The sequence below is a fragment of the Tursiops truncatus genome, chromosome 17 (genome assembly GCF_011762595.2).
Source record: "Tursiops truncatus isolate mTurTru1 chromosome 17, mTurTru1.mat.Y, whole genome shotgun sequence".
NCBI lineage: Eukaryota > Metazoa > Chordata > Mammalia > Artiodactyla > Delphinidae > Tursiops > Tursiops truncatus.
The window spans coordinates 19,718,147-19,790,235 of record NC_047050.1 but is presented as its reverse complement, the minus strand read 5'-3'; positions in this window follow the sequence as shown (position 1 = coordinate 19,790,235).

Here is a 72,089-nt window from a genome sequence, read left to right as displayed (position 1 = left end):
TTTTAGCCCAAGACAGCAGTGTTTACAACCACAAAATTTCCTTAAAAATTCAGTGGTTTTTAAAATGACTCTTACTGTTGTTCATCTAGCCAAAGCCACACCCAACAATCTTTTTAGATAAGTCTTCCTCCATCTTTGGTTTCTTGTAAGACTTCTGATATACAGAGCTCTTAAGAATTTTAGCCCTGTTGTTTCATGGAGAAGATCTATGAACTGTACCCTTAAGATTATTAGAGGACTTGATATGACTGAGTGAACTTCTGAGGCAATCCTTAAATCTTCAGAGGTATTAAGAATGATGTCATATTCCCACCTTGGATTTGATATTTGCTCTGAAGTCCATTCTCATTTGAGAATCTTGGAGAAGTCAGTAGTAAAAAATGTCTTTTTTTGTTTGTTTTTGAACTTCACAAGACCTGACAGTTTATATATCCTTTAAATTTCACTTGAAAAGTAAACAATAATTTTTAAACTTATTTCTTTTCTCCACCATTTTATCAAAATCAGTGAGATAGAATCAGGTGGAAGTTTCAGTAGTCTGTCTAGAAATCTTTTTAACTAGGTCATCCAGTTCATTAGGTATATTTTCTATCTTCTGCATGGTCAAAGGCAAAGTGTGGTTATACTTTTTGCCATTATGTAACAAGGGTCCCCTTTCCTCCAGCTTCCAATTGTATCTTCCTGTTATCCTTTAAGCCATCACTAACAGTCTCCTTGAGTGCCTTCAAAGGTCTATTAATAAGGTCTCTTCAAGGCTCTTTAATCTTTCCCTAAAACCTTCCTCAAAGTCTTTCCAGCTTCCACCTGCTACCTGGCCCCCAAGCAACATGTTTTATATTTTGTTATAATAGCACCCTACTTCTAATTAACAAAATTGATTGTGGTTATCTATTGCTACCTGAAAACTACTCCAAAACTTGGTGACTTAAAACAAAGGTAACATTAATTTTGATCATGATTTTCCAATCTGTTGAAGGCTTAAAATAAATAGCTCATCTCTGCTTCATTTGGTATCAATCTGGGCAAAGGTTACGGATTATTATATCCTGAAGACTTGCACATTCATATATGTGCCAGTCCATGCTGGCTGTCAGCTGAGACCTTAGCTGGGTGGGGTGACTGGAACACCTACACATGGCCTCTCCATTTGACTTAAGCCTTCTCACAATATGGGGGTTATATTCCATGGGCAATCATCCCAAGGAGAGAGCCAGACAGAAGCCATATCATCTTTTATGACCTAGCCTCAGAGGTTACAAAATGTGATATCTGCCGTATTCTATATCCATACAGTAAAGTAAGTCCACACAATTTCAAAGCAGGGGAAATAGACTCCACCATTTTATGGGGGGAATAGCAAAGTTCTGAAATGGCATGTGGAATTGGAAATATTGCTGTGATTACTTTTGGAAAATGCAATTTGCTTCAACTAGACTTCATTTATGCATAGATATGGCTTCATTTATTTTCTGTGTTTCAGAATTTTGTTCAATTTCTTATTTTCTCACTTATTTCTAATTCTTGTTTGCTTTTATGAGTTTGTACACTTGGCCATTTCTTTGCTGACATTACAGTTGAGTTTCATGAGATAAGATAAGCAAATTCATGGTTCAGACTATCATTTTAAAAAGGAAACTCTTTTCTTTTTCTCTAACCAGCTATATTGATGATTTTGAATAAAAATCTCTAGCCTTTTAAAATTAAAATTTTATATTAAAAGTGAAAATTACATTATAGTAATGTGTGGCTAGTTGTACTATAAATGAAATAAAATTAGCAGCCAATAAAAACTTAAATATTAATTAGCAAATCATATATGAACATGCAATATTATCTAAGATAAGAAAATCCTTACTAAACTCTTAACCAACAGCAATAAGTCATTTAAAGTCCTAGAGAAAAAAAAAGAACCATAATTATAAATAAATGTTAAAAAATCCTAATGAAGGACATTTTAACCATCCACCAAATAATTATCTTCATTCTCTGATAGTATTTCAATATATTTCTTCTACATTCTGATTAAAACTAACCCAGTAACTTCTAATGACATCTTTAAATTTATTCTTGGTCCCTGGAAACATTCCATGTGTGCTAAGTTGAAGTAAATATATGAGCTCTTTAGATAAGATATTTCACTATTAGAGTGTCAAAATTATATGGAACTTACCCTACAAACTTTAATAAGATACTTATAAAATAATCGTGAACCCTACATAAATCTAGTCTGGTAAGGGCAGAAAGACCAATTTTACTCATCTTCTGTAATATCATTCCATCACTTTTGAGGCTATCTAGACTTCCTTAGAATTATAATGTTTACAAGTACAATGTCTGCATTATCAGACTTCACCACATAACACTTTTCAATTTTTAATAAAATTTACGTTTTTCTTATTCCACAGTACAAGTGTTTTCATTTAAAAACTAAAGTAAAACAAATAAATTAGAATTACTTATAATTTTACTCAAAGAAATAATCATGTTCTTGCACCCCAATGTTCATTACAGCACTATTTACAATAGCCAGGACACATAAGCAACATAAATGTCCATCAACAGATGAATGGATAAAGAAGATGTGGCAATATATAAAATGGAATATTACTCAACCATAAAAAGGAATGAAACTGGGTCATTTGTGGAGATGTGGATGGACCTAGAGTCTGTCACACAGGAGTGAAGTAAGTCAGAAAGAGAAAAACGAATATCGTATATTAATGCATATATGTGGAATCTAGAAAAATGGTACAGATAGAACTATTTGCAGGGCAGGAATAGAGATGCAGATGTAGGGAATGGACATGTGGACACAGGGGCGGGGGGGATGAATTGGGAGATTGGGATTCCCATATGTGCACTGCCATGTGTAAAATGGATAGCTGGTGGGAACATGCTGTATAGCACAGGGAGCTCAGCTCGGTGCTCTGTGGTGACCTAGAGGGGTGGGATGCGGGGTGGGAGGGAGGTCCAAGAAGGAGGGGATATATATATACATATAGCTGATTCACTTCATTGAACAGCAGAAACTAATACAACATTGTAAAGCAACTATACCCCAATTAAAAAAAAAAGAAATTATCATGTTACAATTTTATCAATATCCTTCTATTCAATTACCTCCTTGTTCTTCTTCTACTTCCCTCCCTCCCTCTCTTTCATTTTCTTTTTGACTTTTTTTCTCAGCTTTTCTCTATAATTATACACAGCACTTTGTGCCTTCTTAACAATCACTGAGCTAGAATGTCATGATTAAAAATTGTATATATAGTTAAACGTGACAATATCTTTTTTAAGATATTTAAAATTATTTAAATAATTTCATATGAATCATTTAAACATAAGAAGTTTATGCACCCAATTCGTATGTTTAAACATCTATTATCATAGATAGTCATACCTCTCTTATTGGAAATGGATTTTTGCACTCAATTAACATAGCATTTTAGCTGGAGATTTTGGAAACTATAGTCAGGATGCTGGTAATGGGAACTTATATGAGCTCTCTGTATATCGCTAAGTTCTCTCCAAGTCTGAGGAAAAGAGTAAATCATGATGTCTATTCAAAGACACTTCATTAGTAAATGTATTTCTGAATATGAAATCCATTCATTTTAAACATATTTAAAGTGTCATTTGTGCCTTTTGAAAGAGCAGACATGATTCTAGAGGGAAATGGGTTGCACCAGTGATTTTTATGTTAAAGGGATATTTGTTTCAAAATATGATTTGCATTATTTAAAAGTCCTTTTTCAGCTACGATTCATCCCTGACTTCAAATCATCATCACACTCTCACTGTTTTCTGACTTAAGCGCCACCAAAATAGTATGCCATGATCAAAAACCAGTGTGCTTGAACGAGTTAACTGCTTAGTATAAACATTATCTCTAGGAAAAAAAGAGCTGGTCCCGAGACAACTATCTACATGATTTTTGTTGTGGACGAATGATTTTTTTTTCAAACTTCAGATATTAAAGGGGAAGCTCAGATAGCAAATGGCACATATTTCAAAGCTGCTTTCGAACAGAGAGGTTTCTTTCTGTTACCGTTACCTGAGCAGGAAATAAATTGTAAAGGCTAACTGACCAATAAATGGATTTTAAGCGTGCAGTTTAGTTGGACTTCCCCCTTTTTCATTTGAATCCTATTTTGATGACCATTTTTCAGAAGCTTTCAAATGTTTACAATTTATCATAAGGGCTTTCTTTTATACAGCACTGTACCTCCTTCCATCAGGTACATCCCAGCATGACTCCAGCATTTATAGAGGGGGGGATGACTCCCTAATAGCCTAGTTTTTCAACTGCAAGGGGAATAAAGGCTAATTGCAGCAAACCACCTCAGTTTAGTAAAACTAGAAGTCTCCTGGCCAGTCAGACAAATCCATTAGGATTTTATTGGGTCCTAAAAAGAGTTATGTGATTCCCTAGGATCCAATCCTTGTCAATCAGGCATGGTAAATTGGATTCTTGAATAGGGAAATCCCTTAGGGAGAGTAGATGCTATCTAGATCAGATGCAGTGATTTTTTTCGACTCTGTGCTCACTAGATTCTGTTCTCTCTTTAGTGAACCAATAAAACCATAATAAGTATTGATTAACCCATTACTGAGCATTATCCACTGGCTTCTGCCTGGCTGTATTTAAACACCACATTGTACTTTCACAGTGCCACTGTACAGACACTTGCCTTGCTTTGGCCCACTTGCCAAGATGGTACAAAGTGTACTTTTTTTTAGCGCAAACTAAATATTTCAATTATACTACCTCTGTCAGCTTCCAAGATGTTCTGCTTGTTTTCTGAAGGAAAAAAATAATGCAGTTGTTTCTGGTACAATCAAATATAAGTGTATTTCAAGTGTTTGAATATTTTCAAATCTTAGATATTGTTTTCCACTAATGGAAAAAATAAAAACCCCATTACAAGACCTAAGAAAGTTTTTCATATTGGAAAAGAAACTATCTTGTATATGAGTCTTGCATGTGTATCTTTGGACAAATTACATAACCTGCAGATCATTTATGATGTCAATATAGGAAGTTTTCATGAGCACACAGCTGATTTCATTAACTATTGAAAAATGTCATAACATCAGGAGACCTCAGAACTGTAGTCTGTCTTATATTATGAAGTTTTAGTGGAGGTGCTTTAGATTCCCTTGTAAATTGACTTTTTCTGTATGAAGATAAAATTTCTGACAGTGTTGATCTACAATATTTTCAAAATTTCCTCCTGAATACTAGCTTGTTCACGGCTCTCTGATCTTCTTTCTGTGCGTTACTTAATAGTTAGAAATGCAAAGATCAGGCAGATAAATTAAGTTTGATTAGAGAGGACAAGGTCATGCTCTGAATGAAGATAGGTCAATCTCAGGCATCAGAGCAAAATTTCACTTTTTAAGTTTACATTTGCATGAATTATTGTGCTTTTGGAAACTATTTTGTTTCATATATATTCAGACTACATACACAGTTTTTAGAAAAAAAAATGTACTTTGAGAAATTGATGTGTATTTATGTTATTTTGGAGTGTATAGTTTCCAAGCCTATGTTGTCTTTTGTGTTCATTACAGAATAGTCTTTTGATCAAGTGATTTTCAATACACTGTCAAAATAAATTACATTCACTTCATTAGATGTACAGGAAGTGTAGCTAAAGCAGGGACAAGTATTAATTTAGGACTCTGCAGAAACTGACACTCCATCTTATGACCCTGAGGCTGTATTATTCAAGATACCTAGTGATGGAAGGAAGTCTGTCTCCATAGCAATTACCTAAATCTTTTATCAGTCATTTCTGGAAAGAAAATTAGAGCAATTGTGTCAGGATGGTCATATGGGCAGAAATTGCACACTCATTCAAACCACTTATGTCTCTGACTTTGTCCTTGCTTGATCGCTGCTTTTGTTTACTACTCTGTGTTTGAAAGCTTGATTGGACATGAGCAGATGTGCCAAACTGTAACCACAAAAGGTCAGCCTTTTGTTTTCTTCTCATTCTTTCTTCCTTCCTCCCTTTCTTTGTTTCTTTCTGCCTTTCTTTCTTTCTTTCCTTTCTTTCTTTTTCTTTCTTTCTTTCTTTCTTTCTTTCTTTCTTTCTTTCTTTTTCTTATTTTTCTTTCTCTTTCTTAGCAAAACTATTAGATTACACTGCTTCTGTCTTTTAAATGAATTACTCAAATTAGGCTAACAGTATTAAGAAAACTCAATTAGATATAGTTAAAATAAGCTGCAGCAGCTCTTCTTCCTCATTAGTATTATACTCAGTAATATTTAATAGTTAGGTGATTGCCAACTTGTAGAAAATAATACAAAGAATGTATCTCTTCTCTTATCAAATTATATGACATGTGAATATTAATTGATTAGATAACTGATGTCATACCAGTAAACTTGTCAGTGTGGAGGGCCATTGTCTAAATGTGATTTTATTGATCTAGTCTAGAAGTTTTAAAAATATTAAAACAAGTTAGTAACCAAAGAAGAGTTTCAGATGCATGTGGGAAAAGCTTCAAAAATCCCTCTGAACATTTAGATTTTTGCACTGTTGGATTCTGAAATAAGAATAAAAAGCTTAACTCTTGATCAATAAGAGTTGCAGTTTTCATTGAGTGGTATGAACAACACAGTCTAAGCCTTCCCTTCAAGTTCCTTGTTCAGGAAAATTTACAATTAATGGCTTTCTACAACAGCAAAGATATCCTCTTCTTCATGGCTCAGCTAGGGACCTGCCAGACTAATCTATTCCCAGTGGGCTGGCCATGGTCCTTTACTCTATCTGTCTTAGCATATTGATTTCTGAGCTGTCTTACTGGTTCCTAACATAATTATAGCAGGAGTGGGTCTCTTAGTACAGCTAATACATTTACACCATGGCATCTAGGGGAGCTTATTATAACGGCATCCGGTAGTGCTACTATAGTTAAGGGTCAGTTCCTATTTCTATAATAAGCCCATTTTTCAGGGGGTTTATATCTTAGCAGTTTTAATTTATTTAAAGGGAAAAAACCCCACTGGCTTTGTGTCATCCAAGATCCACATATTTCTGCCCTTAAAAGTTAATAAAACTGAAGTCTCTATCCTTGCCACACTTTTGACATTTTCAGGAAAACAAATGATATTTTCTATTCTTTGGGATCTTTGACTTAGCTACTAATTGACATAGAGTTCAGCTGTGCTATCAAGAGAGGTGGTTTTTATAATCCTAAACGTTTTATAAATAGCATACATGATTATGCTTTCATCTGCAAAAGGTATGATGACTTCCAGGCCCCAAAGATTAAGTAAATATGTTTATCCTCTAAAAAGATAGAGATTTGACAGAAACAATATTTCTTGAATAGAAAAATTACCATCATGATGATCTTTTACTGAAATATTCATAATAGACAACTCTTTCTAAATATGATAGCATGGTTTTTAAAGAAAGAAATGTAGCCTACATAGGACAATTTTGCTCATTTTGAAAAATTTAAGATATACAGAAGATTTTAAACAATTGACTGATAGAAGTTTGGTTTGTATTTTCATGGATTTAAAAATATGAAATTGTCTTGTCTCAAAAATATCATGATTGATTGGTAATTATGTGATCTGACCATAGCTGATTCACTCAATTTATGAATGTGCATTCTAAATATTAAGCAGTAATGTCCCATAAATGGACATTTCACTGAGGCATTTTGCCCTAGGATCTTTGAACTCAGTATGAATTCTAGAACATACCAAAACTTCCTTGCTAGATTATATGTGTTTTCTCTGACCATTCTTAGAAGTAATGGAAGATAGTGTTAAATATTCAAAGTGAAATTTGTGGAATTGTTACTTCCCCCGCTATAAAACAAGATTTCACCTGATATTATTGGAATGGGGTTTGTTTCTTCTATTACACCTATTTTTATGGCAAGCATTGTGCTAAGCACAGAATGGGGAGAGATTAAAAAAAAAATCCCTTGTCTACAAAAGCTTACAGTTTAGAAAAGGGAAACATGTTATAAACACCATAGTGGAGGTAAGTAAAAAATATTGAGAGATTTAAAGCCCAGAGGAGATGGTGATAATTCTGGCAAAAGAGTCAAGAAAGGCTTTAAAAAGGATGTTCAGAGTAATGTCCCCTTTACCTGTGGTTTCACTTTCCCCAGTTTCAGGTACCCTCAGTCAACCACAATCTAAAAATATTAAATGGAAAATTCCCCAAATAAACAATTCATAAGTTTTAAATTGTACTTTGTTCTGAGTAGCATGACAAAAACTCACGTCCTCTGGCTCTTTCCCACCTTGGATATGAATCATCCCTTTGTCAAGCATATCCATGCCCATTAGTCACTTAGCCTTCTAGATTATCAGATCCACTGAGGAGGTATTGCAGTGCTTGTTTTCAAGTAACCATGATTTTACTTAAAATGGCCCCCAAATTCAAGAGTAGTGATGCTGGCAATGTAGATATGCCAAAGAGAAGCCATAAAGTGCTTCCTTTAAGTGAAAAGGTGAAAGTTCTTGACCCAAGAAGAAAAAGAAAAGAATTATATGCTGGGATTGCAAAAATCTACAGTAAGAACATATTGTCTATTCATGAAATTGTGAAGAAAGAAAAATAAAGCTGTGCTAGGTTTGCTGTAGCACCCCAAACCTCAAAAGTTACAGACATGGTGGATGATAAATGCTTTGTTAAGATGGAAAAGACATTACATTTTTACAATAAGATATTTTCAGAGACAGAGACCATATTCACATAACTTTTATTACAGCATATTGTTACTATTGTTCTATTTTACTGTTATTTGTTATTAATCTCTTTCTGTGCCTAATTTTTAAATTAAACTTTATCATATGTATGTTATGAATAGAAAAAAAAGTAGTATATATAGGGTTCAGTACTATCTGCAGTTGCAGGCATCCACTGGGGGTCTTGGAACATGTCCCCTGCAGTTCAGGTAGGACTATTATATTTGAAAGCTATGTTTTGAAACATAAGTAGTTTGACCACATACTAAATAGCTTCAAGCTGTCATGATTGATGGATTAATCAATTGATTTGTCTACATATTTATTTACCTGTCTTAGAGTCTTCCTTGCATAGGAGGCTATTTTCAGTGTACTTGCCTATGGTAACATCTATTTTTTCTCATTCTCATTTATTTCTTTTAATTTATGATAGACTAGGAAACCAAGTAACATACATCAGGACAACACAAGGAGAAAGAACTAATTGGAATCTGGATGGTCATTTTAATGGCTTTGTTACATGTAAAGTGCAAGTACTTTAATTCATGTTCTTTACAATATCTATTTTAGGTGCTCTGAATAATTCTTCACTTAATTACTGCCACATTCAACTATGAGGTTACTAAATAGTTTACTTCAGAGTAAGTAAGGTTGAAATTTCAATTAGAATTTTTGATTATTGTGTAAGTATAGCAGAACAAATCTGTTTTCCTCTTCCTAGTTGATATTGCAGCTAGGTTTGTGGTTAGCTGTGGCTGTGTGACTTCTATCCAGTCAGTAGAATGTGAAAGGAAAGGATGAGATGTGAAAATGTTTCCATGCTCTCTTTGCTCTTCTTTAGGCTGGATAATGTGACTCTAGTGGATGCTAGAACCATAGAATGAAAGGAGTTTGAAGGTCCTGAATCGTCATGTGTAGAAGAACAATTCTCCCTAACCTTGCAGTTTCAGCAACCCAGAACACACATATGATGTGTTATATGACTGTACATAAGGTATATATGACTGTTACTGTAACTCAGGTGACCTAAGTTAGTACAACATGCTTTGTGTGTTTGAGTATATATGGATATTTATGTATATATATATATATATATATATATATATATATATATACTTATTATTGGTTCTAATTTTAAGGATTATGTATATCACATTTCAATGTCTAGAATTTTCAATAATTTTACTCTTATTCTTTAAGTATATTTTTTAAAGCTGCTTTTTATATTTATTTTGTTTTTGTTTCTTGTTTCATTAGTTTTCTCCAGAGAAATCCTGGGTAAGACAAATTCAATGTCTGTATGCAATACAGGTTTACTTGTCAGTTTTTAAATGGATTGACAAACTCAGTTCATATAATCAACCAGTAGCTTCAGCGAGGACTTGTTCAAATTTCTGACCATATGGCTGGTAGTTTTGTATCCATATAGATTCCTTCTAACCTATAAAATATCACTCCTTCTTGTCATAGACTCTATTCTTTAGATCAATTTAAATATATAGACATATAATTTAAAAATTAAGAAATTAACTCATGATTATGCTACCAACAGGTGAATTTATGGAGTTTACAAATTAGATAAAATTACAATAGGCTTTAAAGATTTAACATTTAGCCAGAACTCTTGAGTCATTTAGATTTTTGTCAGAACATTTCACAAAATACTATAGTTAATGTTTTCATACTAAAAATAAAATTTAACTGCACATTTAACTTTCTTTTAACCATCTTGTGGTTTCTGTATGAAGTATGGAATTGCAGTGGACAGGAATTTTACAAATAATCAAGTGAAAACAGCTTAACCAATCTTTTCAAATCTTCAGAAGGATTCTACTCTAGTTTATAATAGAAGTGCCCACAGATTCTCAGTCATAGCAAGATGGCTGAGCACTGCAGTAATACAATTCATATTCATAAAATAGGCTTTTTCTTGGTAAAGATGGCTTTACATCCCTTGTCATAACAAAGAATAATTGCCAACTATTTATTTCAGTGTTCCTAATTGTTGTCAAAATGTGACCTGAAACTCTGACAAAGAATTTTTCAAAGTCAGGCTTGCACAAGGCATGCGCATTTATCAATGTTTATCCCTCATTCACCCATGCAGCAGCACTTGTGAAGGTCTGTTTTTATTTAATTTTCAAGATTTTGTTGTTAATGGGAAAACTGTCTCATAAATTAGGTAACTGCTCAATTACAAGCCTGACAGAGATTGATTTTGGTTCTGCTGTTGGTCACTACCAGCAAGTGAAGGCCACAGAAACCACAACTCCAGCTAACGCTCGTCACTTCAAAGGTGATCGTGGAATAAGCAAGCGCTCATTGGGAAGGGAGAGAATGCTTGCAACACATCCAAATGTCCTTTCGTGTTTATAGCTTTGATATGAACAAGTATGACCTGCTATCTAGTCATGTGTGGTCATTTGATAGAATAATGTAACTTTAAAGAGTTTGCATATAGATTTTACAAAAACTAAATGAAACAAATTAAAGGCTTCAGCCATCCAAAGTAAAACAAGAAAATATATCTTAAAAGATTTGACATTGTAGCCACCACATTGGAATCCACAAAATAAAATGGCTCCCAAACGATAGTAAGACTCAAAATGTGCACTTAAAATGTCTAACTTGGTTCAGCTAAATATCATGAATTCTGTCATGAAACTCATTCAAAGCAAGATTCAATCAACTAGAATTGTAAAATAATCTTAAAATAAAATGTAATAAAGACATTCTAATCATTTGAAGAAGAAATTATGGTAAAGTTTAAAAATATGATTTTTTTTCTTTGGCTTTAGGATAGACAACCCACTTGAATAAAGTTTCTCTTGCTTTTTTTAATCTCTAAAATAACAGCGTGGTATTAAAGGACTTATTTCATGTATTTAGAAAAATATAGATGTATTTTCTGCTTAAAATAATGGGAAAGTGCTATTTTGGATCGAAAACTACATTTAAAAGAAGAAGGAAAATATGCCAAAATTATGAGATAAGAGAAATCATGTTTGCTTTCATTCTCAGGAAGATCCATTCTTACTATCCCAACATGGTATTGCCTGCATAACAACTTCTTCCCTCTGAAATCTTATCATATTTTGACTACCAACAAAAAACATTCTGATCAATTTTGTCAACAGATTATATGTTTTCATAATTACGTAAGGCAGAGTAAATGTAAAAGTTAAGATATGGAGGACTTGGAGACTGGAAAACTCCGTGGTTAAACAAAATGTCTAGATTATTCAAGATGTTATTGGGCTTCCCTGGTGGCACAGTGGTTGAGAGTCCACCTGCCGATGCAGGGGACACGGGTTCGTGCCCCAGTCCGGGAAGATCCCACATGCTGCAGAGTGGCTGGGCCCGTGAGCCATGGCCGCTGAGCCTGCGCATCTGGAGCCTGTGCTCCACAATGGGAGAGGCCACAACAGTGAGACGCCCGCGTACCACACAAAAAAAGATATTATTAAATGATTGAACAAAACACACCCTAACTATGAACTTTTGCTTTCTAGGATTAAAAAGGACATTTAAAAAATATGTAAATATTGTATCACTTTAGGGTTCTGACATCTACTTATCTTACCTATCATTTAGGCTTCATATTTGGGGTGTACATATAATTAAAGAAATGGCATATATAAAATAGTTATTTTGTATCTCTTCTCATCTATTCCCTACAAGTAAGTTAAAGAGTTATTTAAATGCATTAATTCCATTGAAAAGTCTGAAATAGAAGGGTAAATATTTCAAAATTTTCTACAAAAATTATAATTAATCTATATTTTTAATAATATGAAAACAAAACAGTGCATATGTTATTTAGGGTTTCAGAATTTTTGTTTGTTTTTGGTTGAGCAATATAGGGATAGGATATTTGTGTGTTGTGTAGACAATAAAACTTAACAGTCTTTCCCTGAAACTGAAATACACAGTTTAGACTTTTCTATGAGAAAAGAATAAAATCAGTTTTCTTAGGAGCAAATATAAACTGAAAGTGCTTTCAAGAGAAATAAAACTATAATGCCCTAAAATTTAAAGTTCCTTTCTTTTTAAAAGTAACATCACAGGGCCTTGGGATTATTTTTTCTGCTTTGTGATGTTTTCAAAGTCACCTAAAGGCAAGCCTGGAATATACGTTGACTACGACTGTGTTTTATAAACGGGCTTCATGGGATAGCACATTTGTTGGGAACCTAGGATGAATATCACTATAGTTATTAAATTACTGTTCTTTAAAAAACATTAGACAAATAACAGGAAATCACGCTGTCCAGCAGGATAATATAATAAGCCTTCAATTATAAGAGTTATGAACAATAAGTGAGCCTCTAAATGGCAAAGTTGAAAGTGGCCTTTTATTGCAACTTAACATTTTCATGGTTTAGAACTTAAATCACTGTTTCTTCAGCAAAAAAAAAAAAAAAAAATAGTGTGCCTGTCTATAGGTACATATAATTTTCTATAAACCTATAGGGTAAGAGCATTTGAGGAAAATTACTTTGTAGTTTAATTTAATGAATGATATTTACAGCTGCATTGTAGTTCCTAGTGACTGAACACTTTATCAGCTTTGACAGTTATCAAGGACCCCAGTTTCATGCCCCTCTCAACCTTCACATACTTTGTAGAACACGGTTTCAGGAGAAAATGAAAATGTGGATGTCACATGGGCATTGGATAGAGTGACAATGTTATACATAACATACTTCATGAGCAGAAGTACAGGACATGTAAAAATTCCTAAAAAGTTTAGAAATTCATGTCTGCTGCTATCATAATAAGTTTATTCATTCTCATTTATTTAATCTGGCAATGATTAATCCCTTGATTACCTTTTAATTACTTCACAGGCTAGTAAAATCCTTCAACAACCATCTCAAATATCATTACCTCTTTGAAGACATTCTCACTCTCATTGCAAGAGTAACTTATTTCTTCACTACTGCAGTATCTCCTCCACATTTTGCGACAGCTTCAATGTATATCATAATGACTATCACTCTCAATCATTGATTCTGTGTCTGGCATGTGTATGTTATTGCATTTGCTTCAAGAACCTCGTTTATAGAGGTAAGCACTACTGGTATTCTTATTTCAAAATGAGGAAGACTTACAAAGGCTAACCTACAAAGTTGACAGCTGAAAAGTGGTGAAGCTTGGTCTGTACTCCAGGTCTTTCTAATTACAAAGTTCATTCTCTTAAATCACCCTTCTATATTGTTCCTTACTTGAGTCCCAGATAGAAAACCATATAGATTTAGTTCAAAGTAATGTGAGTCATAAAGTAATGTGAGTCTATGTTAGAGGTGCCCTTTTGCTCCAGATTGTCCATTTAAAAAAACACCCAATAAACAGCAACAACAAAAAAAACGCAAGCCCATGCACTTTGATTATCCATACACAGATAGGCTGAGTAACCTCCTAGAAGGTTCATTCTTAAACCTTGTATGAGAAATCCACAGGGAAGGTAGGAAAAGTACACTGGTATGTGGTAAGTTACATTATTGGCCTCAATTTTCACTCCTCCTTTCATGAATATTTTGCCATGGCCTCATCATAGATGGAGTTACCTTTCTGTCCCTTGACTTTGAGCTTGGATATATGACTCATTTTGGCCAATGATAAATAGGCAAAAGTGAGAGTTTGCCAGTTTCATGTCTGGGTCATAAGAGATCTCACATGTTTCTGTTTGCTGTCTTGCATCGCTGTCATTGGCATAAGAAGAATATGCCCTGGCTACCCTGTTGCTCACAGGAGGATGCTGAGCAAAGCTGTCCAGATGGACACATCCCAGAGCAGCTGAACCCCAGCTGACCCACAGACATGTGAGAAATATTAGATGAGTGTTGTTTTGAGGTATTTTGTAGTTTGCTATGCAACAATGTCTGCGACTAACTCCTCATGTGTAAAGAAAGAACACATTGAGTTAGTATTAGTTTAGCACTTACTATTCTCAGTAAATGAGATAAAGATAGTATTGTATTGGTCAGTAAGATCTTGCCACCATGATATTTATTATTTTGTGTGTGTGTGTGTGTGTGGTACGTGGGCCTCTCACTGTTGTGGCCTCTCCCGTTGTGGAGCACAGGCTCCGGACGTGCAGGCCCAGTGGCCATGGCTCATGGGTCTAGCCACTCCACGGCATGCGGGACCTTCCCGCATGGGGGCACAAACCCGTGTCCCCTGCATCAGTAGCTGGACTCTCAACCACTGCACCACCAGGGAAGCCCACCACCATGATATTTTGATTCCTATTATTTCTAAACTTTATCTTGATAAACAGGATAAAGTCATTGAGCTCATGATAATTAGAAAAAAATGCTTTAATGATCAGATTTAATCCTCTACTTCTGACATAATAAACTTAAGGGAGTTAGATCAGTAAAGACTGGCTGGGTTCTTGGTGAAGTAGTGTAGGTGGGGAGGTCTGAGGAAGGAGGCACTCTAATGGATTCCTGTGTGTTAGTATATAACATCCTTCCTTTAAGGATGATGTACTGAGACTAAATCCAGCATGGTCCTTTACAAGGAATCAATATTGTGAAGTTACATGGCCCAAACTCAACACTAACATCATAGTCATTGCTCTCTATATCTTCTAGCTATATTCTGTAGCTAACTCACAGAACTTCCAGTAATGACTCTCAAGAATTAGAACTGATATGTTCCAATGCATGAAGTTCTCAGGATAAATTCCCAAATAGCCTAAGTTCAAGATGAGACAACAAAGGTAAAAGCTCTGTGGCCCAAGAGCTGCCTCGTAAATTTGAGCTGTTGCGGTAAAAGAAATTTAAACTGTGGCATGATGTTTGGCTTGCCCTTCAAAACAGCTCAGAAATCCTGCTAAATGTCTCTGGCCAGCTTCCTCTGTAATCATCCCAGCATGTATTCTAAAGCTTCATTACTATTCTGAGACTTCTTTCATCTACCACTCCTCTCCGACTCAAAACAATGACTTTTATTGTTATTTCACAAGAAAATAGAGGTTACATGAACTACCTCAATTTTTTGCCCTGCCATTTGTACACCTATTAGTATTGGCACCAATCTCAGGAATTCTTACCATACAAAGCTTCTCCTCTAATGCAATGCTAATTTATTCACATGAGCTCTTGATTCCTGAATCTTCGACCTTTCATTTTCCACTGAATCCTTTAGTATGTAAGCATGCTGACATATCGGCCACATTCACACACATTCCAACTCATTCTCCTCTCTAGCTATTTCCACATAACTCTGCTTTTGAATCAGGCTTATAGAAAGAGTAGATTAACTTCCAGTTCCAGCCTTAATAGTGTTATTTGTATCAGACTAATTTTCCACCAGATACAACTACAAAAGTTGAACAAAATACATAAAGAAACTGCTTAGAAGCATTATAGAAGAAGCAATGCAAAGAGGATTTGAGGAGCCATAATTCCAGAAGGAAGAAGGCACACAGAAATGAATTTTTCACTCATGCCTGCTTTCTACCAGGGGTGATTCACCACTTCTTGTTATAGAAGAATAAAATTCCTTCGAAAGGAGATAGACTGTCTGTGTTGAGGAGAAAGAGATTACAGTTAGGAGCTGCAAAAGTAACTAGTACTTGAGGAGGAAAATCCTACGGAGGAGGGAACAGCAGAAATGAAACATTATTTGGCAATAAAAAGGAATAAAGCATTCACATGCTACACAACATGCATGTTGTAATTCATCTAATGACTACTAAGATAATATTTAATAAAATTTCAACAACCAACTAGTAAAAGAGAAAAATGAAATTAAAAAAATACTTGAACAATCCTAAAGTAGTAAATAAAGGAGCAATGATGAGACAAAATAGCAATAGGAGGAATGGAAAACAAGAAAAAAAAAGATTATTAAATTACTGTTAGTACTTACATGAAATGTAAATTGAATAAATAATTCAGTTAAATGCCAAAGACTGTCAAACTGAATAAAAAACAAAATCCAAAAATACACTGTTGATAAGAAACATATGTTAAATATGAGGGCAAATAAAGATTTAAGGAAAATATTAAACATAAAAACACTAACAGAAGAAAGCTAGGGAAGCTATATTAACTGTAGAAAATGTAGACTTTAAGGCAAAATTATTGCAAGATATAAAGAGAGACATTTGATTTTAAGAAAGATCAGTTTGACAGAAAGAGTTATCCTAAATTTACATATATCTACCACAGTGACAAAATTTATAAAGCAGAAATTTATAGCAACAAAAATAGGATTAGGCAAATCAACAATCCTATATAGACAGTTAAAAACACTTATTTCAGTAACTGTGAAAGAGCAGCAGAAAAAAGATAGATTAAAGGTGATTTGAGCAACACAAATGACCAATTTGAACTAATTATCATATATCAAACACTATATCCAACAGTGGCAGAATACTTATTCTTTTCGAGTACACAAAACACATTTATCTTGTTAGAGGTAGTAAGTGAAGTTGTAACAAACTGATAAATGAGAAAAAATGGGATTAAAACATTTTAATAATCCAGAAAAAGTAATAAAAGAGACATGATAGAACAAAAATATGAAATAAATATAAAACAATAAGATTTAAAAGGATCCAGTAATTTCATGAAATTATATACTAATTACATAAAATATAAACTGGATAAATAATTCAGTATTTATGAAGAGGAATATTTACTACTTTTAACATGTCAGTTCTATCTCAGCTGTTCTAAAAATTCTACACAAACACCCACAGAAAAATTCCAGTAGTTTATTGAAATTAGATGTGCAGACTGACAAAATTGTTCTATTATTTATATAGAGAAGCAAAGGACCAAGCAGAGCTAATACAATACTGAAAAAACATCAGTAAAGGAGGACCATGATACCTGATTAAAGAGTTACTATAAACTATAAAGTTACAGCAATTAAGATAGTATTGTATTGATGCAAGAATAGACAAAAAGACAGAGAAATCAACATGGGCAATGCAGAAACAGATACCCGCACATACTGTCACCTGCAGAACAGCTGTAAAAGTATTTATTTTCTATAAATGGTGCTGGTTCTTTGGGATATCTATATGGGAAAAAAATTAATCCATACATCATATTATGAACCAAAAATCAATCACCGATGGATTGTAGATTTTTATGTAAAAAACAAAACAATAAAACTTCTAGAAGAAAACATAGAATATCTTCATAACCTTGAGCTGGGCAAAATATAATAAATAGTACACAAGAACATTAATAACTTGAACTTGGTTAAAATTAAAATTAAAAATTTCTCCTTTGGGCTTCCGTGGTGGCGCAGTTGTTGAGAGTCCGCCTGCCGATGCAGGGGACACGGGTTCGTGTCCCAGTCTGGGAAAATCCCACATGCCGTGGAGCAGCTAGGCCCATGAGCCATGGCCACTGAGCCTGCGCATCTGGAGCCTGTGCTCCACAACGGGAGAGGTCACAACAGTGACAGGCCCGCGTACCGCAAAAAAAAAAAAAAAAAAAAAAAAAAAAAAAAAAAAAAAAATTCTCCTTTTAAAAACACCATTAAGAGATAGAAAGACAAGTCATGCTATGAAAGAATATATTTGCACTACATATATTGAAAAAGACATATTCATATTCAGAATACATTCAGAACTTCAATGAACCAATAAAAAGAAAACTGGTCAAAAGATTTGAATGTGTATTTCACAAAAGAATGCTAAAATAATTAGGCTTCAGAAAGATGCAAATTAAAATCACAATGAAATACAGCACACAACTGCCAGACTGGCTAAAATGAAAAAGATGGAAGATACAAATGTTGGCGAAAATACAGAGCAACTCTTTTTTTTTTTTTTTAATTTATCTTTGACTGTGTTGGGTCTTCGTTTCTGTGCAAGGGCTTTCTCTAGTTGTGGTGAGCAGGGGCCACTCTTCATTGCAGTGTGCAGGCCTCTCACTATCGCGGCCTCTCTTGTTGCAGAGCACAGGCTCCAAACACACAGTCTCAGTAGCTGTGGCTCACGGGCCCAGTTGCTCCACGGCATGTGGGATCTTCCCGGACCAGTGCTCGAACCCATGTCCCCTGCATTGGCAGGTGGATTCTTAACCACTGCACCACCAGGGAAGCCCCAGAGCAACTCTTATATTCTGTTGTTGGAATGTAAATTAGTACAACAACTTTGGAAAATTTTATGTTTTCATTAATGCCAAAAGTATGCCTATTTTATGATCTAACAATTTCATTTTTAGATATACCCAAAAGATATGCACAAGAATGTTAATAGCAGCAAAGGTTTTAATAACTGAGAACTGGTAGTAACTTTAACATTGAAGAACTTTTCACCAATATAACTAAAAAAACAGTGGCTATACATTTTCGAGTATATTCATACAATGGAATATAATGAAATACAAAACAGCAAGTTACAGCTACATGCAACAGCATGGATGAATTTTGCACTCAACACTTGAGAAAAAGAAGCTAGACACAAAATAGTATGTTTCACGTGATCCTATTTGTATGAGATTGACGAACAGTCAAATATAACGCATCATGATAGAGATCAGTATAACGGTTTTCTTCTTGAAATGGGAGGTTATGACTGAATGGAGACACAAGAGAACCTTCTGAGGTGCTAGAAAATTTCTATGTCTTGAATTGGGTGAGTGTTACACATGTGTATTTGAACATAAATATTCACTGAGCCTGTCCCCTGAAGCACTCTCTCTCTCTCTTTCTCCCTCCCTCTCTCTTTCTCTCCGTATTTACTATCTCTTAATTCCTCACTGTGACCATTTCACTATGTGCTGCAACCAGGTTTACCCCTCACGATTCCACTGAACCTGCTATACTACTTAGGTTCATCAATCACAACCCTTTTGCAAAATTCAATGGGTATTTTAAAATTCCAGTATTCATTAACTTCTTCACTGCATTTCAAGCCCTGTATCTCCCTTCTGTCCCTCACTATTCCTCACTCACCAGACTACCAGTTTCTGCTGCCTCCTTGCCCTTTCATGCTCTCACAAGGAGTTGGCCAGTATTTATAGTAGCACAGAGGATGCCTTTGTACACATTATTTTAAAATGCCCCCTCTGGGGAGATGGATTAGAATAAGGCATTTGCTCTGAACAAATGAATTAACAAGAAGACCTCCCTATTTGACTCAGTCAGCTGTGCTGCAGGGAAGATGGACATGCAAATGGCAGAGAGCCATATTTCAGCCTAATTTTTTCCCTCCCTCCTTGGCTGGGTGCCCTCCTGTAGAACTTCACCTGGATAACTCTTCCTTGTGATACCTTGCCTCAAATAAGTGTTAAAATCCTACTCATTATGTGTCTCAGTTCAAGTGTGGACTTCCCTATGATACATTCCCAGCCTTAAGTAGCCTGGCATAGGCATCTGCTTGCTCAGTGTGTCCTGCCATCCTCCACTATCGCAGTTGACACATTATAATTGTTTGCATGTCTGATTCCAATCTGAACTGTAATTTGTAAGGGCAGAAAATGTATCTTTTCAACTCTGTAAATTCACTAACATGCACATAATTTGGCCTATATAAAAGATCAGTAAATATGTGTTGAATAACTGATTGAATAAACCCAGTAGCAAATTAAGTCAAAATTATAATATCAACAAGAAAAATGTGGTAGTTGAAATGACACAATTAGATCTAAATTTAGAAAACTGAAAAGTAGAGGTTTTGAAAGTTCATAGATTTACATAGAATAAAAATGTTAATTTTAGTCCTATTAAACCTAAGGCCTCCAGAAATCACTTCATTTATATTTATCCAGTGTATGTTTAGTAGATTCTATATACTCTACCTATTAATGGCTATATTTTATAAACTAAATAACAATGAGTTATATCTATCTGAGTTTGGCTTACCGTAACATGCATTTTAAATAACTTGTTGGGTATACCAAAGTAGGAGAATATTGTTATCTGTTTTCAGATACTGCAGCAAGAAAGTGCCAAGTAAAATTTACTCATCCAACCCCAAGCGTTCCTCCCTAAAGTTTCAACACTACACGGTGACATAGAAATAGACAATGTCATAGAAACAGAAAATTTGAAGATATTTTGCAATATTTCAAGAATTTCTATTTTGAATTTCATTTCTGCAGCAAGTGCTATGAGTAAAATTCATCCTCAGAATTTTGAAAACATCACATAATTAGGTCAAATAATTTTGTATGAGTATTTTGTATTTATATTTACATTTCTATTTGTATTTATATTTTGTATTTATTATACAAGACATTTGCCAGATACTATGGGTTACATACAGGAATAAATAAGTTACTGAGGCATTTCCCATTTCCAGAGAGGGAGAGATATGTACAAATAGACCAATGATTTGAAACACAGACATTCTTGGTTGCCTTGTGTAACATCCCCTACCAGCAGTGGGAGCCTGGCAGATCATACCACTACCAGGTTTATAGAACTATAGAAAATTATTTTTTAAAAGAAGAAGACCATTTAACTATCATTTTGGAAAAATTCTGTTCACTGGATGCTTTCCATGTTTGAATTCTTGGTAAAAAGGATTCTGAAGAAAGATTTATGTGTAATAGAGTTTTTCCAGTAATGAACATTCCCATATCTAGCTTTTTATTTCCCCCAGCATTGATCAAACAAAGAAACTTAGTCTCTGAATCTTTACTGCAATTCACACTCCTAAGTTCATCTCTCAGGGAATTCAGCTCTCAGTATCATTACTGTGGCTCTTCACTTATATTGGCTCTTCCATTTGTACTTATGCTGGGACATGTGTGTGACATCTTTTCAGTGTGAGATGATTATTTCACTCTCACTGCCTCTTATTCTACTTCACTTTTACCTCTCAGGTTCAGAATTCTTAGCCTTCTTGAGCAGATGAACTACAGCAATTTCTCCTCCTCTAAAATTCTACATTTGGAGGTGCGCTCAGACACAGAATTGCAGTGGGACACAGATGTGAAAGTTGAGGGTGTAGAGGAGTTTTGCCACTTCTTCTCCATCCTGCTGTCTCAGAAAAACCTCCCATGTGTCTGTTCTCAAACTCCAATCTTTCTTCTCTCACTATAAGTGCAATTTACTAAAAATATATGTTTTCTTTTTAACTCTGAATGAAGGGAAAAAGAAAGAAGAAGAAAGTAAGAGCTCAAACTCTCATTTTTCTCAACTTATATAAAGAAAATTAAGTTTTAGGAAGAAATTTTCCTTGGAAGATAAACAAGAAAATGTTTATTGGAATACTTTGTATTGTCTGCCTTTTAAAAATAATGTCATTATGATTGTACTTAGGTAGCTGACCTGTGTTTTAGATGGGAAAATAAATTAGAGTCATAATTAGGTAGTTTTCAAGTTTCTCTGAAATAATGAGAGGGAAAGTAATGTGAAGTTTAAGAATGAAGTAAAACATTCCTAACTGACATAATGACCTTTCACTTAAATTATTTTTTAACTCCTATCTTGTTTTAGTGTTGTTTGTTTTTAGCATATCATTTAAGGTTTTAGTTGAAGAATAGGCATAATATTATTTATAAATAATAATAAGGACCTAATTTATATTATTGAAAAACTGAGGAATGGATGCAAAGATAGTGTAAAGGCAGAATGACGGTTTCAAGGAATTAACTGTGTAAAGAAAGAAAGAATGGTAGTCATCTTGCCTGAGAACTGGAAACCGGGAAGAGGAACAATTTTGAAGACGAGACATGTAGAGCTTGAAAGTTCTCCAGATTCCCCATGAGAAGCATTTCATAATGCTGTTGAAATGCTGGTCAGAGAATTAGGGAGTAAGACACACCTAGAGACAAAGCTTTTATAGTTTTTGCCCAGAAGTGAGAGTTGAAATGGTAGCAAGTGTTTAAGTTCGCCAAACTAAAATGTGTAGGGGGAGAGAATAGTGGAAGCAAAAAATGGAAGGGCAAGTGAAAGAAAAAGATCAGAGTTAGAAAGACAATCCAAATTTCCACTTTGCAGAAGGCAAGTGAGAGAAGTAACTGAAAGGAAAAGTTTCAACCGTGTTAAATTCTGATAAAAATTCAGAAAATTAGACAATGGGGGATAGATTGAGGAGGAATCATGGTATAAGAAGTGTTAGCATAAGGAAAAGTTGAAATACTTGAAGACTGATGGGAAAGAGTTGGATAGAATAAATATATATGACAGACAAGGTAATTGTTGAAGTACTCTAGAAAATATCATGGCACCAGTATCACAAACATAAGCCCTTGTCTTGAAAAGAAGTTTATTTTTTTCTTTTCTTTCTTTGATATTGGAGGAAAAGGAGCAAAAATAACAGTGATTATATACAAGGAGAATTTGAGTAATAGGGGAAAGAATTGAGGTTAATTCTCATTCAAATTTTCAATGCATTAGGAGTTGAAGGTATCTGCTCCAAGATATGTGATATAGTATGTAGTCCTTCAGTATCTTTCAGTGGGGGATTGGTTCCATGACCCCTTGAATATACTGAAATCTGAAGATGCTCAAGTCTCATATACAATGGAGTAATATTTGCATATAACCTACATACTCCTCCCATATACTTTAAATCGTCTCCAGATTACTTATAATATCTAACACAATATAAATGTTATGTAATAAATAGTTTGTCCACAGCAAAATCAAGTTTTGGTTTTTGGAATTTTCTGAAAAGTCTTTTCTCTTTTTTCTGAACTTTTTGATATGAATTTGGTTGAATCCATGGATGGGAGGCCACTTATACAGAGGCCCAACTGTATACATTGAGGCAAGATGACTGGAAGAGCTGATGTGCAAAATGAGAATAAAAGATTACCAAGTAGCTTTTAGAATCCAACTAAAATTGGTTAGCATGAATTTAGAGTGTAAACATTTTAAATGCATTGTTTTATTTTTTTTCTTTTTTCCCAGAAATACTTACAAACCTAGAGTCAGGATTTTTTTTTAATTTGCATTTGACTCCACCCACCATTGGTTGAAGACTTCAAAATATGGCAGAAAAACAAATGGAGTGTGGAATCATGTGAGGGAAGGAGGAGGAATGTTAACCTGTGTTAATGAATAGAGTCAATAGGTTCAAAATCATAATAAAACACATTCAAGAGAAATGAATAATTAAGAAACCTAAGGTTCAATTCAGTGATCAATTTTTTCAAATATTTGTGGGTAGTAGAAATTACAAAAATGTATGTTTATAACAAATTTCTTACAAAATTTTGTTTTCAGTAAAACCTGAATGCTAAAAAGCTAACTTAGAAATATATCAGAAATTCCTTTAAACCGCCCCCCCCACAAAATATGAAGACTCTGGGGGAGTGCTACCCAACTTCTTACATTGTTCCATAAGTAAAAGAAAATGAAAAGAATGTCATGAATGTAAATGATATTTACATTAATCCTGCCAAAAATCAAAGTACTCTGAACCTTTCTCAAAGTTGCCCTCAGAAGTTCTTGAAAGGAAAAGAGGAAAGATAGCATATAAAGTAGGAGCAGATGCTAAAGCCAGACTGGAACAATAAACAACAAAAAAGAAACCACCTTCAGCAAGACACATTACCACTTGAGGGAGCAGAGCTTGCAACTTCAACTGGATGGACACTAAGGTACTGAGATAGAATAAGAAAAACAGGAAGAAGGTGCAGTAGCAGAAGTTAGTGTTTAAAATGAAAGCCTACCCAACCTCTGTTTCTATTTGAACAAGTAGATAGGAAGTGGCTTATCTATGAGATGGATCAAAAAAAATAGTTTCTAGTTTTCATCCAGAGTAAGAATTTTTATTGGTTAATGCAATGGAGGAAGATAGGGTGGAAAACTGAGGGTGTTTGCAAGGAAAAAATTATAATAAAGCTCATTACAACTTGAGCTGTAGAAAAGGAAAAAAAAATAAAGAATGAAGCACATTGAGGGATGGAGAGAACATGATGGGGTCAATGGATCCTGCATAGAGATAAAAGATTTTTATGGAAGAAAACTTGTAAAGTAGGAAGGAACGAGGTTATGATTGGAGAGAAGGGTTTTAGCATGACCTGTTAACTGTTCATTTTTATTAAACTCCAACATTTTTTTCTTAATAAGTCATCCATAAAAGCAAGAAAAAAGGAAAGTATTTACAACTCTTGTTATATATTTGTTGGCTTTCCAACAAGTTGGCTTTAAATGGCCTTACTTGGCACACTGAGTGGGTGAAAGTTCCTGACAATAAGGTCCCTATGCAGGCATGTTCCAGTACCACCAAGAAATGGCTCACCAGCTGTGAAATAGTAATGAATGCCACCACTGTTAATTAATGAATATATAAACAAAGGTCAAGTTATACCCTTTGGAGGATGAGTAAAAGAAGAGGAAATGTAGGGGAGAAAGCAGAGGACATGTATTACTAGGAGTCATGGGGAGAGGTGGAACTACTTGTATACTAATCTAACACTGAGAGAGTTTTTTGACACACCATTTCCTCACAACACAGAATAAAATCTTGATTATTTAAGTTAAGTTTTATGTCTTTATGGAGACTCACCTCCAGAGCTTAAGACTCATGTATGCTATGTGGTTATTTACACTAATTTTTCAGCTGTCATTAGTCCATCCTTCTTGTGGAAAGTTGATAGGACCAGATGGGTGCCAGAAAATTTGCAGGGAACCTGCAAAATTTAGGACTCTATAACAGAAGATTTTGAGCCAAGAGTTAAGAGTTTTCAACGAGTAACAGTGACCAGCAATGAAGAGGGAGAGAGGATGCTCCATCTGAGGGTATGAGCCTCAACGGAGGTTTTGCATGAGGAATCTAGAGCCTTGAAGGAGCTCTAGGGAGTGATGCAGACACCTACTCCATCTTCTCATAGTGAAGTACCTGGGTTATAGTGAAACAAGTTGAGCCCATTGGAAAGGGATGTCAGGGAAACAGTGCTCTTAAGAAACACCTTGTATAAGTTAAATCATGGAGGTGGCAAAGATGAAGCTGAAAACATGGAAAAGTTAATTGAGAGCAGAAGATGTTTTAGGAAGCTTAGGAGGAGGATGGTCAGACTAGATTTCAAGAGAAGGAAAGAGAAAGCTTGAGTTTCCAGCAGTGACCATGTAAAACTGGGATGGGAGGGATGGTGGGAGACCCCAACAGTTTCTGAAAGAAAGGTGGGTGGTTGTTTCTAATGCAGGGGTCCAGAATAATTCACTTCATGCTCTAGCAGTTTACAGGGCAGTGGGTCCCCAAACCATTCTGAGCACCTTCTTTAGATGCCTCTTAAAGGCACCTGGCATTTAAATTTTCTCTTGTTTACCAATACTGAAGAATTAGTCACTCTTCTGCTTCCATGGGATTTGATGTTTACTCTTTTTATATAACGATGCAGTTGTGCCCTTTCTTTGACTGAGAGTGTTACATCTTAGATCAGTAAAAGACAGAAGACTTAATATGGTACTTAGCCCTAGTACCAGGCAATAATAAAATAATTATGATAATTAGAGGCATAATAATAATAGTAGAACAGTGACTTCTCTACGAATTACTAGTATACTCATTTATTACAAATTATTTTAGCTTAGACATTTGCTTTTTTCCTTTACCAATCAATCCAATAAGTGGTCTTTTAACTAGAGTACATTAAGGTAATTGGGTTCTTCATCCAGGAAATTTGGAATGATGACTGAGACTAAGGGGTAGCAAGTCAGTCTGGGCTGGTCTCCTAGTGAGGGAAGGTATTCACATTAGGGCCATGAGTAGGTCATGTCCTGACACATCTGAGATGGTTGTGGAGTGCACATTTGTCAGCTATCCTGAGTGCTGGTCTTAAAGGTGAGATGAAATGAGTCATTTTATTGGAGATTTAGGATCACTGCCAATTCTTTTGATGGTTGGAAACCAATTTAGTGAGTGAAATAGAGATGTAGATCACCATCTAAATATGTGGATCAGGCCACCAAACAGTGATTCTAACAGCAGGGAACCTCAAGGGCCTCTCACAATTACCTAAATCTAGGTGTCACAGAATCAGACAAGTATTTACTGAAGGCCTACCATGTGCCAGCCACAGTACGAGGTATCACCTCATCTCATCCTCATAACAGCTACCCCACAAAGGATAAATGATTTGTGACATTTCACAATTGTGATTCAGGCCCTATGACTCCAAGTTTTATATTTTTTCTACCATATATGGCTATCATTCAAGGTCACAGTATTTTTTGAAGTAGAAAATTAATGGATTCTTAGAGCATAATAACATCGGTTTATTAGCAGGGTTATTTCTTTCTTTCTTTAATAGATTTATTTTATTTATTTATTTATTTGGCTGTGTTGGGTCTTCGTTTCTGTGTGAGGGCTTTCTCTAGTTGCAGCAAGCAGGGGTCACTCTTCATTGTGGTGCGCGGGCCTCTCACTGTCGTGGCCTCTCTTGTTGCAGAGCACAGGGTCCAGATGCGCAGGCTCAGTAGCTGTGGCTCACGGGCCCAGTTGTTCCATGGCATGTGGGATCTTCCCAGATCAGGGCTCGAACCCGTGTCCCCTGCATTGGCAGGCAGATTCTCAACCACTGCGCCACCAGGGAAGCCCCAGGGTTATTTCTTTTTTCCTTCCTTCATTCCTCCCTCCCTCCCTCCCTTCCTTCCTTCCTTTCTTTCTTTCTGTCTTCCTTCCTTCTTTCCTTCCTTCCTTTCTTTCTTTTTCTTTCTTTCTTTTTCTTTCTTTTTTCTCCCTTAATCCAAAATGATAGACCAGTGGAAAAAAATAGGTGAGCAAATTTGGGCAAAGAGAGATTTAAGGTAGAAAACTTAATCAAATCATCAGTATGTTTCATCAGTTCATTTTTTACTGCAAGTGGAAGGGTTTTGAGCTTATCAGCAATGAAGGGAGGGAGGGAGAGAGAGAGTTTAATACTTACCTGATAGCATTTGCACACTATCCTGTAATTTTTGTTTCCGTTTTTGAGTTACTAACCAGAGTATGATAAAACTTTGTGTCTTGTTTCCAAGTATATCTCTAGTACTTTTCACTGTTCCTAATATGCAGTGGAACCTCAGTAAATATTTGTGGAATAGATGCAAGAATAAATGATTGGCTTAGTGAATAACCATGAAATCAGTTAATTGTCTCATAAAAATATAAAAAGAATCGTAGGAATTAGCTCATGATTACTCTTGTAATGATTTGCTCCCAATGTCACTCTAAAGTGGAATATCCTCCACAAAAATGTGGTTCGTAAATCAGTGCCACATTGTAAATTTCTCTCTTTTTGTTCCCCTCCAACTTCTCATCCTTAACTGTAATGTATTCAAAACTGTCTTCCCTCTGGTTTTTCTTTTACCCAATGAAGAGATCTTCTATGAGAATTTTAGTTCTCAAGTGTAGACATAATATTGAACCAAAAGAAATTACCAGTATTCAACTATATTAAAATAATTATCTTACATACTTAATAATATATTTTGTATATTTTAACTTTCCAATAGGCTGTTGCTGCTGGCCCTTCAAATACGATCGACTGTATTTGAATGCATGGCCAGGTCCTCAGTCTTGAACAGCTTCATTTTCCTAAACATTTATATCAATTCTCTAGCGCTCATTAATGCTACGCAACAGACACCTTCTGGTGGGGTCCATGAACAATTTTACCAACTAGGGTGTGCTTTTCTTTTCTAAAGCTTTATAATGCCAGAGGCGAGAAGAATTCCTTATATTCACTCTTCTTCCTATCAAATTAGGTAGACTATTCTGATCCAATATTAAGCGTGCCACTTATTTAGAAATTATATTGAATTTGACACATAGGCAACAGGTTTTTTTTTTTTTCCTTAGAGGACAATATTCAAATATATATAGTAATTGGAAGTCTTCACAAAAGTTTAAAATTGCCTTGATTCAATCAACACTATATTCAACATTGAAACACAATAGATATTTATTTTTAAACTTAAGAAAATATACAAAGTAGGTTCTTTTAGAGCTTATAAGGATCTTCCAAGGTAAAGTGGCATTTACTCAGGAAGACAAAAAGAAAATTTACCTAGAGCATTGCCTCAAAGAAAGCAAGAAAATCTGAAGTTAAAATATTCCATTTTTCTTGGCTACTGTTCTATTTCGCTCTTTCCATTTGTTTCCCAAATATTGACATGGAAATGATAAAATAAAGAATAAGCTGTTTCCTAATTTTGTAGAGCCAAACATTTCTCTAAATTTCATAAATTAGAAAAGTGTGTGTATTCACTATTGTACAAGTTGCTCTGTGAAATAACTCTAAAAATCATAGTTTATATGCTACATTAGTGTGCAGTTGTGTGGTTTTTAAAGAAAGACTTCAGCAGATCATAATGTGGTAGTTATTAAGGAAGCAGAATTTTTCCATGAATAGTGAAGGGACATGTTTATAAAATCCGTACTACAGAAATTGCTTAATGCATGAAGTCAAGGAGCATGACTCTTCTATGGAGTTGCTTCGTTTTCTTTGTTAACAGTCAATAAAGATTTTGATTAACTCATATGAGTTTTTAGACTGGGGTGTGGATGTAAGATTCTAGGATAAGACCAATGAAAATTTCATTATTGCCAATTAGAATTCTCTAGTGAGGTTTAAACCAGTAATGATTTTCAATTAGTATAATTTAGAATAAGATAGATATAGATTTTACAACACAGATATTCAATATCTCTTTCAATAGTTTTTAGTTCCCTAAAAAGTCACCAACTTACATATTTCAGGACACGGTTTCTCTGATTTTGAGAATCTACTGCTCACTGACGGTAATAGAGTTTCCACTGGTTCCTTCTTAAATGTTTAAATTAAAACTGTCAAAAGCTCTTAGTATTATGATGATTTCTTGAAACTTAACTGTGATTTTTCTTTTCGTGATTTTCATCAATTTTCACAATAAATGATGAACCTCAAATTGTTTAAGAACTCCTTGCTTTCATTGAGGCTCTCTAGTCTCTAACCTCTAATTTCTGGGGAAGGAAAAAAATGCACTAACATATGAGCCAAGGTATGTTCTGGCTTGGATTGCAAAATTCTATGAGGAAGAATCCAAAGCAAACCAGAAAACTTTCACTTCATTACAACTGCATTAGGGTAAGAAGTCTAGTCTCCTCTCATAGTTGTTTTATGAGGTGATAATGAGGGGAAAATTCTCTGGCCTAGACAATAACACATATATTAAGGTGGGTTAGAACAGATCATTTCAAGCTACCCAACTCAATGATAAGAGGGGTTTGAATGACATCTTCTGGTTGAGAATAAGTAGACCTTTTTTTAGATTAAAAAAATGAAGTATTGAAACATATTAATGGCTTATCAAACTAAAAGATGTATTAAAAAAAAAAGACTGCAGCTTTTCCTTAAACACACAATCATTGCTGTCTTCTAGGCTTCCAATATATCACTTTGGCCTTCTTAACAATTGGAGATGAGTAGGTCTGAATTCAGTATTTGTATTCCAACTCCTTCAAACTATGTACAATATTGTCCACAGTATGGCATAATGTTCTGATGTAATGTAATTCCCAGAGGAAAAAAATATATTGTTGTTGTAGACAAGACTATTGAACATGAAACATGAAGACTATAAAATAAGCCACTTAAATTGTAAAATGTGAATTATACTTCTCTTTGCTTTAAAATAATGTGCATGTCACTGCATTAATATTTTTGTTGTAGAAATGAAGAAAAAAGAACAAACTATTCGTACCATCTCTTGGAGAAAATTATCACTACCACAATAAATTTTGTGTACTCTCCTGCCGTCCTTTCTCTCTCTTCCTAACACTTACAAGGCATTTTTTAAAAAATACATTGAACCTTTTGTTGGGCATGTCATGGTGACAGTAGTAGTGATAATAATAGTAATTCTGATACATTTGATTGGGTATTAACAATCTAATAACAGTAGTAATAATAACAATAATACTGTTTTCATGTTTAGTTTTAATAGTACTTTCATATTCATCATTCCATAAATCCTTACAGCAATTCTGTAAGAAAGCCAAGGCTCAGTAAGTAAGTTCACATCCAGAGACACACATCTACTAAGTAAAGGAGTTGAGAAAAGACCCCCTCCACACACACACAAAGAATACAACTGAAAGTATATTACAAAAAGTTCTGAAAAGCTAACACTTTGGTTTGACTTACCTGATGCAAGGCAGATCATTTCTCACACTGTATAGTGAATAGTAGGTACTCAGCAATATTTAAAGAATGAGTAAATGAAGTAATGAATCAAACCATCCACTTATTGCAGTTCTACCTTTGATGAGTTTCTAGGGATTTGAGTTTCTTATACACACAAAAGTACAGGGAGATCTGGACTAAAGAATGTTACATAGAATCTAAAGAACAAAATATCTTCATAAAAATATTTAATTATTTAGTCAAATAAGCATAAAAAAGGAGTTTGGAAATTGAAAAAAAATTAAGTACACCAACATATTTGGTTTTAAGTCACACTACTCAAAAGGAAACAATTTTCTCCTTTTAGAAAATGCTGAATATACTTTTAACAGCAAAGAATTTTTTTAAATCCATAAAATGACACAAGCATAATAACAAATAATTATAAAGACTGTTATCTTAAAAACACTGTTTTACACTCATAAAATTTTAGAAAGTTCATTGAGGAAGAAGATTAGAAAATTAAAGGACCATGTCTTTTACTTCATTGGTTGGTACTTTGAGATATTAATATTTTGCTTTATGAATTACATATTATCACATATAAATGTCACGTTTAAAATAAGGAAATATCTTTTTAAACAGGAAAAGTTGGTGCCACCATAAAGTAAACACACTGATGATGTTGACAAATCAATGTGGAAAGCTGGTGTTTGGCTGCTAACTTTTCCCAAGGATAGGAAATTCGAGCCCGACTTTTATTCTTAATAGTACATGCTTAGATTTAATGTTGAATGAGGCATGATAGAAGGACCTGTGAAGGAAGAAGGATAAATGCTAATTAACTTGAACTGATTTGATGTTCTTCATTAGTGCTAAATATTCCTGAATTACCATTGCCTACAGATGCAAGACACAAAATCTCCCCATCTAGCTTTGCATATTTAGTAGCATATGGAGTTTTGTCAGGCGGCCAAGAACTTCCTCATCTACTTCATTCTGAAGCAAGGAGGTTGCCTCTAATATAATACCTTGAACTGATTCTATTTAGGGTGTAATCTTCCTTAGTTGCTATTAAGATATTGAATTTTATAAAACAGCCATTTAATACTATTTGTGAATTAATGGGAATCACCATGTGGAATAGAACAGGCATTAAAAAATCAAAAACAGCTTATTTTGAAAGCCAATTTCTTAATTAATTGTGTTTCAGAATTTTCTAGAGTTTGTAAAGTGAAATTCTCCAAGAAGATTTTCAATTACAAGGTAGACTATGGAAATTTATTACCAAAATTAAGGAACAATATTCTGAAGAGAAGCCTGCTCTTGTTTATTGCCCAAGAAATAAATGTTAAGGTCTTTTAGTTCTTTCCTTTTATCCAAAATGAGTACAGTTGGTGAAATTATTAAATTCTTGAAGAAATGCACAGATTAATAGGATAGATTTTTACCAACAGTTGTAATGGGGTTTTCTTGCAGGGTATATCATAGGACTACTTTGGGGTCATTCCATGAAACCAAATCTGACATCAGTGCCTAGGAAAATGACACAGGAAAGTGGGAGCAGATTCCTATGGAAATGTTGTTCGTAGTGTGGAAGTGATGAACTATTACCAAATGGCTAAGACCTTTTCTATACCAGAACCCCTGCAGCTCTATTCAGATATTACAATTCCTAATAGGATTACAGAGAGTTCTTTAATGTCCCAGGAACAAACTTCATAATGTGAGGAGGATTTTATTCACAACTGGACACCCTGAGAAAATACACTATGTGAAAATATCCAAGAATTGGACCTGTGAGAGTAACTTTTACCCCCTGGACTTAGGCAATCTAGACTATATAGTTGATCAGTGAAAGACAAAGTGATATGGCATTAATGCAGTGATTAGGGCAAGATATCTCTTGATCCTGCAGTATTTGGAAATCAATTATAGTTGATAAGAGCACATTCCAAAAGAAAAAAAAAATCAAAACACTTGCCTACATTTTGGAGACAATGAAGTTTTCTTCCAGATTGATCTTATGGAAAGTTGTCAATAATATGCATTTTGTTATTACGTGGAGAAATTCACACTTATTTGCCATTTTGTCTAGGCCAACCGTGACCTTTTTTGGTGGGAACTGATTCTGAGCCAGAGAAGAGTATCTAAGTACTTCACATTATTTTTAAAACATAAAGATGCTAACAGAGTCCATAAGATGGATTAGAAGAAACCAAATATATCAGTTACTGTGGGTCAGTCTAGGTAATTCATTTGAGAGGTTGGAGCTATCTGTTTTATTTTTTGTGATAAAAAAATAAGATAGCAGCAGATATAAACAATTTAAAAATATCAATTATCTAGATTAAAGTAGTGCCTGAATAACATATAGGAAACATTGGCAACTGAACACTAGTTATCCACAGTCATTTGTCACATCAACAAAATATTTATTTTACAGGGATAGAAAATCTTAGAAATTAGTCATCTTTTTGTTTGAAATGATAGTCCCTTATTTTAATTGAAATTTTATACTGGTTATTCAGAAAGCAAATATCAGTATCTAAAAATGACAGTATGCTTTCTAGGAATGAACAAAAATGCAGAAATTATAATGAAAAATAAGTGGTTTTGAATAAAGGTAGTATACAGCCAAAATAAAACATGTATATTTATTCTCAACTCAATATTTTAAAGTTATTCTACTGTATTTATTAATATATTTTAGGATTTATTAGAAAAAAAATCCGTCTATAATTTATTTGTGTGTAAGATGTAAGATATGGATCTGACTGTTGTGGTTTTTCCTATCAGTACCTAGAATATTACAAGTAAATGCAAATTTACATGAAAATGTAAATCTCACATTTTTCACAGTCTTGTTTATGCCAATTTTCAATGTTCTCTTAATCCTATAGTAAATACACAGGTATTTGGGGTCTGTTCATAGACTTTCTATTCTCTTTCTGTATTAACTATGTGTTTATGATGTTTTGACATCTGAAGCCTAGCTAACTCTGAAGGGACTGCCCTTCCCAGCACTAGTCAACTCGAAAAGATGGTAAATGGCTTGCCTGGGAGCATGCCTTTCAGAGCAAATATAAATGAATCCAGAGCCCACCACCCACCTCCTCTATTGGGCTCTTATTCTTTGGGCCACTATTTCCCTGCCCTAATCATTCCAGGCCAGACACCAGACAACTAGAGACGACTCCTGGACCTTGCAGACTGCTGAAATTACTCAAACTAACCAATCATAAGCCTGCTTACCCCATTCCTTCCCACAAAACCACAATAAAGGCTTGTGCTAGAATTTTCTTCCACTCCTTCTGTCTCCTAACTGGCCCGGATGCTTCCCTGCGTGGCCCTGCTGGCATGGCCTGCCCCTTTCTCTTGGGAACTGTGAGGTACACACTCTCTTTTCAGTGTTAGTCATCTACTGGTCTGTTGGCCTTACCATACTGGAATAATAATAAAACTTTCATTTCAAAACTGTTTCATTGGTCTGTCTGTCATTCTAATCATTTTCTTACAGATACTTTTTGTGTGTTATTTTGTAATATTCTCAAATATTTTGTAACACAAAAGCCCTCTCACTATTTTTTGAATCCTGTATTATGGTTGTCTGAATTAAGATCTAAGTTAACATGAACATGCTCCAGGAAAGCCTCGGCAAATATATTCTACATAGGAAAACACTACATTTAATTTTTTGAAATATCCATAATAATAGTAACCAGAATGGTGAAGAAAATAAGTATAAAACTAGATGTCAGAAGACTGGAATTTTGGTCCCAAATCTGCTATGTAACTTATTACCTTAGAAACATCACTAAGCTTTCTCAGCCTCTTGTCTGTTTTCCTATAGAGAGGATGAGATCCTTTCCATGTTAAAATTCCTGCATTTATCATTCTAATGCTAAAATTCGACCATCCATCAAATGCACATGTCTTTCTTATGTGGGGCAGGGTCTGGCCCAGAGAAGATGCCACATAAGAGTTTGTAGACACAAATTGCTGGTCTCCATCTACCTCATCGCACTCTCATGATCACAGCTGTTTCTGTGCACCTTTATTTTCAATATGTGATTTTTCAGCATCTTTTCATCCTCATTAAGATCATCTTGTGTTTCCTTCTGTTCCCTCATACTGAAGTTAAATCATCTGCCCCCACCCCAAAATGTTCTTTATTACAAAACTTTGACATTCAAGATAAGTTCATCTTCATTATAGTAATTTCTTTGATCACTAGGATATAGACTTAATTTAATAATAACCTAGCTGAAGAAAAAGTTCTATTTTATTCTGCCTCAGGCACAAATTTGTTTAGTTTTGTCAACATACTGTAATGTTACAGACTTCATGTAAAGCAACTGAAAATACTAACTGTGATATATATTTGAATATCTATAATTATCCAAAAGAATGAGCAACTTTTTACACATTATATAATACGTAAAATACCTATTTTCCTATGGAGCTACAAAGTAGGAGAAACTTATCGTTGTCAACAATTTATTCTACATGATGAAACTTGGGGCAAACTTGATTACAAACAATATACTATCATATATATATATATATATATATATATATAGTGATAATTTTGCTTTTCCCTGAAATTAATAAACTAAAATTAATCTTTGATGAAGAAAATACAATATGCAAGTTCACACTCTTCATTGAACAATCATTATTTTTTCAAACTCAAAGTTCTAAGGAATATATATATATATTAGGCAAATGTCTAGTCTTTTGCTCTGAATCTGCAAAAAAAAAGAATCCTTCTTGTGATATGGTTCTGCTTTGTGGGTTTATATTTTTAACTAAGTGATAATTGCTCAAAATCTAAAGTGAGACAAAGACTTGAGATGCCCACAAATTTAAGATACTGTGCCGTTGACGAAATGGGGAAGCACACTGTTAATATATTTTCTGTAGACATTTCTGTCTTAATAAGCTTTGTTTTAATATGAAAACAGCAAGAAAAGAAAAATACAGAATGTTTACATTACATATACTTTGTCTCACAGTGCTTATCTTAGTCATTCTGGCTGCTATAACAACATATCATAGACTGGGTGACTTATAAGCACAGAAAAGTATTTCCCACAGTTCTGGAGGCTGGGAAGTCGAAGATCAAGGCACTGGCGAGAGCCGGTTCCTGGTTAATACATAGTCCTCTTCTAATCATGTCCTTACAAGGCGGAAGGGGGGTCTCTTTTATAAGTGACATAACCACCTGTAAATATCATTACTTTGGGGACTGGGCTTCAACATATGAATTTTGAGAGGACGTAAACGTTCAGTCTATAGCAATGTTGTATCTGATACTCAAAAAATGTACAAGCAGGATCTGTATATGAAGTAACAGTACCATTAAAAAATGAATAGGCTCCTTAGAGCTAAATGAACAGCAAATATCCTTGATTTACTGAACTATAGATGGAAAAAAAGACATATTAAGAATTGATCTGGAGAAGGCACTATACAGTATTGGAGTACTTCAGAAAACTATAATAGTATTTTTTTACATTTGATTTAATAAAAGTTCAGGAACAACAGTTCCATATGGGCACAGTAGCCACTGTCTATGCTGTAATATTTGACAGCATCAAAAAAGCTACTTTAAAGATATCAAACAATATTACTACATATTAAGTGTCAGCATGCATATATGAACTGCTGAGAGCTGGGAATTAGTTGCACTTTTCCTATTAACAGTAAAGTGAAACTAATCCCTTTAAATATGCTGAGATGCTACTCACGGCTTAGTTCCTTTTGTAATGTTCATAAATAATAAAGAGATTAGTAGTTACCACTTAGTACATGCATGTGGTATACTTTCAACATATTTTTTAGTAACTAAAATTTTACTTTAATTCTATTTTATGTAATCAATTGTAGGATGATTTCCTAGTCTGCTATTTAAAAATCATGTCTATTTTGAAATCTATAGTAATTGCAACCGCTAGGTACCATCCAACAGGACAAAACTACAAGTTGCAGGTATTATCATCTCCATTTTATAGGGAATTAAGAGCAGCTTAGAAACATGACTCCAGTAAACTTTGTCGTGCACTGCTCAGATACCTGTTGTTGGGAGTCATAACAGAAGAGAGCCTTCAGCTGTGAGCCTCTCAGGGACTTTTTCAGGGGCAGAGAGCTTCTCACGCAAGGTTAGATTCCTTCCCTCAGTGGTCCTCATCCCGTGACTGACAGACCCGGGAGTATCAAGACCTGGCCATCACTGAAGAGCCCTTTGAGCTCCAGAGCTCCGTGTGTTCACTGGGGGTGGCAGTGAGGAGGTCTCAGGTTATACAGGAATCTCAACTCAGCTTCTCCCTTCTGCCCACACTGGCTTCCTTCCCCTCTTTTCCACAAGTATTGGTTCCAGGGCACACCTTCATAAATAAATATCCTGAATGCTAGACTCTCTCACAGTCGGCTGTCTGAACAATCCATCCTGCAGCTGGTTACTTATTGCCCAAGGTTTTTTAGATAGTAGGTAAACAGGACAGGATTCAAATTCAAGTTTATACAGCTCTAGACCTGTTCTTCTTCTATATTATACTTATAGCCTTTTCATCCCACAAACTATAATTCTGTTTCATTCAATCTTCAAGAGATGTTCAAATTCTATCCATTTATAAAGCATTTCAGCAGTTGACTAAATTTTCATGGACTTTGCCACGCTCAAATTATCACACAACTGCCTAATTATAGGCATGTGACAATTTCAGTTCTAATTAAATTATTGTCTTCCCATAGTCCCATTTCTAATTAGCCTTCTCATTTCTTTGAAGTTTTATTTTAACTTACAAATGGCTAAATTGTATGATACTTCTAACTGTGCACATAAATTGAGTGTGGTCTAAAAAGATGACCGAGAAATGTGCTTTTAAATACATCAAACGTGTATTACAAATATTATATCATTTGTACCTGTTCAGATTTACTTGAAAAATCTCTGGCATACTTTAACAACTGGATTTGTATTATCTGTAGCTCAACAGCTCTCAAAATAAGGTTTTAAATATAAAAGCAATTTCTAAGCTTTCAGCAAGATCATAACAATAGATCCATTTGCTTGTGGAATTAGCATCATACCTCAAGGCTATCAATATGTCTGCGTAGGTTAGTGAAAACATATCTTGATTGTAATGAATGTCCCACATCTCAAAATGACTTTGAGTTACTTTGCATGCATCATGACTAATGAACACAGGCCTCTTTGCAAAGAGTGTTTTTTCTGGAGGAAATAAACTGTCGCTAGTAATGTGTGCTGATTGTTCAGATCCCCTAGTCAATGAAAAACATCAATGGTTTTTGTTATTTGTGTCTGATAGAAAATAACCCCAGATTCCACTGTTTCTCAGATTTATTTCCCAGAAATAACATTCTCTGGGAATACGGCAGCATCTGCATGGCTAAGTGCCCTGTGATTTGGCAAGTATTTTACCAGAGTTGCTGCTGCTGCTTTTACAGGGAATGGGTGGGGAAATTCTTTCAAATTAATTCTTTGGGCTGTTCTGAACCCAGACCTCAACCCACCTTCAGATGTGCACCTCTGTCCTGGACACTAGAAGGGTTGTTTGAGTTTGGACTCAGCTGTCAGCCTCTCCCACTGGTGTCATCTCTTTCTCTTTTTCTCTTTTTCTTTCTTTTCTTTTCTTTTCTTTTTTTTTTTCCTTTCAAAGCCTCATTGTTGCAGAGGCTCAGCAATGGGCAGGGATGGAGGAACTCTTTGAAAGGAGACCTAGTTCTACTTTGCCATGGGGCTGAGAGGCACTAAGTACAGCCCATCCCACATCTGTCTAAATCACACTGAAGCGAATGAACTTTTAAACAAATGAGCTGCGTGTTTTTCTCTAATGCTTATTACTAGCTGTGCAGTGAGGCTGCACCAATTTCAAAGGCTTTTCAGTTGCTGCACAGAACTGAGAGACTGTAGCAACGGTTCTTTGAAGAGAAAACACCACTGTTGGGACAGGCATGCAGCTTGGGCTTGGCTCAAAGACCTCCAAAAGTGACAGAGGACAGCAGAAAGGATGATTCTGGCTACAAGCAGCTCAAGAAATTAATATAAAAAAGACTTTCCTCTCTCCCCTACTGCAAATATTTTCTCTTACAAGACGAATCCTTGGAACTTGTCATACATATGAATTCTCTTTCAACTCCAAGGGGCTAACTTTCATACCTGCCTTTTGGCATCACTCTGGATTTTAGACATTTTAATAACTACCTTTGATTTAAAAAAAAAAAAAAAAACTTCTGCCACAGCTAAGCCTCTCTACTTCCTGATTTAACATTTGCTAAGCATTTCCAGAAGATACCTATTTAGTTTTCTATTTTATTCTTTTTATTCTCCCAAACTGGATTCCTAAAATAATCAGGTGTAACATTAAAAAAAAAAAATCAAGTTAGGGATAAAAAAAACTAAATAAAACATTTTAGTGTATTTCACATGAAAGGAATTCACAATACAAGCTTCAATCAACAGGATTTTGGAGAGAGCTTTGGTATGTTAATTGGAAATCATTCTAATCTGTTCAAGCACAGAACTTCTAATAGGTGGCCTTGATTAGGACAGTTCAAGTTACACTCTACCTAAAAGTGATGAAGCTATATTTCTTCAAGAATATCTTATAATTTGGACTGTTCATTCATTTATTCCAACTGTTATCTCTTTGATCCAAATTAATGAGGTTTAATCTTGGAACTTAGGACAATTCAGATATTCTGGGCAAACGGGGAAAAAAAAACTTCCAAAGAAAAGTAGAAAAAAACCTTTATGTTAAATATTTCTAAAACTGTGGCTACTGCCCAAGTGTCTCATAGAAATCCTGGGAACCAAAAGCATCACTTCATATTATAAAGAATATTCATAAAGATTCTTAGTCTTTGTAAAGGAATTAACCATGGAGTCACAAAATGAATCAATTTGTAGAATCAGATAGACCTAGCTTTATTGCTAGCTCTGTCATTTTAGAAAATGGAGATCTTGGTCAATTTTCTTAACATCTCTGAGTCTTGAATTTTTCATGTGTAAACTGGGAAAAAGATTCATGAGGGAAATACGAAAATAATTCACTAGATAGTATATAGTCAGTAAATATCACTGCTCCATTTCCCCCTTTTAACTGAACACTTTAAAAATAGAGTTCAAATGTATTTCATTTAAATTCTCAAAAAGTGTTTGTGTCTGACATTTATTACAACACCTCTATTCAACTTCTTATGTTACTATATCACAAAAGTTTTGCAACTTTGAAAATCAATTCTATTGATATCTAATTTATGTAAGTGTGCAGTTTGATGAGTTTTGACAGATATATATATATAGATATACCAAGTAATTAACTCCTCAAATCAAGATACAAAACATTGCCAATACCCCCTCAAATTCCTTCATGCCCCTTCCCAGTCAAGGCCCTCCTTCATGATAGACTGAATTTGTACCCCCCAAATTCTTTTTTTTTTAATTCAAGTATAGTTGCTTTACAAAGTTGTGTTAGTTTCTGCTGTACAATGAAGTGAATCAGCTATATGTATACATATATCCCCTCCCTCATGGCCCTCCCTATTTTGACAATTGTAAGTAGTGTTGCTACAAACATTGGGGTACATGCATCTTTTCAAATTAGTGTTTTTGATTTTTTCAGATATATACCCAAGAGTTGAACTGCTGGGTCATATGGTAGTTCTACTTTTAGTTTTTTGAGAAACCTCCATTCTGTTTTCTGCAGTGGCTGCACAAATTTACATTCCCACCAACAATGTACAAGGATTCCCTTTTCTCCACACCCTCACCAGTATGTTATTTGTGTTCTTTTTGCTGATAGTCATTCTGACAGGTGTGAGGTGATATCTCATTGTGGTTTGATTTGCATTTCCCTGGTGATTAACGATGTTGAGCACTTTTTCACGTGCCTGTTGGACATCTGTGTGTCCTCTTTGGAAAAATGTTTATTCAGTAATTAAACAAATGGGGGGAGGAAACAGGAAGAAGATATAATAAATGAGGACTACTCTTCTGAGAAGCGTGAGTATACGGTTTATAGAGTTTAAACAGATGAGTTTCAGTGTCAAGATATTGGAGTTGGAATCTTGTTTCTACCTCAGAAAAGATTGCCTTTGGGCAGTCATGAGACTCTTAAGAATCAGTTACCCCAAATATAAATTGGGAAAAAGAAGGTCTCTTTGATGGAGTTACTCTGAGGATTAAGAGAGTTGATATGTTGGAGTAAAGAGCACGTGCCTGGCACAAGGTGAGAGTATACAGTGATCAGTGCCCACAGATCTCATGGAGGTTTTTGTTTTGTTGTGTTCAATTTTACATGTAATGTTTTGCTATTTATTTCATTTCATTTTGAATAATGTATTTATTAAATTTGCTTTATTTTTATTTCTTCTAGAACTCAGAATATGGAGGATTCATTCATTGTATTTCTCAGATCATAGCACAGTATTAATATTGTTCCATTTTATTTATTATTTGCCTATTTATTATTGTTGATATTTATTTATGCTATTTTTATCACCATACCTCAATTCCCTTATCCTCCTGTCACAAAGAAAACCAGTTTATTATGTTTAATGTGGTGTTTTGTGTGTATATTCTAACAACAGGATTTCCTGTTGTTTTCTTTGCATGTATATTTTAATTTGTCTAAATCGTTTTATGTAATGTGACATTTCTTACTTTTTTTCAAAACACAATATATTTTTTGAAATCTCTCTATGTTGTGTATAGTTTCCATTGCCTTAATCAACAGTTTGTATTCATGACATTTTACTCACTCTCATCCTGAGAGACACAGAGATTGTTTCTAATTTCTGCCACTACAGATGAAATTTTCATGAATATCTTGCACATGATCTGGACTTGCATCACTTTTCTCTGGGATATGAATATTCTGAGTAGAGTTGCTCTCCTGCCCCTAAGGATAGTAATGCTTAATCCCGTACGCTCTCCAGGCTGACTATATTGGTTGATGCTCCCATCAGCAGCACCTGAGAATTTCTTATTCTCCATACCTCCATCAACACTTGGCATTAGCCATCTTTCCAGTGTTTTTCAGTTAACTGATGTAAAAACATATCTTTTTATTTCAATTTGTGTAATCATAGAAATTTATAATGATTTTGAACATATCTTCATGAGTTTTTTAAAAGTTTAGTTTTTATAATAATTCACCAAATTATAGACTTAGAATGAAAATGAAAATTTGATAACTTGTTAAATGAAGATAACCAAGTCCATTCCCCAAATTTACCATAGACTTTAAATTAGAACTACTGGTCTCTTATTAAACTTCACTTCACATACATATTTAAATCAGAGAATATTTAAGTTAAAACTGATTTCAGGTACTTAGATCAAGTTTTTGGTTTTAAGTGTGGGGACTGTTTTAGATTTTGGAGAATTTTTGGAATCATAATAAAAATATAAAAAAATTTGTTTGGGGAATAGCATAATATCACTACTGATGTAATTATGCTCCAGTATTTCCCAATTTTTTCCACTTCTGTCTAATCTACAAATTACCTTTTCCCTAGCAATTAGTCTATAATTGATTCTAGCTGCCCCCTTAATTTTTTTCCCAAGTCCTTGGACAAGTCTCACTTTTTAAAAACCTTCTTTTAAATAGTAGTTTTAAAACAGACATCATCAAGTTTCTACTTCTGTCACACTCATTTTTGAAAGGTATGTGCTACTGTAGTGACTTTTTTGAAAGAGCTCTGATATCAAGTGGACCCTTTGTCATAGAATTAAGGGTGCCATGGATAAAAATGCAAAGGTAGATACCTACTTGCTGTTTTCCATTTATGGTGGTAGATTGAATTTCAATTTTGAGTGTAATTTACAGCTTTCTAATTTATTGAAACAAAACACCCCAAGCAACAAGGAAATCTGGTTTCCTTGATTTCTTGCTACTCTTCTGTCCAATTAGCTTTTTATTTATTTCTTCCCCATAGCCTAAACACAGCACAATTACTTAATTTTATTTTCTAACTCTATTTTCCTTTAGTAGACTTCAACAAGGAAAATTTTTCACTCTGAATGTAGGAACTCTATACGTTTCTGATGTGTTTTTGTTAGCCTGCTATGGTATATGCTAGGTTATAGTTTATATGTATTTAATATGTATTTAATTCTTCAACAGTATTATTAGCAAGATGTTCTCTCGATAAATGTTGATGATTCATTAGACATAACAGTTGTATCATTAGGTTTGTGAGGTTTTTTGTGGTTATTTTTTTTTTTTACTTTTTCTTTAAACAATAGAAAAAGAATTGTGTAAAAAAATTAGGTCAAGAATTTATTCCCTCCAGTTTTCCTCCCTATCATCTTTTGGAGGGGTCCAACTCAATTTCATATAGATATTAAAATTGATTTTATATTGTTGACTGTGCTTATTATGTTACTGCTTTATATATTTTATAGGTTTCCCATCATCTATTATTTAAATTCCAAGTAGAATTACAAATGACTATAACCTTGTCATGATACAAATAGGCATGTCTCTCAAAGAGGTAACTCTCAAAGAATTGAAGTATTTCATCAGTAATAGAAGTAGAGCCCTAAATCTGTTTTCACTTTTTCACTACCACTTGAGGGTAAGAGAGAATAGTGAAGACCAAGATCTCGACAAATAACATTAATTCCTATTTTTCTATAATTTTACCCATACTGTAAAATCATAAAATTCAAAGCTATAGAAAATGTATTTTAAATATATAGTTATGCAACAGATTAGAACACAACTGAAGTAAATAATATAAATTCTATTTTAAAAATGTTCAGAACACTCTGACAACCCAAAAAGGATCGATCCAAAGAATGTAGATCTTTATAGAAACTGGGTAGTTGGGGTAGGCTTGGATCTGAGCAAAATGAATGCTGGTTCAGTTTAGGACTTCAGTAAACAGATAGAAGATAAACTGCTTCCAATCCACAGCTTCATCACAACCGAAAACTTTACATTTTGCCACAGCACACTTCATTCAACATAATCATGAAGGTACTTAATTGAGACCAAACACTAACTAGACCCAAGGAAAGAGAAGTAAATGTTTTGGATTATAAACTGTCTATCCCATACCCATTTATTAATATACTGCAAGGAAATCATTTATTTTGTTTCTGTTCTCGATGGCGTTTTAGTAGATATGAAATCACCAGGTCTCTTTTCTTCTGTTATCAGGACTCTCAAAGAATCAGGTTTTGTTTTTGCTTTAGTATTTAACTGCATGTCTGTGAGATGAGTATAAGACATAAGGAAGAACACTTAGTGTCAACTGGTATTTGATAATCCAGATTTTATACATAAACATCCTTATGTTTTCTTCCAGTAATGGGAATTCTTATGTCCTTCTATATCAATCTGGTTACAATGAAAACTAAGATGTTTGATTGTTTTTTATGACTTCCTGTAGCCTTTGTCTTAGCTGATTCTTGAAGATTAAAAAAAAATCATTTCTGAAACAAAAGTAAGGACAAAAAGTATTTTTGTCTTCTGACAGAAAATATCTCTTTAAACAGTGAAATTAAACTTTTTTGATATGTCAAAATATTCTGCTACTATGATATATTCATTTTTGTATCCCTTAACTAGCTGAGAATCTACGCCACTGTTGGTTTGTAGAAAATGTTCTTAAAATATTGCTGTCAATACTGAAACCCAGAGACTGGCTAGTCCCCAGAACACGTAATGGTGCCAGGGAGCCCTCTTGGTAAATATCTGTATCTGTGCTTCATCGTGCAGGCAATGTTGACAAGCTCATTGAAGAAGACATTTTTACTGCACTTAATATGTTTGCTTCTCTCCATCTCTATGTTCATCCATATGTTTCTTGATGATAAGAGCTGAGGAAAAGCTATGGTTTCAGGCTGGGTAAGTCTATTCTGAGTGGCTCATTTCACTATAATCCATAGGCCCTTCTAGATATCTTCAGTGTGTCATTAGACATCCCAGGAGAATATTGAAGGGGGTGCATTTGCTGTCTTCTGAGTTACAGTAGATCTAGAACTAACTCTTGTACCACAGTGTATAGAAAACGCCATCTTGCCTCCAGTGAGGATGCACTTGAGTGGCATAGTTATAGTAGCCCAACTGGATGAATTAAAATCTAGATGAAGGATGAAAAGTTGCATCTTTTTCATCTGTGAGCAGGGAGAAAAATGAGTACTCTATGAGTTTGATTATTAAGGTTTTCAAGCTTTGTTAGATGATAAATTTTTATTCTTTTAATACATTCTACATGCATTAGTCAATATTACTTTCATGAATTTAGGATGACATTCACAAACTTGATAATATATTGAATCTTTGCATTTAAGGTTTAAGTAAATATTTGGCACCACTAATACAGTCAGTTTTCCTTTGTAATTAGTAGAGCATAATTTTATTAGATGCTCAAAAGCTGCTTCTATTTCCTCTTTTAGAATAAAAATTAATTTATTTCTTTCAAGTTGATTGACATAATTATCTTATCATATTTGGAATAGCACTGGCTACTGTTTTAAGCTTTTAGTTCTTCTGTAATATACTCTGGCAAAACTCTTGAAAATATGTTACAGTTACAACACTTCTCACTTCAGTTTTAAAATTGAATTAATCCCCAGTATCCTAAGATATTCATTGCGTGTAATGAATTAACTTCTATGTAAATAGAATGTTACCAGCTATGTCCCATTCTGGGGAGATCTGGGAAAATAATCACTCAAGTCATATCAAGTAGAGCTTAATGCTTTTGTAAAAATCCAGTTGAGAAAAGTTGGAATTTAAATATTTCTAAACATTTTCTTAATTAGAATACTTTTTTTTTTCAAATAAAATGTTATATTGAAGCCAGAATGGAAAACAGATAAAAGCTGGCTGTTCTAGCTGAACTAGAAAAGGGGTGCCTGGAGAAACTCTGTGGGTACCTTTAAAGAATGTCCATAGATGTATGGTATATTGTTACAAATCTGGAGTGTTTTGAGTGGTGTAATTTCCTTAAACACTGATAACCAGGGATATTATGCAATGTATACCTAAGAGATTTCTATCATATTGTTTTCAAATAATGAGTTAAATTTTCTCAGTAAAAGAAACATAATACATATTCACAGCTCCAGAAAAATCAATTAGTTCTGGAATTATGGAATAGTCATACTTTTTCCTCTCCTTTCTATTAAGTACAGTTAAAACCTCTAGACATTATACATTTAAAAAAGAAACATAGAAAGACTGAAAGGTGGAAAGATGAAGACAGACCAACTAGTGACATTGGGACCCAAATAATGACACAGTGGTGAGCTTACTGGATTTTCTTTTTGTTTCATATAAGCAAACTTGGAGCTAAAGAAGGTGGTGACCTGGGAATACCAACAAACACAAACCAAAAAGGGTCCAACAAAATGTTATTCTCTCTGACCAAATATCAGGAAAGGGGTAGTCTAGCAAGACAGAAAATATTCAGACAGTACCCTCTGTATTCCAGACAAACTCCACAGAACAAAACAAGACCCCACACCCAGTCATGCCAACAAAGGCTGAGTGGATCCTAGACTTCCACTCTTGCCAGACTGAAATGAAATGCCCCAATCCACCTGTTAGAGAGGTGTCAGACAAGACCAGGTAGAGAGCCAGGTATCACCCCTGCCAGTCGGTAATGAACCCTCTAACCCTTTGGTGTAAAGACCCCATGGGGAGCCTGGAATTCCACCATAACCTAGCAGTAACATGGTACTTCCCTGTCCCCAGTGGGGTAATATCAGAGGAGGACTAGTGTAAGTCAGAAATTTTACATTGTTTGGTGTTAATGAGGCCACATCTCCATCATCGTGGGATTAGCAGAATAAGGTTAGCAAAGGCCAAGTGGGGAGCACAAACAAGGTGCTCCTACTTTTTTCATCCAAAGAGGACCAGCAGAGACCTAATGGGGAGCATGAACTCCCATTCCTACTCTGCAGTAACATTGACCCATTTCCTTGAGTCTCAAAGGAGACTACAAGGGGACCTGTACCATATTTTCCATCACCTGGCAGTTGGGAGCTTATGCCTTCTTCTTCCCTTGTTAGAGAAGTGTCAAAGGAAGCCATCCAAAACTGGTTTAAATAAGAACCAGAATCTCATTACATAATGCCTAAATGTTCGGGTTTCAACATGAAATTATTTGTCATGCAAGAACTAAGAAAATCTCAAACTGACTTATAAAAAGGCAATCAATAGATGCCAACACCAAAATGACAGAGATGTTAGAATTATCTGACGAAGATTTAAAAGCAGCCATTGTAAAATTCCTTCTGTAGACAATTACAAAGATGTTTAAAACAAATTTGAAAAATAGAAAATTTCTACAAATGGATATTTTAAAACTGAAAAACACAGTAATTGAAATAAAAACTCAATGGATGTGCTCAAAAGCAGAAGGGGACAGAGTAAAAATCCGAGAAGTGGAAGAACAATAGAATTATCCAATATGAAGAACAAAGAAAATATACTAAAAAAATGAACAGAGCCTCAGGGATCTCTGAGACTTTGATAAAAGAGTTAATCTTTGTGTATTTAGAGTCCAGATGGAAAAAAGGAAAAGGGCAAGGATGAAAAAGCAGTTGAAGAATAATGGCTGAAAAAAGTTCCCAAATTTGGCAAAAGACATACATTTACAGATTCAAGAAGTTGAGCTAAATGTGATAAACCCCCAAAATCCAAAATAAGATGCACTATAGTCAAACTTCTGAAAACTAAATCCAAAGAAAACATTTGAAAACATCAAGAGAGAAATGATACCTATTTACAGAAGCAGAACAGTTTGACAGCAGTTTTCTTGTTAGAAACTCTGAAAGCTTAAAGGAAGTGACACAACATTTTTCAAGTACTGAAGGAAAACTGTCAGCTAGTTATCTGATATCCAGTGACAATATCCTTCAAAAATGCAGAGGATATCCAGACAAAGGAAAACTAAAAGAATTTTTGCCAGCAGACCTACACTAAAAAAGGGCTAAAGGAAGTTCTATAAACAGAAAAGAATGATAAAGAAAGAACTCTGGGAACATCATAAAGGAAGAAAGAACAGAGTAAGAAAAATATGGCTGTATATAATAAACTTTTCCTCTCATCTTGAGTTTTCTAGTTTATGTTTGATGGATGGAACAAAAATTATAATACTCCTTGATGTGGTTCTAAATGTATGTAGAGGAAATATTTAAGACAATTATATTATAAGTGAAGGAAGATAAAGGGAGGTAAAGGGAGGTTAGGATTCTACACTTCACATGAACTGGTACAATGACACCACCAGTAAGCCATAAATTATGTATATATAAAAAATATCTCGCGAAACCACTGAAAAAACTACAAAGAGATATACTAAAAACTGCTATAGATAAATCAAATTGGAAATCTAAAAAAAAGTTCAAATACCCCATAGAAAGGAAAAAGAGAAATGAAAAACAGAGAGAACAAAGAAAAAAAATAAATAAAATGGCAAGCTGAAGCATTAATATATTAATAATCAAATCAAACAAATGATCTACATGAGTCAATTAAAAGACCAAGAATGGCAGAATTTATTAAAAATCATGATGTAACTATATGTCTATAAGAAACTCACTTAAATATAAAAAAATAGGCAGATTAAAGTAAAAGGATGGTAAAAGTTATATCATACAAACATTAATAAAAAAGAAAGCAGGAGTGACTAAATTATAATTACTAGAGATTGGGAGGGATATTATATAATGAGAAAAGGGCCAATCCATCATGAAGAACAGTGTTCATAAATGTGTACACACCAGGAACAGAGCTGCAAAATATATGAAGTAAAAACTGATAGAATTGAAAAGAGAAATAGACAATTTCATAATTATAGGTAAAGACTTCAGAGGCCTTCTCTCAACAGTTGATAGAAGAACTAGATAGAAAATCAACAAGAGAAAAACTCATTGGTGCCCATGCAACATACACCGACATACACCAAGATCATCCATACATTGACCATAAAACAAACCTCAACAAATTTAAAATAATTGATTTCATTAGAATAATTGATTTCATATAGAATGTGTTCTTTGGCCACAAATGAACCAAACTAGAAATCAATAGAAGAAGTATAATACAAAAATATCAAACACTTAGAAACTAACAAATGCACTGTGTCAAAGAGGAGGCAAAAATTTTAAAAGTACATTGAACTGAATGAGTATGAAAATACAATATAACAACATTTGTGGGACACAGCTAAAGCAATACTGAGAGGGACATTTATATCACTAAATTTATATATTAGAAAAGCTCCTAATCTAAACTCCTACCTCAAGAACCTGGAAAAACAAAAGCAAAATAAACCTAAAGCAAGTCACCAGCCATGCCTAGTGCCATTTAATATGGACATATGCCAAAAGTAAATACTGTTTAACTATAACAGTATAAATGTGTTCTCTGCTGGAGTTTGATTTTTACCAAACACATCTAGCAGTAGAAGAAAAACATAACCAATTTGCATTATCAACATACAATTAGCTCACTTACATTTTCCTCTTGCCTTTTCAGTGAGAAAACGTTTTCAAAATAACAACAATGTAAACATACTTTCACTACATATGCACTTGCCTTTTCAATTAGTAAAATATGTTTTGAACATGCAGTATAAATTTAGTGTAAGCAGAAAACAACCATTCAATTTAGGGTACTTTAGTTTAGAGATACTACAAAAAATGTCAGTGATTCTGGAAATATACCATCTTAACCAAATTATGACGTTAAACACCAAAGCTTTCTACTATGTAATGAATTAATTTCATTTTAGCAAATCCTGAAAATAGTATGTGCTATGATATCTGGACTGAAATGTCCTTAAAAAATAAAAATAAATATATTTTCTCACATTTTGAAATTTTATGTCAAATTAAGCCACTGTAAACTAGAATTTCTATGATTACATACTTATCTACTTAACATTTTCAAGAGCAATGTTATTGCACAAAGGAAACTTTTCTTTGAATACTTGAAAAACAATATGGTATTCAGTGCCAAATTATCCTTTGTCTCTGACCAGCGTACGTGCCAAAGAAAATTAAAGCAAGAAAGTTAAGTGAATTCCTCAATGGGCAAAATGATTTGATAAAGATCATAATCTGAGTTAGATCAGTTATGCCCTATTGAAAACCATAAGACAATGGTAAAGCTATTTAGATTTTAGCATTGCTGAAACATTTTTCTTTGCTTTTCATTGCAGTCTAGGGAAATTATGTAATTATTAAGTATAATGATGCTTTTTAAAAAAGAGATTGTTTCATAAGATCAAAAGACAGGCTGCCAAATTTATCCATGTTCTTTCCTTTATCTTTTTCTCCATAAAGCAAAAGGAATTGCTTTCTGTTTATTCTTTGCCTATTCTATGAAACTTATTTTGAAGATAGTCATACAAAATGCTGTCATGGACAATAAGAGGTACTTTGTAGACTAGGTGTTATTTAATTAAATATAAAAAGCAAATTTAAAATAATACTATGCTCACAATAATGAGACAGCTCTAATTGAAGGCCACTAGAGTGCTTTTAGCACACCCCTCAGCATTGGGCGGCCATGGAGAGTAGTTGTCCCTTCACAAATTATCCTTCATGAGTACTGTCTTATCCTCTTATCCTTAGAGATATATTCAATATCATTATGGCCTCCATTTTGCCATTTCTCTTTAATTGGTTAGAATACTATCAACTGTGAAACAGGGGTCCTTTATATATATATATATATTTAATTTATATATATGTATATATATTTAATTTATATATTTATACACACACACACACACACACACACACACACATATATATATATATATATATATATATATGTATATTTAAAGATGCAGAAGAGCCAGAGAGAATATTACAATCACAAATTGTAATATTCAACTAGGGGTATTTTTGAATCACTATCACTAAGTTATTAGCTGAATATTACAGGACCAATAGAGCAGAGAACTGAGGTTATTAAACATCTTAGATCTAGATTATCTACTTGATAGTATAAACAAATTTTTGTTCAAAATTAAAGAACTGTATCAATCCCTTTCCTTTGCCAAACTCTACTACATCCTCTTCTGTGTTCTCTTGGGCTATATTTGTCAGTGTAACAATATATTTAACACCAAATTTAGACATCCTTGAATTATGTTGTCTTGAATACTAATATCTCTCACTCAATTTGCATTTAGATACTACTATTAGCCAAAGAGTTATTGATCTAGGGTTAGGTATTAATTCAATGATCAACATAAATTTTCTAAGTAGAGCTATAATTACATAGCTAAGTGGGTGATTTCTCTTGAAAAGATTATAAAACTATTGTAGTGGTATGACTGAGGACCAGAACGACAATATCTCCAAACTAGCACCTTGGGATATTTTTTAAAAGATTCAATTTTATTTATTTTTGGCTGTATTGGGTCTTCATTGCTGCGCCCGGGCTTTCTCTAGTTGCGGCGAGCGGGGGCTACTCTTCTTTGCGGTGCGCGGGCTTCTCATTGCAGTGGCTTCTCTTGCTGCAGAGCACGGGCTCTAGGCGTGTGGGCTCCAAACTGTCACCATGGGATATTAATAAATGTAAAGCTTTAAAGGATTCCATGGACAAATAAGTTAAACAAACACATAATTAGGGCTTCCCTGGTGGCGCAGTGGTTGAGAGTGCCCCTGCCAATGCAGGGGACACGGGTTCGTGCCCCAGTCCGGGAAGATCCCACATGCCGCGGAGCAGCTGGGCCTGTGAGCCATGGTCGCTGAGCCTGTGCGTCCGGAGCCTGTGCTCCGCAACGGGAGAGGCCACAACAGTGAGAGGCCCGCGTACCGCAAAACAAAACAAAACAAAACAAAAACCCATAATTAAATACATTTCTGTTTGTTTTATTGTAGTATGTCTCAGAATTTTTATTCTGTTGATGAGCATATAAGTGGGTCACACTTTTGGAAATGCTAATCTTTCCATGGGATTAGTGGAAAGAAGAGTTCTCTATCTAAAGAAATATAAGTAATATTTTTTCCAACAGATGTAAACAAAATCATCTGACAAAGTCGTCTGGCCCAGTACATAAGAATAATGCATTTAAAAGAATCATCTGATGCCCATTTTTCATTTGTTGTGATATTTGATCCAAACTATTTCATGTCTCCCGTTTAACTTTTGAATAAAAAATTAAAGCTAAAAGCAGGTCTAGTACAGGAGAAGAGCTGCAGAGGGCCAAAGTTAAGCCAGTGGGCTCTATTTTTGAAGCAGCCTTTTATTTCTGCATCGCTGATATCCAAGGAATAGCTTTCAAAAACACTTCTCTTGTGACTAGGTTGCTTTTATCCTTTCCATTATATTAAAGGAGTTAAATGGAAGGTATTCTGAAACTCCAGTTTAGCTTTTATTTTTCAATAAAAATGACAGTCGAAAAACAGTGTAACCACAAGAGAGGCAGGGCAACCTGGCACAGAGGGTTGGGGGGATGCCCACTGAGCTGGGACTACAAAGTGTTTGGATAACACACTCACCAGGCTTTCTAAATACCTTGGTGAGACACTGTAAGAGGAGGGCAAATAATGGTCTTCATCTTTGGATTCACCCCAGCTTTTTTACTGTCATGAAATTTTTATTTAAAGAGATCTGAAAAGAATACCATTTGAATATTGGTCTTGAATACTCTAATGTGCTTATTTTGGTTTGATGTGCCTTTATGCCATAACTTAGAAAGCATAAATTTCTCATCTTCAATACAAGTCCAATAGCTAATGCCCTAGACCTCTCCAACTAATCATAATGCTCATTGGACAGTGTATCCTTAAGCAATATTTACTGAATTTATATACCGAAGTCCTAAGTTGTGAACATGAACTGCCACCATGATTCTAACATAACATAATATTATATTATATATATATTATATGATTCTAATTCTAATATAATATCATATATTTAGAAAAGACTGAAGTTTGACAAAAGTGCCATAATCCTTGAATAGTTTCAGAGCAATACCTCAAGACATACAGTAATTCCTAAAACATACAGTAGATATATAATTGACATATAGAAGAATGGGCTGCATCGACTTATTTTATTTTTGCCAGCATCATGCAGGGCTAAGGTGGTCCTGCTCACTAATGTATTTTAAGAATGCTGTGTGTACATAAATTACACTAATACTTGGTAGATTATAGTATAGAGGGCTCATACTGAATCCAATGTAACAATATAACATATGGAATTAAATATAACAAATTTTTTGTTTTTTTTATTTTTATTTTTTTTGTGGTACATGGGCCTCTCACTGTTGTGGCCTCTCTTGTTGCAGAGCACAGGCTCCAGATGTGCAGGCTCAGTGGCCATGGCTCACAGCCCCAGCCTCTCCGTGGCATGTGGGATCCTCCCAGACCGGGGCATGAACCCTTGTCCCCTGCATTGGCAGGTGGACTCTCAACCACTGTGCCACCAGGGAAGCCCCAACAAATTTTATAAATATTTTCAGTCTGATTTTTAAAATCCTAAATGAGAAGGGAAGTCAAATTAATATTGACAAATGGAGACCTGGTGGTAAATGATAGAGGCTGAGATGAAAGAAGTGGCAGGCCTTTCCATAGTATTGATATATTTTGGAAGGGGCACAGAGTCAAGCAGCTCAGATTTGTGGGTCTACTATCCTAAGTAGTATAGTCCATGATTTTAGGAGAAGATCTCAATGTTCTGCCTGGATTTGCCTTGCTCCTGAATGGAGATATTCTGGATTGATTTAAAGCTGTATAACCCTGGGTTTTATAGTGATCCCCTCCAAGCCATTTTCACATAGATGAGCCAAGTTAAAACATTAGTGAGACAGTAATCACAGAAGAAAAAGAAATAAAAGGAATCCAAATCAGAAAAGAAGAAGTATTGCCGTCACTATTTGCAGATGACATAATAGTATACATAGAGAATCCTAAGGATGCTACCAGAAAACTACTAGAGCTAATCAATGAATCTGGTAAAGTAACAGGATACAAAATTAATGTATAGAAATATCTTGCATTCCTATACACTAATGATGAAAAATCTGAAAGAGAAATTAAGGAAACACTTCCATTTACCATTGCAACAAAAAGAATAAAATACCTAGGAATAAACCTACCTAAGGAGACATAAGACCTGTATGCAGAGAGCTATAAGACACTGATGAAAGAAATTAAAGATGATACAAAGAGATGGAGAAACATACCATATTCTTGGATTGGAAGAATCAACATTGTGAAAATGACTATACTACCCAAAGCAATCTACAGATTCAATGCAATACCTATCAAATTACCAATGGCATTTTTCACAGAACTAGAACAAAAAATTTCACAATTTGTATGGAAACACATAAAACCCCGAATAGCCAAAGCAATCTCGAGAAAGAAAAACGGAGCTGGAGGAATCAGGCTCCCTGACTTCAGGCTATACTACAAAGCTACAGTATTCAAGACAGTATGGTACTTGCACAAAAAGAGAAATATAGATCAATGGAACAGGAGAGAAAGCCCAGAGATAAACCCATGCACATATGGTCACCTTATTTTTGATAAAGTAGGCAAGAATATACAATGGAGAAAAGACAGCCTCTTCAATCAGTGGTGCTGGGAAAACTGGACAGCTACATATAAAAGAATGAAATTAGGACACTCCCTAACACCACACATAAAAATAAACTCAAAATGGACTAAAGATCTAAATGTAAGGCCAGACACTATTAAACTCTTAGAGGAAAATATAGGCAGAACACTCTAAGACATAAATCACAACAAGATCCTTTTTGACCCACCTCCTTGAGAAATCAAAATAAAAACAAAAAATAAACAAATGGGACCTAATGAAACTTAAAAGCTTTTGCACAGCAAAGGAAACCATAAACAATATGAAAAGACAACACTCAGAATTGGAGAAAATATTTGCAAATGAAGCAACTGACAAAGGATTAATCTCCAAAATTTACAAGCAGCTCATGCAGCTCAATATCAACAAAACAAGCAAGCCAATCCAAAAATGGACAGAAGACCTAAATAGACATTTCTCTAAAGAAGATATATAGATTGAAAACAAACACTTGAGAGGATGCTCAACATCACTAAACATTAGAGAAGTGCAAATCAAAACTAGAATGAGGTATCACCTCACACCAGTCAGAATGGCCATCATCAAAACTCTACAAACAATAAATGCTGGTGAGGGTGTGGAGACAAGGGAACCCTCTTGCACTGTTGGTGGGAATGTAAATTGATACAGTCACTATGGAGAATAGTATGGAGGTTCCTTAAAAAAACTAAAAATAGAATGACCATATGACTCAGCAATCCCACTTCTGGGCACATACCCTGAGAAAACCATAATTCAGAAAGAGTCATGTACCACAATGTTCATTGCAGCTCTAATTACAATAGCCAGGACATGGAAACAACCTAAGTGTCCATCAACAGATGAATGGATAAAGAAAATGTGGCATATATATACAATGGAATATTACTCAGCCATAAAAAGAAATGAAATTGAGTTTTTTGTAGTGAGGTGGATGGACCTAGAGTGTGTCATACAGAATGAAGTAAGTCAGAAAGAGAAAAACAAATACCATATGCTAACACATATATATGCAATCTAAAACAAATAAATGGTTCTGAAGACCTAGGGGCAGGACAGGAATAAAGATGCAGACATAGAGAATGGACTTGAGGACACGGGGAAGGCGAAGGGTAAGCTGGGGCAAAGTGAGAGAGTGGCATTGATGTATATACACTACTAAATGTAAAATAAATAACTAGTGGGAAGAAGCCGCATAGCACAGGGAGATCAGCTCTGTGCTTTGTGACTACCTAGAGGGGTGGAATAGGGAGTGTGGGAGGGAGATACAAGAGGGAGGAGATATGGGGATATATGTGTATATATAGCTGATTCACATTGTTTTAAAGCAGAAACACACCATTGTGAAGCAATTATACTCCAATAAAGATGTTAAAAAAATTAGTAAGAATGATTTTCTACAAGAAACATGAAATGAGATACTTAAGTTTCTGGAATGTAATAAGGGTGCCTTAATGATCAGACATTATTAAAATTTGACATGGAGGATAAGGCATACTCTTTTCCCCTTATTCTCCTGGTTATCTTATTAATACATTCACACACTTTCCTCTCGGTCTGCTCCTAGTAGTAGAGGCTCTAGGGACATACATGCTTATCCAGCCTTCTTTTTACCAGTTGTTACAAGTTCATCAAAATGTAAAAATAACTAGAAGGTTATAACAGATAGAATTGGGCTAGGGGCATGGGAAGCTCCATGATAACAATGTCTGAATCTTCAGGGTATTTTCCACATCACTTGCAGACGTATGTTTTTCTGGTTGTCCCTTGGTATCCCTTTTATCATATAGCAGATTATCCATTAAATTTCACTTGATAAACTTTCATTTAATTTGTGACTATATAAATTGTTTTGACAAGTATGTTTGGTGATGAGAAAAATATTAAAAAGGTGACTATATATTTACCATAAAAGAACTTGTCCCTATACTTAAAATACAGCTATAAAGCTGAATTTTTAACTTTACAATTGATTACTTCAAATAACTGAAACTCAAAATGCAATCATTAAGAAAATGTTTTAATATGTTGTTACATTTTTGTTAACTGTTTAAAGTTAAAGAAAACAGACTTGCCAGGTAGATAATACCCAACTTCCATTAAAGAAACAAAATTAACTGTTACCTGCCTTCTTTCATAATGAAGGAAGCTATCTGCTTTTTCAAAAAGATTCCTGGAATTTTGACTCTTATTTGGTTCCTATATTATAGTTTCCATTTGGTAGCACTAACTAATTAATAGATTGATTGCATTTTGTCTATTTTGACTTTATAGAATGAAAGCTGCTCAAGAGATGTGATAACACCAGAAATGGTACTCCGAAGGACATATGATTATATCCCCTGGAGATAACTCATTACATAGGCAGAAAGAGTTGCTACTAAGGATGGAATATAAGATGCAGAACCTTTATGACTATATTAAAAACGTTTAAATTTCAACATATCCTACTGCCCACTGCCTGAGGAAGTGGAAATATAGGTTTATCGCTTAGATAATTCAGAGTAACCTTCCCCTCTGCTGGAATTGTCTGGAAAACTGTATCAATTTTCTTTGCTCAAATTATAAAGCTTTTTTTCTGAAATTTGAGAAACACTGATTTGACTAGTTGAAGACATTCAGGAACTTCTCTGCCTTCTTCAAATTCAACATCACTATCAAAAAGTGTTCTTTGTGTTACATTTGTAGCACTTAAGCTGAGCTTAATTTCTAAACAAGTTCAATTTTTATTTTATTATGAAAATAATATATATTATATATTATTAATATATATATTATTATATATATTTATATATATTATATTATTATATATATACAGTCATTGGAAAAATCCAAACAATGCAGATATATATAGAGTAAAAGTAAAGGCATCCATATTCAAACACCCCTACCCTACTACTCTCCCTAGAACTAGCCACAGTCAACATTGTTAGAATAACTTATCTAGACATTTGACAGTATATATCCATGTACAGTATATCTTCTTGGGTATATATAGTATATAGTTTATACATATAAATCAGTACAGATACTTTTCTGCTTCTGGTTTTTTTAATTAACATTACATTTTGCAGATCTTTCCATGTCAGCACAATGAAGACTGCATAATGTTCCAAAGCACTGATATACCAAAATTTATTCAACTATACTGTGTTAAGGAACATTCCACTGGCTTTCATTTTTGCTATAGTTTTATAGTAAACATTCTTACACATAAACCTATGGGCATATATTTGGAAATTTTGACTGACATTGCCAAAAGGTTCTGCATGAAGATGATATAAAGTCACGTTCTTACTAACAGTCATAGCTACTTTGCCAACTGCCTGGGTCATTAGCACATCACATGTTCAGTCATTTGTTGGGGAAGCAAGAGCTTGTACCACAAATTGTGAACTTCTCAAAATTTTTATTTTAGACTTAGAAGAAGAGTAGAAATTAATCAGAGACACTTGGGGGAAATGACTTACAGCAAATGCAGCATCCAAAGGACTGGAATCAAGAGAGCATCTGGGGTGTATGAGGGGAAGGAAAGGAAAAAAATTGTTGTAAAGTCGTTGGATAGTTGTGTGATTTAAAGTACTATGTGTGCTCCTAAAAAACCATGAAGGACGGGTTACTGTGAGGCTCTAAGTCTTTCCATTTAAAAAGGCTGGCCTGAGATGATGCTTTGCTAATTGGTGCTCAGGCTGAAAAGCCAGTCAGAAACAACCAGAGGACCATACCCTAGAAGCATCTCTTTTTCGCTAGGTATTTTCTGGAGAAAGTGCCCAATTCATTCATGATGAATTTCACCGTGGTAATTTCCAAATAGAAGGTGAAATGCCATGATTGGATGTCAATTTAACTCAAGTGGAGCCTGTTGGTACCTCTTGAATTGCTTAGCATAACATAGTATGGTTCTTTCTCTCTACGGGGCCAATTCTGACAGCACAAAACATTCACAAACAACTATAGCACTACTAAAATTCTTTATAACTCTGACATGCATGCTGTATAGACAGATGATTAAGTAAAAAAAGTAAAAATTCAGAGTAGTAGTTTCTGAATATTTGATGTATTATAAGCTTGATACTTTTATTCGGAAATAAAAACTGGGAAAATTTTAATATGAATCTTCCCATAGATATCCTTATTGGATTGAAAATGTATTACTCATATGTTACATAAAAAGGAAACAAGTGGGCTTCCCTGGTGGCACAGTGGTTGACAGTCTGCCTGCCCATGCAGGGGACACGGGTTCGTGCCGCGGTCCGGGAAGATCCCACATGCCGTGGACCAGCTGGGCCCGTGAGCCATGGCCGCTGAGCCTGAGTGTCCGGAGCCTGTGCTCCGCAACGGGATAGGCCACAACAGTGAGAGGCCCGCATACCGCAAAAAAAAAAAAAAGAAACAAGTAAACTTTTAGTAACCTTTTGTTTATAAATTTGTACTACATATTTCAAAAAGGCCTTATGATCATCAATCATGCATCTCTTATACCTCTGATAAATTTTTAATATTCTTTTCTCTAATTGATTTAGAGTAACTGACATAACAAGATGTTAAATATCTCATCAAATATCAGATCAAGAAGCAAATTTTATTATCAAATTCATTTTATCTCATTAATGTAAAATGTAACTAATTTATCGTACTTCTTTTCATATCATGATACAATGTAAATGTCCTTAAAATAAATCAAACAGATATCCTATTTAAAAAACATATTACAAGAATATGGAGCTGTTTCAAATGAGGGGTATTTATCAATATTTGCAAAAATCATTGCAAATTAAAATTAGACTATTCCTTCAAAGATACACAGTGTAGTAGGAGAAAAAGAAGATGTGAGGAGTGGAGGATTTCTTTGGACAGAAATAGAATTAGAGATATTAGGACCAGGAAATTCTTTTAAGAACACTAAACTCTTATGAAATTATTAATCAATACTTTCACTGAAGGGGGGAGAAAGAATTCCTCCACACTAGACCAATCAGACATTTCAATGAAGAGAAAAATCAACTATGAGTGAAACAAGTGATTATGGGTACAGCCTGAACATTTACTTTCGATAGAGACAGGACAATCTAAATTCACTGCCTTGATATCTTTACTCCTATGGCCAAGATGTGGCAAATAGCTAAAATTCAGAGAAAAAAAAATGAGTCTGAGGCAAATTTAAAAGAGAAAGTCAAACTCCTAAATATTCCTTCAGTTATTCTCATCAACAGTGATGGGTGCTTGGTGGGTAATATTCAACTATGATTAGAATTTCAATGGTGTATAACTGAAAGACCTTTTTTTCATGTCATTCATATGAGAAAAGTGCATTCTCCAGCCATACTTTCCAACTGATATCAAATAGGAGAAATCTCTTACTGGATCAAAGATCCTATTACACACACAAAAAAATGTTTTGCATTTTTACCCATTATCATCAGAAAACCTTGTGAATTAAATGTTTTGCTAAATGTTAGCATAAATATTTTCAGAAATGTGCATGTAATCTAAACCAGAAGAACATAAACATTGAGGATATATTACATTCATTTACACACATTTTTCAATCCTCCATTCATTCATTTATTCATCCACACATTTATCCATTGTTATTCAACAAATATGTATTATTAACCTTCTTCATAAAGGACATTTTCATGGCTTTACAGCATCATAAAGTTTTAACAATGTTTAGTTCCTTTGGTTCAGGAGTTTACTGTCTACAGGATGAGCATGTGTCCTGACAGAAATATTATAAACAAAGTGAGAAATACTATAATAGGAATAAAATTAAGAACAGTAGAAGAAAATAGTAAAGAAAATAAAGAGCTGGTAAGTTTAGGAAATAAAGGGAAAATTCACTAAAATGTCAGAGGTCTCAAGTCAAGAGCACAGGGCATGTTCTTTTGACATTTTTCCCCTAAAAACAGTTTTAAGTGTGTGTATGTCTTTGTGAATACCAATGTATTCTAGTTGTATGACTCAGTAATTTGACTAGTTTTCAGCGAATAATTTAGAAAATAAAATGACCCAATGTTTCTTTTGCAAAAGCTTTGTTGCTTCTATTTTGATATCAGTTGAAGTATATAGTTAGAAGGGATGTTATATTTGTAACTTTCACTGTCCTGTGAGGACACTGCCATCAAATGTAAGTAAGTTTAAGGATTATATCTACAAGCTTATCTGAGCATTAAATATATTTATGAATTTTTATCTTTTTATTTATTATACATAATAGTAGCTGTATCTATATTCTGTAATCCACAGCCTGCCATTGATCATGGTGTTTCCAAAGAAGAGTTTCACTGCTCTTTCCACAATGACATTATGACTCTTAGTGGAAATGAAATGGAGATTCTCAACACCATGAGTTTAGGTCTTTAATAGTCCATTGCCAGGAGTTTCCAGAACACATGAACAAGGAGATTCATTTCTGAAAATGGAAGACTAAGTGATTTTGAACTAACCATTTAGCTAAACATCTGTCAAATCTGAAAAATTAAACAATGTGTCTGTGAATTAAGAATTTGAGGAAGCAAGATTTGGGAAAAAAGAAGAGTCAAAAGAGATAAACAATATTTATCATGATTTTCACCCCTCAAAGCAAAAGTGAAAGTTGTGGTAAAAGGGTTGAGAAGCTGAGCAAATGTTCAGCCATCTGTACAACACTACAATCAACAAAAATTAGAGTGTAGGGTCTGGCAAAAAGGAGGTCATGAGAACTATCCACATTTGGTGGATATACTCCAAAAGGGTTATACTTTAAGAGTGAGGATAAATGGTAAATAGACTTGCCCAAAGAAAGACAAAAAATAACTTCAAATCATCTCAATTCCTAATTGGGCTAGGGAGATATGCCCTTAAGACCAAAGGTCTGACAAAAATCAAAAATATATTTGAAAAGATAAGATCATGCAGAGCATTACATTTTCTCTACAATATTTTATACACAAGAACTAAAACTCAAAAATATTTAAGCATGTAAGAAGATAAGACTTGAGCAAAGCACAACAAATGATGGAAACTGATAAAGTATCTAAATAGTGGAGTTATCTGGAATAGATTTAAAACTAGGTATGATTAATATTTTTAAAATGAGTTTTGTAAAGAGAATAGAAAACTATAAAAATTGAAATTCTAAAGTAGATATCTAAATGTAAGAACTTAGTAGGTGAGGATAACTGCAGATTAGACATAAGAGAATTGAGAATTTACTACAAGATGGGTGAGAGAAATTATCCATACTGAAACACACAGACCAAAAAAATGGAAATATGGAAAAAAGCAAGCAATACACCTAACACAGTGAAAAATCTAACACAAATGTAATCGATTCCAGAAGGACAGCAAATGAACGGGATCAATATTTAAACAGATAATGGCAGAGAATTGATGAAATAATCAAGCCATGGATTCAAGAAGCTTTATGAACCCCAAACAGGATAAATACAACAAACAGCATAAAAGTACATTATAGTAAACTGCTAAAAATGAAACAGAAAGCAGGTAGAGAAAAAGGTGTAATACTTTCAAATAAGCCCAAATAAGAATGTCTACTGGCTAACAGCAGAAACAAGGAACCTAGAAAACAATGAAAACCTTCAAAGTACTGAAATAAAAGAACTGCTAGCCTAGACTTATATATCCAGAAATATATACTCAAATAAATGAAGGGAATTTAAAGACATTATACATATATTAGAACTGAGAATTCATTACCAGCAGACCTGCACCAGGGAAAACAATACAAGGTGTTCTGCAGTCAGAGTAATAATAATCCCAAATGGAATCTTGGAAACAAAAGAAGAAAAGAAAGCATGGCAATGAGGATCAGTAAAAGAATGTTGACTATAAGAAATAATGATAATAATATCTTGTGAGGTTTAAGTGATATACAAAATGAAAACACTCAAGAATAACACATAAATCAAGTAAGGTTAAATCAAATTAGAGTATTCTATGACACATATATTTTCCTGTAAGTAATAAAAGCACTAACTTAAGTTATATATTAATAAATAAAGGAGGCCCATTATAATTATAGTAGATCACTGAAGAATAATTAAATCATTTATAAAACTCTAAAATGGAGAAAATTGAAATAACATAAAAGCTTAATCAATTTGGTAACCATGGGCCATGTGTGCAACGTTTTTGTTTACCCATCATAAATGTTGGACACAAGATCCATTCCTTGTCTCTCTTCTCATCCTAAGACCAATGTCTCTTAGATTCTTCCAGTTTTGCTTATTTTTTCCCAGATATTCCCAAACATTTATTTTGCCTTTTCTCGTAACAATTTGGGGGACCTTTAATTTTCTCTGTGTGTTGTGTTTAGTGACATTTGTTTTTTTCTACTTATGCTGATATTTACAGAATGTTCTGACTAATATTGAATGAATAAATCCAGTCTCTTCTTGAAGACATTAGACTTGCCAAGATGTAGGAAGACATGTATGATGCACGCTTAAGAGGAATGTCCCTTTCATAGGCATTGTCAAGGAGGCAAGAGAAGAGTTTATGTGTTGCTTCCAAAGATAGCTATTTTTTTAACATCTTTCCTGGAGGTGTTAGTTTCTGCTCTATAACAAAGTGAACCAGCTATATGTATATATATATCACCATATCCCCTCCCTCTTGCATCTCCCTCCCACCTTCCCTATCCCAACCCTCTAGGTGGTCACAAAGCACCAAGCTGATCTCCCTGTGCTATGTGACTGTTTCCCATTAGCTGTCTATTTTATATTTGGTAGAGTATATATGTCAATGCCAGTCTCTCACATCGTCCCAGCTTACCCTTCCCCCTCTCCATGTCCTCAAGTCCATTCTGTACGTCTGCGTCTTTATTCCTGTCCTGCCCCTACATTCATCAGAAATTTTTTTTTTTCTTAGATGCCATAAATAAGTGCTAGCATATGGTATTTGTTTTTCTCTTTCTGACTTACTTCACTCTGTATGACAGACTCTAGGTCCATCCACCTCACTACACATAACTCAATTTCGTTCCTTTATATGGCTGAGAAATATTCCATTGTACATATGTGTCACATCTTCTTTACCCATTCATCTGTTGATGGACAATTAGGTTGCTTCCATGTCCTAGCTTTTCTAAATAGTGCTGCAGTGAACATTGTGGTACATGACTCTTCTGTTGTTGTTGTTTTTGTTTTGCGGTGCACGGACCTTTCACTATTGTGGCCTCTCCCATTGCAGAGCACAGGCTCCAGACGTGAGGGCTCAGCAGCCATGGCTCATGGGCCCAGCCACTCTGTGGAATGTGGGATCTTCCCAGACTGGGGCACGAACCCATGTCCCCTGAATCGACAGGTGGACTCTCAACCACTGTGCCACCAGGGAAGCCCCTACATGACTCTTTCTGAATTATGGTTTTCTCAGGGTATGTGCCCAGTAGTGGGATTGCTGAGTCATATGGTAGTTCTATTTTTAGGTTTTTTAAGGAACCTCCATACTATTCTCCATAGTGGCTGTATCAATTTACATTCCCACTAACAGTGCAAGAGGGTTCCCTTTTCTCCATACCCTCTCCAGCATTTATTGTTTCTAGATTTTTTGATGATGGCCATTCTGACTGGTGTGAGATGATATCTCATTGTAGTTTTGATTTGCATTTCTCTAATGATCAATGATGTTGAGCATTCTTTCATGTCTTTATTTGCAATCTGTATATCTTCTTTGGAGAAATGTCTATTTAGGTCTTCCCATTTTTGGATTGGGTTGTTTGTTTTATGATACTGAGCTGCATGAGCTGCTTGTAAATTTTGTAGATTAATCCTTTGTCAGTTGCTTCATTTGCAAATATTTTCTCCCATTCTGAGGGTTGTCTTTACATCTTATTTATGATTTCCTTTGCTGTGCAAAAGCTTTTAAGTTTCATTAGGTCCCATTTGTTTATTTGTTTTTATTTCAATTTCTCTAGGAGGTGGGTCAAAAGGGATTTTACTGTGATTTATGCCATACAGTGTTCTGCCTATATTTTCCTCTAAGAGTTTAATAGTGTCTGGCCTTACATTTAGGTCATTAATCCAATTTGAGTTTATTTTTGTGTATGGTGTTAGCAAGTGTCCTAATTTCAATCTTTTACATGTAGCTGTCCAGTTTTCCCAGCACAACTTATTGAAGAGGCCGTCTTTTCTCCATTGTATATTCTTGCCCCCTTTATCAAAGATAAGATGACCATATGTGCATGGGTTTATCTCCAGGTTTTCTATCTTGTTCTGTTGATCTATATATCTAGCTTGGTGCCAGTATGATACTGTCTTGATTACTGTAGCTTTGTAGTATAGCCTGAAGTCAGGGAGCCTGATTCCTCCAGCTCTGTTTTTCTTTCTCAAGATTGCTTTGGGTATTCGGAGTCTTTTGTGTTTTCATAAAAATAGGGAAATTTTTTGTTCTAGTTCTGTGAAAAATTCCATTGGTAGTTTTACAGGGATTGCATTGAATCTGTAGATTGCTTTGGGTAGTATAGTCATTTTCAAAATGTTGATTCTTTCAATCCAAGAACATGGTATATCTCTCTATCTGTTTGTGTCACTTTTGATTTCTTTCATCAGTGTCTTATAGTTTTCTGCATACAAGTCTTTTGTCTCCTTAGGTAGGTTTATTCCTAGGTAATTTATTCTTTTTGTTTCAGTGGTAAAAGGGAGTGTTTCTTTGATTTCTCTTTCAGATTTTTCATCATTAGTGTATAGGAATGCAAGAGATTTTTATGCATTAATTTTGTATCCTGGTACTTTACCAGATTCATTGATTAGTTCTCGTAGTTTTCTGGTAGTATCTTTAGGATTCTCTATGTATAATATCATGTCATCTACAAACAGTGACAGCTTTACTTCTTCTTTTCTGATTTGGATTCCTTTTCCTTCTTTTTCTTTTCTGACTGCTGTGGCTAAAGCTTCCAAAACTTTGTTGAATAATAGTGGTGAGAGTGGGCAACATATTCTTGTTCCTTGTCTTAGTGGAAACGGTTTCACTTTTTCACCATTAAGAATGATGTTGGCTGTGGGTTTGTCATATATGGCCTTTATTATATTGAGGTAAGTTCCCTCTATGCCTACTTTCTGGAGGGTTTTTATCATAAGTAGGTGTTGAATCTCTTTGAAAGCTTTTCCTGCATCTATTGAGATGATCGTATGGTTTTTCTCCTTCAATTTTTTAATATGGTGTATCACATTGATTGATTTACGTATATTGGAGAATCCTTTCATTCCTGGGATAAACCCACTTGATCATGGTGCATGATACTTTTAATTTGCTGTTGGATTCCGTTTGCTAGAATTTTGCTGAGGATTTTTGCTGCTATGTTCATCGGTGACATTGGCCTGTAGTTTTATTTTTTTGTGACATCTTTGTCTTGTTTTGGTATCAGGGTGATGGTGGCCTCATAGAATGATTTTGGGAGTGTTCCTCCCTCTGTAATATTTTGGAGGAGTTTGAGGATAGGTGTTAGCTCTTCTCTAAATGTTGATAGAATTCTCCTGGGAAGCCATCTGTTCCTGGAGTTTTGTTTCTCAGAAGATTTTCATTCACAGTTTCAATTTCAGTGCTAATGATTAGTTTGTTTATATTTTCTATTTCTTCCTCTTTCAGTCTTGGAAGGTTGTGCCTTTCTAAGAATTTATCCATTCTTCCAGGTTGTCCATTTTATTGACATGTAGCTGCTTGTAGTAATCTCTCATGATCCTTTGTATTTCTGCAGTGCCAGTTTTTACTTCTCCTTTTTCATTTCTATTTCTATTGATTTGAGTCTTCTCCATTTTTTTCTTGATGAGTCTGGCTAATGGTTTATCAATTTTGTTTATCTTCTCAAAGAATCAGCTTTCAGTTTCATTGATCTTTGCTATCATTTCCTCCATTTCTTTTTCATTTATTTCTGATCTGATCTGTATGAGTTCTTTACTTCTGCTGTCTTTGGGGTTTTGTTGTTCTTCTTTCTCTAATTGCTTTAAGTGTGGGTTAGATTGTTTATTTGAGATGTTTCTTGAGGTAGAATTGTATTGCTATATACTTCCCACTTAGAACAGCTTTTGCTGAATCCCATAGGCTCTGGGTCATTGTGTTTTTTTGTCAGTTTTTTCTAGGTATTTTTTGATTTCCTCTTTGATTTCTTCAGTGATCTCTTGGTTATTTAGTAGTACATTGTTTAGCCTCCATGTGTTTGCATTTTACAGTTATTTTCCTGTAATTGATATCTAGTCTCATAGTGTTGTGGTCAGAAAAGACAGTTGATGTGATTTCAATTTTCTTAAATTTACCAAAGCTTCGTTTGTGACCCAAATATGATCTATCTTGGAAAATGTTCCATGAGCACTTGAGAAGAAAGTTTTTCCATTGTTTTTGGATGGAATGTCCTATAAATATCAATTGGGTCCATCTTGTTTAATGTATCATTTAAAGCTTGTGTTTCCTTATTTATTTTCATTTTGGATGATCTGTCCATTGGTGAAAGTGGTGTGTTAATGTCCCCTACTATGATTGTGTTACTGTCAATTTCCCCTTTTATGGCTGTTAGCATTTGTCTATGTACTGAGGTGCTCCTGTGTTGGGTGCTTAAATATTTACAATTGTTATATCTTCTTCTTAGATTGATCCCTTGATCAATATGTAGTGTCTTTCTTTGTCTCTTGTAATAGTCTTTATTTTAAAGTCTATTTTTTCTGATATGAGAATTGCTACTCCAGCTTTCTTTTGATTTCCATTTGCATGGTATAACTTTTTCCATCCTCTCACTTTCAGTCTGTATGTGTTCCTAGGTCTGAAGTGAGTCTCTTGTAGACAGCATATATTACAGGTCTTGTTTTGTATCCAGTCAATCACTCTATGTCTTTTGGTTGGAGCTTTTAATCCATTTACATTTAAGGTAATTATCAATATGTATGTTCCTATTACCATATTCTTAATTGTTTTGGGTTTGTTATTGTAGGTCTCTTCCTTCTCTTTTGTTTCTTGCCAGAGTAGTTCCTTTAGCTTTGTTGTAAAGGTGGTTTGGTGGTGCTTAATTCTGTTAGCTTTTGCTTTTCTCTAAAGATTTTAATTTCTCTGTCGAATCTGAATGTGATCCTTGCTGGGTAGAGTAATCTTGGTTGTAGGTTTTTCTCTTTCATCACTTTAAATAGGTCTTGACACTCCTTTCTGGACTGCAGTGTTTCTGCTGAAAAATCAGCTCTCAACTTTCAGGGGATTCCTTTGTATGTTATTTGTTGCTTTTCCCTTGCTGCTTTTAATATGTTTTTCTTTGTATTTAATTTCTGATAGTTTGATTAACATGTGTCTTGGCATGTTTCTCCTTGGATTTATCCTTTATGGGACTCTCTGTGCTTCCTGGACTTGATTGACTATTTCCTTTCCCATATTAGGGAAGTTTTCAACATAATCTCTTCAAATATTTTCTCAGTTCCTTCTTTTTTACTCTTCTTTTTCTGGGACCTGTATAATTCGAATGTTGCTGTGTTTAATGTTGTCCCAGCCGTCTCTGAAACTGTCCTCAATTCTGTTCATTCTTTTACTTTTTTCTGCTCTGCGTTAGTTATTTCCACTATTTCATCTTCCAGGACACTTATCCGTTCTTCTGCCTCAGTTATTATGCTCTTGATTCCTTCTAGAGAATTTTCAATTTCATTTATTGTGTTGTTCATCATTGTTTGTTTCCTCTTTAGTTCTTCTAGGTCCTTGTTAAACATTTCTTCTATTTTCTCCATTCTTTTTCCAAGTTTTTGGATTATCTTTACTATCATTACTCTGAATTCTTTTTCAGGTATACTGCCTATTTGCTCTTCATTTGTTTGGTCTGCTGGGTTTTTACTTTTCTCCTTCATCTGCTCTGTATTTCTCTGTTTTCTCATTTTGCTTAACTTACTGGGTTTGGGGTCTCCTTTTCGCAGGCTGCAGGTTCATAGCTCCCATTGTTTTTGGTGTTTGCCCGCCATGGGTAAGGTTGGTTCAGTGTGTTGTGTAGGCTTCCTGTTGGAAGGGACTGGTGCCTGTGTTCTGGTGGATGAGGCTGGATCTTGTCTTTCTGGTGGGCAGGACTGTGCCCAGTGGTGTGTTTTGGGCTGTCTGTGAACTTATTATGATTTTACGCAGCCTCTCTGCTAATGGTGGGGCTGTGTTCCTGTCTTGCTAGTTATTTGGCATGGGGCGTCCAGCACTGTTGCTTGCTGGTCATTGAGTGGAGCTGGGTCTTAGCATTGAGGTGAAGATCTCTGGGAGGTCTCTCACCAATTGATGTTACTTGGGGATGGGAGTTCTTTTGTGGTTCAATGTCCTGAACTCAGGTCTCCCATCTCAGAAGCTCAGGCCTGACACCAGACCGGAGCACCAAGATGCTGTCAGTCTCATGGCTCAGAAGAAAAGGGAGATAAAACAGAAAGAAAGGAAAAGTAAAATAAAGTTATTAAAATAAAAAAATATTAAAATAAAAAATTTAAAATGTGATTAAAAAAAGAGAGCAACGAAACCAATAAACAAATCCACCAATGATAACAAGCACTAAAACCAATGCAAAGATAAACATAAAAATTAGACACTAGTCAGTTGCATACAGCAGATCCCAAGTCTACAGTTGCTCCCATAGACCACTGAGTCAATTTTGGGATGATTCGTTGTGTATTCAGGTATTCCACAGATGCAAGGTACCTCAAGTTGATCGTGGAGATTTAATTCACTGCTCCTGAGGCTGCACAGAGAAATTTCCCTTTCTCTTCTTTGTTCCACAGTTTCTGGTGTTTAGCTTTGGTTTTGGCCCTGCCTCTGCAGTATGTTGTCCTCTGGAATCTGTTCTTCACTCAGAAAAGAGGAGGGTTAAAGAGCGGCTGATTAGGGGTCTCTGGCTTATTCAGGCTGAGGGGAGGGAGATGTACAGAAGGTGAGGTGAGCCTGCAGCAGCAGAGGCCAGAGAGATTTTGCAGCAGCCTGAGGCACACTGTGTTTTCTCCTGGGGAAGTTGTCCTTGGATCACGGGACCCTGGCAGTGGCAGGCTGCACAGGCTCCTGGGAGGGGAGGCGTTGATAGTGACCTGTGCTTGCACACAGGATTCTTGGTGGCTGCAGCAGGAGCATTACATGCCTGTCTCTGGGGTCCGTGCTGATAGCTGCAGCTCATGCCCATCTCTGGAGCTCGTTTAGGCAGTGCTCTGAATCCCCTCTCCTCATGCACCCTGAAACAATGGTCTCTTGCCTCTTAGGCAGGTCCAGACTTTTTCCCGGACTCCCTCCCAGCTAGCTGTGGTGCACTAGCCCCCTTCAGGCTGTGCTCACACAGCCAACCCCAGTCCTCTCCCTGTGATCAGACCTCTGAAGCCAGGGCCTCAACTCCCAGCCCCCACCATTCCCTGTGGTTGAGCAGACAAGCCTCTCAGGCTGGTGAGTGCTAGTCGGCACCGATCCTCTGTGCAGGAATCTGTCCTCTTTGCCCTCTACACCCCTGTTGCTGCTCTCTCTTCCATGGCTCTGAAGGTTCCCCCCTGACCACCCTTTGTCTCTGCCAGTGAAGGGGCTCCCTAGTGTGTGGAAACTTTTTCCCCTTCACAGTTCCCTCCCAGAGGTGTAGGTCCCATCCCTATTCTTTTTTCTCTTTTTTGTTTTCTTTTTTGCCCTACTCAGGTACATGGGGAGTTTCTTGCCTTTTGGGTAGTCTGAGGTCTTCTGCCAGCGTTCAGTAGGTGTTCTGTAGGAGTTGTTCCACATGTAGTTGTATTTCTGATGTATTTGTTGAGGGGAAGTTGATCTCCACATCTTACTCCTCTGCCATCTTTAAGGTCCTCCAAGATAACTGCTTTTTAAAATAAACATAAATATTGACATTGATGTTTACATATTTTAATGTTCACAATTTAGATAGAATAGCATCAAAGAATAGAACAAGAATTATAGTCCATTTTAAAATTTCAAAGTCATAGATTCTCAGGCTTGAGTTAGTTTGAAAGGAACTGATTTCCTCTTCTTCTGGACAGAGATATTTAACAATTTTTTAACTCCTCTATTTAGTCCATTTTTATTCTTTAAATACATGCCTTGAATTAAATATTATATGTATATATATATATTCTTACAAAAAGGAAAAATCTACATTTTTATATTTTTGCAAAAACTATTTTCTATATTTTTTAGACAATTTTGTGTCAATAAATGGCCAAAAGTTTAGAATTTAATATATATTTCTATTTCCTTGGAGTGTCATAAAATATTATAAGAATGGTCTATAGCAACAAATTAATTTTTATGATTTTTTCAGTCCTTTCTTTAGTTTATCCTGCTACCTGCCTAAACAGAGTGATCATTGATAAGCTATTATCAATGCTATAATGGTATATTTATATACAGCTATAGCTGTATATTTCTGGCCTTTCTGGAGTTTGATTCATTATTGAGAAAATTACTACTTTGTAGTGCTTAGTATGTTTGGGAGCACATCACTTAATTCACAATTAGAAGGTGTAATTTTTATCGTAGTGTAAATAGAAGTGGTGTTATTTTTGGAAACCAAAAATAATAATTTGATTTATATTGAAGATATTTTACAGAACACTCTATTACCTTTTATGATTTGGGGAGATATCATCTAGAGTTGTATTAACATCCAAATACTTAGTTTGAAAAGGGTTCCTTAGATAACAGGTACTTTACCTTGCCTTGAACTATTGGAAGATAGTTGCACTAAAACAATTTTACTAATTGACCAGAAAATAAAATTCAACTCATTTATTCTCCCAAAAAGCTAAATCACAATTCTTTTCAAATGTATGCTCAGTCACATTTTAAGAATGCATATCTAAAAAGAATTGTGATAAACAAAGCAATTCATTAAGGAATTCTGTTACTTGTATGGTAATAATTTTTTAAAATAGTGGTAGGAAAAAATTGCATTCTATTATTCTATATATTTGTTTTCCTATTCTGTTTAGTGCCTATATTTCCAAAGGAGTATTGTTTAGTCTTGTTTTGTTTTTATTTTTTTTTTTCCTTTTTTTTTTTTTTTTTTTTTTGCCGTAATCGGGCCTCTCACTGTTGCGGCCTCTCCCATCGCGGAACACAGGCTCCGGACGCGCAGGCCCAGCGGCCACGGCTCACGGGCCCAGCCGCTCCACAGCATGTGGGATCCTCCCGGACCAGGCACGAACCCATGTTCCCTGCCTTTGCAGGCGGACTCCCAACCACTGCGCCACCAGGGAAGCCCTTGTTTTGTTTTTAAATCAACTTAAAAAAAGTCAAGGTGCATCCAGGGGATGCTTTTATACAACTCTGTGATCTTATGTTACTTCTTTACTTTCTACTACCTTAAATCAATTTCAATCATTTCTCATTATAATAAATTCTCTTTGTGCCTTGTTTAGCTATCGTCACTTAAGGCTTTGTTGTTTTAATTTCTCCCTTCTCAGAATATTCTAAATCATCCCCTCTATTCCCAACTCCTTCTACCACTACAAATCATAATTCTGATCATTGGTCATAATTCATATTATGCTAATTACTGCAGCCATCACTTTTAACATCTTTATTTTTCTATTCATTTGAAGTTTTGTCACATTTATGTATGCTCAATAAATTAGTCTGTACTTCTGGCATTATTCCTGTTCTTTATAAGTCTCTCTTTCAACAGATTAGAACTCATCATACTTCTTTTTATATTTCCTGTATCCTGGAGTATTAGTATTTATTAGTTTCTCTACTGTATGGTGGGATGCTATAATTATCAGTCTCACATCATAAATATGTTGCTTTAAATGATTTACATTGACTTTT